Genomic DNA, 72,089 nt, shown 5'->3' on the forward strand with positions numbered 1-72,089 from the left:
GATGGTACACACTGCAGCCACGGTGCGCTGGTGGTGGAGGGAATGGGGTGCCAATCAAGTGGGCTGCTTTGTCCTGGATGATGTTGAGCTTCTTGAGTGTTGTTGGAGCTGCACTCATCCAGCCAAGTGGAGAGTATTCCATCATACTCCTGACTTGTGCCTTGTAGATGGTGGAAAGGCTTTGGGGAGTCAGGAGGTGAGACACTCACAGCAGAATACCCAGCCTCTGGCCTGCTCTTGTAGCCACAGTATTTATGTGGCTGGTCCAGTTAAGATTTTGGTCAATGGTGACCCCCAGGATGCTGATGGTGGGAGATTCTATGATGGTAATGCCATTGACTGTCAAAAGGTGGTGGTTAGACTCTATTTTTGCCAGGCACTTGTGTGGTGTGAATGGTACTTGCCACATATCAGCCCAATCCTGATGTGCAATGAGAAAATGTACATAATGTATCACCCCATCATTGATCGCAGGCTAGATTTAGAGTGGGGAATAAATTATCATTTTTAGTTAGAAACTTTCAGTGATTTTAGCCAGTTTGGGGGATAAGAATTATGTTGCCAAGGGTAAATTCTTCAGTGCCCCCAGCCCCATCCCAACTCATCAGGGAACCCAACACCCTGACTTGTTACAAAGTCTTACTTGTCCAATTTTGCAAAAACAACACTGTATTCAACATGATCCTTCACTAAGTGGTAGGTAGCAATGACACTTGTGTACATTTATACTTGTGGGGGGGTTGTTGGTACTGGAGAAATTGAATAATCTTCACTTGTATTTCACATGCAGATCGGAAGTTTGTAGCCCTTGTAAAGAAGGGGTTTGCTGTAATTGCATCTTATTATAGAATAGCATCGCAAAGAAGGAAGCCATTCAGCCCATCGAGTCTGCACCGGCTCTTTCGAAGAGCAATGCAGTTAGTCCCACCCCCTCCCCAACTCTTTCTCCATATTCCTGCAATTTTTTCTTCAAGTAGTTATCCAATTCCCTTTTGAAGGCTACTATTAAATCTGTATCCACCACTCTATTGGACAGTGGATTCCAAATCCTAACCACTCATTACATAAAAAAAGTTTTTCCTCATGTCGCCTCTCGTTCTTTTGCCAATCACCTTAAATTTGTTTCCTCTCGTTATCGGGCCTTCAGCCATTGGAAACCGTTTCTCTTTATTTACTCTATCTAAACCCTTCAGGATCTCAACCTAATATATCCCTGCACCCCACCACTCCCCCACCCACCCCACCGCCCAAACTTGTTGAATCTGGATAAGGGAGGCTCCTGTGCAATGGAGGCAGTAACAGCATTCAGAAGAGGAGCAGGCAAGCTTACGGCTTCTGTCACTGGAGGCTCTGCTGAAGATGGTTATGGAATTGCCACGGGTTGCTTGGTATCCTGCAGTTCCATTAAGCAAAAATGCAGCATTGCACGCATGAGAAATGGACTCCACAGTCACTGGTACACCTTGCAGAGTGCTTTGCATATCCTCACATGACTGCATACTGAATAAAGCATTGGCACACAGATAGCAGCCTTCCCCTATTCTTACATGTAGGTGCCGTGATGTACCAATCACTGGGCGTTGCATCTGAAGGGGGCAGACACCAGAACTGGCCAGCAGGTTCCTATTCCTCTTCTGGAGACTGATGGTGGTGCATCTGTTCATAGATGGTGGCTATTCTTTATGAGCAAGCCTGAACAGCAACTGTGGGTGTGCTAACTGACTGTCTACTCCACCCTTATCTGAAGTCCACACATGAACTTGCATTTTAAAAAATGTGTAAATTTTGCAAATACTTTGCAGTTGGTGCATCATGGTAGAAAACACAACGGGTGAATTTCTTTGCTGTTTTCAGCTCATTAGCAGTGTATAAACGGCGTAGGAATTTTATTTTAGCGTGGAAATTTGGGTTGATGTCGTTTCCGCTGCTTGTACACCTTTAAAACACTTCCCCCAAATTTCTTTGTGATTTTGACCTTGTGATCCACTTGCTGAGTCTCCACTGGCCTTATTTGTAGTGTCAGCTGTGGCTCAGTGGATACCACTCTTGCCTCTTGAGTCAGAAGGTTATAGGTTCAGGTCCCACTCCAGAGACTTGAGCATAAAATCTAAGTTGACACTCCAGTGCAGTACTGAAGGAGTGCTGCACTGTCGGAGGTGCCGTCTTTCAGATGAGATGTTAAACCAAGGCTCTGTCTGCTCTCTCAGGTGAATGTAAAAGATCCCATGGCACTATTTCGAAGAAGAGCAGGGGAGTTATCCTTGGTGTCCTGGCCAACATTTATCCCTCAATCAACATTATCTGGTCATATCTGATATCTGCGCTCCTCTAATTCTGCCCCCTTGAGCATCCCTGATTATAATCGCTCAACCATTGGTGGCCGTGCCTTCTGTTGCCTAGGCCCTAAGCTCTGGAATTCTCTGCCTAAACCTCTCTACCTCTCTTTCCTCCTATAAGACGCTCCTTAAAACCTACCTCTTTGACCAAGCATTTGGTCACCTGCCCTAATTTCTCCTTATGTGGCTCGGTGTCTAACTTTTTGTCTTTTAATACTCCTGTGAAGTGCCTTGGGACGTTTTACTATGTTAAAGGCATTATATAAATACAAGTTGTTGTTGTTGTATTATCACATTGCTGTTTGTGGGAGCTTGCTGTGTGCAAATTGGCTGCTGTGTTTCCTACATTACAACAGTAACTACACTCCAAAAAGTACTTTAATGGCTGTAAAGCGCTTTGGGATGTCCGGTGGTCATGAAAGACGCTATATAAATGCAAGTCTGTCTCTTAGGGCAGTAGGAGTCAGGCAAAGCAGCTGCGAGTTTTCTGGTTTTATTCTGCTGTTGCACTGTGGATAACAGACTGAGTTCTGTGGGACTATTATGCCGATAGACAACTGGACTTGTTGCTCACGACTTCTCTCAGACCACTAGCAGATTTTCGGATTTGCCACCCTCCCACCCCACCCCCTCCCCACAGTCAGGGTTTCTCAGGAGCAGGTGGCATTCCCTGTGGGGATTCTCTTGTATGCTATTATTATGGAGGGCAGGAGATTCAGGCAACATTTGCTGCAAGAGGCATCACAACACATCTCATCATTGAAGTCTTCTGTTCTGTGGAACAAAGTCTACCTCGCTCTCTCCCACTTTCAAATAAATGAACATTCCCTCAAACCACTACCCATCCTACCAAATAACAACACATCAGCCCGCTTTGCCCACACATGAGCATATCAATCACCATCAGCTGAGTGGAGACAGCAGCACCACATAAATGCCACCTTTCCTGTGTGACTCTAATCTCCATCAGGAACAAAGCACCAGGTCAGTGCACGTGCTATTTTATTATGTGAATTCCAAAGTGCATACAATCAACTTATTCTTTCTTAACACCATGCTTCCCCTGGGTGCTTACATGTGTCTTTTTACCCATCCTCATGCTTCTTCTAGGTGCCGGTAGTTGGCTGCTCATGATGAACAGAAAGCTCAAAGGACTGAGGTGGCCTTGTCTTCAGCCAGCTTGTTCTTGGCAGAGAAGTGCTGCTGACTGCATCTCTGAAGTTTGTTTCTGGGCAGTCTGGTCTCACCTCCCACACTCCACTGTTGTGGCACTCTGAGGGGGAAGTCCGAAGGCCTGGCACGTACTACGCTCCTGAGAGATGGCAGTGTCAGCAGATCAACCCCAGCATTTCCCTGGAACACTGGATCTGTGGTCCTACTGACCAGCGGGATGGCTGGTCTAATGGCAGCTCTCAGACCCTGAGAGCCCTGAGACACAGCAGCCACCATGGGCTGGAAGCCATGATTCATGCTGAGCTCTATTCTGCCCCTTACTGCCTCGAGAGCTGCACTCTGCGCTTCAGTGGACGTTTCACTGGTCCCGGGCCAGTACTTCTTAGGTAGAGGTCTGCTGCAGATTCCAGTGAAGCTGTAACTTGTTCCATTAGTTCCGTCAAGGAAGACAAAAGCTTCCGTGATGTTGTTGCAAAGGACAGCTGTAGAGCCGAGAGTCACATCACTCAATTGCCGCATGTTGTGGGAGAGTGTCGTCAGTGGCAAATTGGAGGGGAGTTGAGGCAGATGAAGCAGCTGCAATTGGTGGGTGTGCTGGTCCTTATCCTGCTTTTATCATCATCATCACCATATGCAACGAGGGAGAAAAACTCCCCAGTTCCTCCTTCTCTTCCTCCTCCTTATCATCATTTACATCCTTTTTCTATGATGGATCTGGAGGAAAGGAGGATGGAAGGAAAGAATGGGTGGACATGACACGCTTAGGATAAAGGAGAAAGAGGGTGTAAAGTTATGTCTGTGGGCTTCGAAGGGATGCCAGGACAATGGTGTATGTGCTGTTACTACCCTGGCACCAAGGTGCTGCCAACCTCGTCATCTCCCACGACAAGAGATGAATAATTGCCCACAAGCTCCATGACCTTTTCTTCGAGGGGGGTGAGGTGTTTGAAGGTGGAGATACATCCTCCTGTTTTTGGTAGGCATTGTGCACCGATTTTTCCTGCAAGAAGATAGAGTGACTGAGGGTAAATCTAGCAATTATGGGAGGTGTGCCAAGTGGCACGGGAGAGGTAAAATAAGAGACGTGGGGGTATGAAGCTGTTAAAGGAACGGGTTTTAGGGCTATAAGTAATTGCTGTGAGGGGAGCTGGGTAGCAATAGCCTTTAACCAGAGTGCAGTGTGTAGGGTTAGTTGTGTAAGTGTTGTTTTAAGACTGTGAAAACTGTGCTCGTGCCTAGGGTGGACAAGATAGAAAAGGAGAGAGTGCCCAGTATGTTACCTTGTCAGCTGTGGTGAGGGCATTAAACTTTTTGCAGCATTATTTTGCAGTCTTCCGGGTGAGGGAGCTGGCACTTAGTCCCAGTACCACCTCCCTCCAGGTGACACAAATTACATTTCTGGATGACTTGGTTGCACTGTGGCAACAAGAGCAGGTCAGAGGTTGGGTATTCTGCGGCGAGTGTCTCACCTCCTGACTCCTCAAAGCCTTTCTACCATCTACAAGGCACAAGTAAGGAGTGTGATGGAATACTCTCCGCTTGTATGGGTAAGTGCAGTTCCAACAACACTCAAGAAGCTTGACACCATCCAGGACAAAGCAGCCCACTTGATCGGCACCCCATCTACCACCTTAAACATTCACTCTCTCCACCACCGGTGTACCATGGCTGCAGTGTGTACCATCTACAAGATGCACTGCAGCAACTCACCAAGGCTTCTTCGGCAGCACCTCCAAAAACCCGCAACCACTTCCACCTAGAAGGACAAGAGCAGCAGACGCACGGGAACACCATCACCTCCAAGTTCCACTCCAAGTTACACACCATCCTGGCTTAGAAGTATATCGCCGATCCTTCATCGTCGCTGGGTCAAATTCCTGGAACTCCTTCCCTAACAACACTGTGGGAGTACCTTCACCACACGTACTGTAGCGGTTCAAGAAGGCAGCTCACCACCACCTTCTCATGGGCAATTAGGGATGGGCAATAAATGCTGGCCTTGCCAGCGACACCCACATCCCATAAAAAATGAATTAAAAAAAACTCATACCCAGGAGTCTGTTCGTCCTGCCTTCAAAGCCACCCCACCACCCCCCACCTCCTCCCACCCCCTGCCGCACCCCCAGGTGGGCTTGGAGGTCTGACTGAGTGAAGCTCTGTGTTCTTCCTCTCTGGCTTGGTGCCATGGCCTGCTGCCCTTTGGCTCCAGATGTTCCTTGAGTGATCATAATTCTGTACAAGTGTGATAAAAATATTGCTAAGACATGTAGTGTAGTTATTATAGAGTGAAGTGAGAGAGCCAAGCACCGTCGCTCTTCTACCTGCTTGTCCTCTAGTCCCCTGCTGGAGGGGGCAGGCTGAACTGTTTTTTAACAGCTGCGCAGAAGTTTCCAGGAAGTTCAGCTGCTTACACCAGTTTTACACCAATGTCTGCACCGGGGGAATGCAAAAGAGCAGAGCCAGGAAAGCCACGTGTAATTCCCACTGCAGGCCAACAGCAGCTGCAGATTTCTTTTAAAGGGGCAACAGCGGTTAACTCACTTTGCACTATTTAAGAACCAGATTGCCACAAGGTGTAAAGATGGTTGGAAGTTTGGTAGGAAGAATGAGGAGAGGCAATATAATTGTTAGGATCTGGAGTGTACTGCCTGAAAGCAATGGCCCAGAAATTCGGGTCGGGGGCTTCCCGCGGGTGTAAGCCCCCGACCTGCACTTACCTTGTGCGCCGGCAGTTGAGCTCTAGGGCCCCGTGGAATTGCGCTCCGGGGCCTGGCCCAGCTGCCGGCACGCAGTGCTTGCGTGTCCCAGGGGCGTAGTTAGTACGATGCGTCCCCTGGGATCACGTGAGCCATGGGCAGCCAATCGGAGGAGGGAAAAGCCCATTCATAAGATTGACAGGTAGACCTGTCAAAACTTATAAATACTACGGGCCCAAAATAGCAGTAAACCTTCAAATAAATTTTTAAAAAACATCACACTTTTTAAATAAACTATAAATTACATTAAATAACTATTTTAAACAATAGTTTAAATTTTTGAATTTTTTTTAAATATTATAACGGGGCTAATAATAAACTTACCTTGCTTTAAAGTATTTAAAAATAATAAACCTGTGGAAAAAATGTTTTAATTTTAATTAATTGACCACTTACCTTGTAAAAAGCAGGCCTTACGCCTGCTTTTTAAATGTGTAAATCCTGCAGGCTTACCCTCCTGGGAAAACCTGTAAAAAAAAAACGAAGTTCAAAGCGCACGCGCAGCCTCCCCTGCGCGCGCGTTCGACCTCTGAACCTCTTCGTTCAGAGGATCGGAAGTGCCGATTTCCCGCGCATGCGCAGTGCATGCAGGAAACCAGCAATTCCATTCGGCCTACGGGTGAGTACCCCGTGAATACTCACCCGGGGAGAGCCCAATTTCTGGGCCATTGCTTTTTTTTAATTCGTTCATGGGATGTGGGCGTTGCTGGCAAGTCCAGCATTTATTGCCCATCCCTAGTTGCCCTTGAGAAGGTGGTGGTGAGCTGCCTTCTTAAACATAAAAACATAAGAAATAGGAGCAGGAATAGGCCATTTGGCCCCTCTAGTCTGATCCGCCCGCCATTCAATAAGATCATGGCGGATTTGGTCTTGGCATCAACTCCACTTTCCAGCCCGCTCCCCATAACCCTTGACCTCCCTTATCATTTAAAAATCTGTCTAGCTCCACCTTAAATATATTCAATGACTCCGCCTCCATAGCTCTCTGGGGTAGAGAATTCCAAAGATTCATGATCCTTTGAGAGAAGAAATTCCTCCTCATCTCCGTTTTAAATGGGCGACCCCTTATTCTGAAACTATGCCCCCTAGTTCTAGATTCCCCCACGAGGGGAACATCCTCTCTGCATCTACCCTGTCAACCCCCCTCAGAATCTTACACATTTCTATAAGATCACCTCTCATTCTTCTAAACTCCAATGAGTATAGGCCCAACCTGCTCAATCTTTCTTCATAAGACAACCCCCTTCATCTTAGGAATCAACCTCGTGAACCTTCTCTGAACTGCCTCCAATGCAAGTGTATCCCCTCCTTAAATAAGGAGACCAAAACTGCATGCAGTACTCCAGGTGTGGTCTCACCAGCGCCCTGTACAGTTGTAGCAAGACTTCCCTACGTTTATACCACATCCCCTTAGGATAAGATAAAGGCCAACATTCCATTTGCCTTCCTAATTACTTGCTGTACCTGCATGCTAACTTTTTGTGTTTTATGTACAAGGACAGCCAGATCCCTTTGTACCGCAGCATTTTGTAGTCTCTCGCCATTTAAATAATAATTTGCTTTTTTATTTTTCCTACCAAAATGGATAACCACACATTTTCCAACATTATACTCCATCTGCCGTCCGTGTGGTGAACGTACTCCCACAGTGCTGTTAGGGAGGGAGTTCCAGGATTTTGACCTAGCGGCGATGAAGTAATGGCAATATACTTCCAAGTCAGGATAGTGTGTGACTTGGAGGGGAACTTGGAGGTGGTGGTGTTCCCATGTGCCTGCTGCCCTTGTCCTTCTAGGTGGTAGAGGTCGTGGGTTTGGGAGGTGCTACCGAAGAATCCTTGGCGAGTTGCTGCAGTGCATCTTGTAGATGGTACACACTGCAGCCACGGTACACCGGTGGTGGAGGGAGTGAATGTTTAAGGTGGTGGATGGGGTGCCAATCAAGCGGGCTGCTTTGTCTTGGATGGTGTCGAACTTCTTGAGTGTTGTTGGAGCTGTACTCATTCAGGCAAGTGGAGAGTATTCCATCACACTCCTGACTTGTGGTGGAAAGGCTTTGGGGAGTCAGGAGGTGAGACACTCGCCGCAGAATACCCAACCTCTGACCTGCTCTTGTTGCCACAGTATTTTTGTGGCTGGTCCAGTTAAGCTTCTGGTCAATGGTGACCCCCAGGATATTGATGGTGGGGATTCGGTGATGGTAATGTCGTTGAATGTCAAGGGGCGGTGGTTAGACACTTGCTTTTTTGGAGATGGTCATTGCCTGGCACTTGTGTGGCGTGAATGGTACCTGCCACTTATCAGCCCAAGCCTGAATGTCGTCCAGGTGTTGCTGCATGCGGGCATGGACTGCTTCATTATCTGAGGAGTTGTGAATGGCGCTGAACACTGTGCAGTCATCAGCGAACATCCCCACTTCTGACCTTATGATGGAGGGAAGGTCATTGATGAAGCAGGTGAAGATGGCTGGGCCAAGGGCACTGCCCTGAGGAGCTCCTGCAGCGATGTACTGGGGCTGTGATGATTGACCTCCAACCACCACACCCATCTTCCTTTGTGCTAGGTATGACTCCAGCCAGTGGAGCATTTTCCCCCTGATTCCCATTGACATTCTGTTTTACTGGGGCTCCTTGATGCCCCACTCAGTCAAATGCTGCCTTGAAGTCAAGGGCAGTCACTCTCACTTCTCCTCTGGAATTCAGCTCTTTTGTCCATGTTTGGATCAAGGCTGTAATGAGGTCTGGAGCCAAGTAGTCCTGGCGGGATCCAAACTGGGCATCAGTGAGCAGGTTATTGGTGAGTAAATGCTGCTTGATAGCACTGTCGATGACACCTTCCATCACTTTGCTGATGTTTGAGAGTAGACTGATGGGGCAGTAATTGGCCCGATTGGATTTATCCTGCTTTTTGTGGACAGGACATACCTGGGCAGTTTTCCACATTGTTGGATGGATGCCAGTGTTGCAGCTGTACTGGAACAGCTTGGCTCGAGGCACGACTAGTTCTGGAGCACAAGTCTTCAGCACAACAGCCGGGATGTTGCCGGGGCCCATAGCCTTTGCTGTATCCAGTGCGCTCAGCCGTTTCTTGATATCACACAGATCATAATCATAATCATAATCAACTTTATTGTCATTGTTAGTGCACAAGTGCAGTACAGCAAAATGTAGGCTTGCGGCTCCCGAGAGTGTACATTTAAATTAAGACATTTAAACATTCAACATTCATTTGGCTTGTAATACATTAACATAAACATAATAAAGTGCATTGGCAGATGTGCAGGCTTTAGAGTTTATTTGTGGAGTTCAGTAGGATGACAGCCCTGGGAAAGAAGCTGTTCCTAAATCTGGTCGCTCGGGTGCAAATGCATCTGTAGCATCTCCCAGATGGCAGGGGGGTGAACAGACTGTGGCTGGGGTGGGTAGGGTCTTTGATGATGGTCAGTGACCTCCGTAAACAACGTTTCTGGTATATGTGCTCTATGGTCGGTAGCCGGGTGCCGGTAATGCGTTGGGCAGTTTTGACTACCCGCTGCAGGGCTTTCCGGTCATAGGAGCTACAGCTGCCATACCATACTGTGATACAGTTCATCAGGATGCTCTCTATTGTGCAGCGGTAAAAGTTAGAGAGGATCAGGGGTGACAAGTTACATCCCTTCAGCCTCCTTAGGAAATATAGGCGCTGCTGGGCCTTCTTCACCAGAGAGGAGGTATTGAGGGACCAGGAGAGGTCTTCCGTGATGTGGACTCCGAGGAACTTAAAGCTGTCCACCCTTTCCACCACAGCCCCATGGATGTAGATGGGGGTGTGACTTCCGCCTTTAGACTTCCTGAAGTCCACAATGATTTGGCTGAAGACTGGCTTCTGTGGTGGTGGGGACCTCAGGAGTAGGCTGATATGGATCATCCACTTGGCACTTCTGGCTGAAGATGGTTGCAAACGCTTCAGCCTTGTCTTTTGCACTCACGTGCTGGGCTCCACCATCATTGAGGATGGGGATATTCATGGAGCCTCCTCCTCCCATTAGTTGTTTAATTGTCCACCACCATTCACGACTGGGTGTGGCAGGACTGCAGAGCTTTGATCTGATCCATTGATTGTGGGATCACTTAGTTCTGTCTATAGCATGCTGCTTCTGCTTTTTAGCATGCATGTAGTCCTGTGTTGCAGCTTCCCCAGGTTGGCACCTCATTTTTAGATACGCCTGGTGCTGCTCCTGCCATGCTCTTCTACACTCCTTATTGAACCAGGGTTGGTACCCTGGCTTGATGGTAACGGTAGAGTGAGCGATATGCCGGGCCATGAGGTTACAGATTGTGGTGAAATACTATTCTGCTGCTGCTCCACCATATCTCATGGATGCCCAGTTTTGAATCTATCCCATCGGTGGTAGTGCCACACAACACGATGGAGGGTGTCCTCATCTCCACAGTGGTCACTGCTACCAATGCTGTCATGGACAGATGCATCTGCGTCAGGTAAATTGGTGAGGATGAGGTCAAGTAGGTTTTTCCCTCATGTTGATTCTCTCACCACCTGCTGCAGGCCCAGATTGGCAGCTATGTCCTGCAGGACTCGGCCAGTAGTGGTGCTACCGAGCCACCCTTGAAGTCCCCCATCCAGAGTACATTCTGTGCCCTTGCTACTCTCAGTACTTCTTCCAAGTGGTGTTCAACATGGAGGAGTGCTGATTCAGCAGCCGAGGGAGGAGGGTAGGTGGTAATCAGCAGAAGGTTTCCTTGTCCATGCTTGACCTGAAGCCATGAGACTTCATAGTCTGAATACCACCTGCCTGTGGTGATGGAGGAGTTTGGGACATTGGCTGAAAGGTATGATTCAGTGACTATGACAATGTCTGTGGGACAGCGCTCCCAATTTTGGCACACTTCCCCAGATGTTGGTAAGGAGGACTTTGCAGGGTTGACTGGGCTGGGTGTGCTATTGTCATGTCTGTAGCTGGTGCTGAGGTCAATACAGATTTCCTTCCCTAAAGGACATTAGTGAACCAGATGGGCTTTTATGACAATCTGATAGAATGTACTCTGGGTGGGGGACTTCAATGTCCATCACCAAGAGTGCTCCGTGGTACCACTACTGACCGAGCTGGCAGAGTCCTGAATTCCAGATTTATTTAATTAACTGAAATTAAAGCTGGCGTGGTGGGATTTGAACTCACGTCTCCAGGCCTCTGGATTACTAGTCCAGTAACATAACCACTATGCTACCGTTTCTGGTGGAGGAAGCAGATTGAATAATAACTTTCAAAATGGAATTGGATAAACACTTGATGGGGAAATACTTGAAAGGGAAAACATTGCAGGGTTATGGAGAAAGATTAGGGGAATGGGGCTAATTGGATAGCTCTTTCAAAGGCACAATGGGCTGAATGGCCTCCTTCTGTGCTGTATCATTCTTATGTAAGCAACCCTGGCAGCCTATACAGAATTGCATAGTTGTGTTTCCCTTGGGTGGGAAGAAGGGTTACATACTGAGCTGCCACGGTATGATTTGATGCTTCTGCTGTTGCTGTAGAAATCTATTAATAGGAAATATCTACTTAACATCCCATTGGTGCTTGTGTCCCAGGTGTTGTTTCGCTCTGGTAACCTGTTATGGCTCTTTCACACAGCACTGACAGCATAGTGCTGCAATGCTACCCATGAGATTTTGAGCTATGGTTTGATGCTGATCTATAGTTTTTGCATCATACCTTTAATGTCGGCTTGCTCGCTGGTGAGTTAAAAAAAAAATTTGCATTGGTGTAGTGCCTTTTATGACCTCAGGACATCACAAAGCGCTTCACAGCAAATTAAATACTTTGAAGTATAGTCATTGATGTTATGTAGGGAAACGTGGTAGCCAATTTGCACACAGCAAGGCCCCACAAACAGCAGTGAGATAAATGACCAGTTAATCTGTTTTAGTGATGTTGGTTGAGGGGTAACTATTGGCCAGGACACCGGGGATAACTCCCCTGCTCTTCTTCAAATAGTGTCAGCGGACTTGTTACATTCACCTGAGAGGGCAGACGGGGCCTCGATTTAACATCTCATCCGAAAGACAGCATCTCCGACAGTGCAGCACTCCCTCAGTACTGCACTGAAATGATAGCATAGCTTATAATTGAGGTAAGTAAACAAACAGCTAATAGTGTATCTGTTTGAAATAAAATATTTCCAGATCATTATCATATTCTTCCTGTTTACCATCTCCCCTTCCTTATTCTGCTTTGCTTACACCAAGAAAACTATAGAAACAATGAAGCACTTTCACACTTTTCTTAGTGAGTCCCTACTTCAGTACACAAAGCTTAATTCAAGGTTATAATGTAACCTTGCTTGCCGTTTCCTTCCTTTGCTACTCTTGTTTCTCTTTGCTTCTCCATCTCTCTCTCTGCCAACCTGTGCTACAGCACACTGGAAACCTGCCGTCACATAGCTAGGAGGATAAAGAGATGGAAACAAAGTTCTTTTTAAAAAAAAAAACATGCACTGAGAAAACATATAATCAAATGATATGTTTTTTTTCCAGACCGGGAAGATGCCCTTTCTGCTAATTCAGTTGATCTAAGCTGAGGTAGCAATGTGGCTGCTGCAATTGGCCTTGATACCCCAGAAAGGATCTGTGCTCTTGAGTACTTTCCAATAACCCCGGCTGGAAAGTATATGTGTAAAGGACATTGAGAACAGGATCAAGGCTTGGCTTTGCTGCTGACCACAGTTGAATAGCCTGTGGAGCTCACTATTTCAGCTCACTTGAAGGGTTGCAGCATTTATGGAGCTGTGCTCCAACACCTTGGGGAAATAACTGATCGATAAATAGTTATTAAAGGTTGGGGGTGGGGGGACATATGTTTTACATGGATTTAAACAGGCATTGCAGCAATATAGGTCTAACTATGTGTAATTCTAGGAAGAAATAAAGTTCAAATATAAATACCTTTATTATTCATTTGTTTTTCTAAAATTTGTTGTACATAAAATGTTTACATACATCTGATTGTAAAGTTATTTTTTAATTTATAGCATTTAATACATATTTCTAGAGAAAACCTGCAGTATATACAAGAAGGTGAAATTGTTCCAGTAGCTGGTCCATCATTACGAGTAGAAAGGTTTTATGTTGGGATGACACCTGTAGCAAAGAGAATGATGAAGATGATGATCACAACCACAATTACCACAATGATAATGATCATTTTTGTGTTTTTCCACCACATCTTCCTTGCAATCTTTGTGGACGTTTTCTGAAAAGAATCAGCCTGAAACCAAATAGGATAGAGAGTTCAGAATGTATGTGTACAATGTGCCAAGAAACCCGACATCCCTCCTCCCTGAAACAGGGAATTAGGGAGAACACATTCCAGCAAAAATGCAGAGATACAGAAATCCAGTGAGCAACACTTCACTCAGAGTCCACTTTGTCACTGGTAAACTGCAAGGGTTTGCTTACGAATGGAATGATCAGTATCACTGTTATAAATTAGTGCCTGTTATGGATACCTTCTTAGGTTCAGTGGTGTCAGTTGCTTTCATAAGTGGTCTGAGCGTCTTTTATGGGATTTGACTCACACTGCCTTATATCTAATTGTATGATAGCTGGAGCCAGAGGTATAACATTAGCACCCCTTTTGCAAGCTGGACCAGATACACGTGCCTTTCATAAGAACATAAGTAGTAAGAGCAGGAGTAGGCTATATGGCCCCTCGAGCCTGCTCCGCCATTCAATAAGATCATGGCTGATCTTCAACCTCAACTCCACTTTCCCGCCCGATCTCCACATCCCTTGATTCCCCTAGAGTCCAAAAATCTATCTATCTCAGCCTTGAATGTACTCAAAGACTCAGCATTCACAGCCCTCTGGGGCAGAGAATTCCAAAGATTCACAACCCTCTGAGTGAATAAATTCCTCCTCATCTTGGTCTTAAATGGCCTAGCCCTTATCCTGAGACTATGCCCCGTAGTTCTAGACACTCCAGCCAGGGGAAACAACCTCCCAGCATCAACCCTGTCAATCCCCTTCAGAATCTTGTATGTTTCAATGAGATCACCTCTCATTCTTCTAAACTCCAGAGAGTATAGGCCCAATTTACTCAATCTCTCATCATAGGACAGCCCTCTCATCCCAGGAATCAATCTAGTGAACCTTCGTTGCACCGCCTCCAAGGCAAGTATATCCTACTGTTACCCCACTATTCAAAAAAGGTGGTAGAGAAAAAGCAGGGAATTATAGACCAGTAAGCCTGACATCGGTAGTGGGGAAAATGCTAGAGTCCATTATTAAAGATGTAATAGCAGAGCACTTGGAAAGCAGTGACAGGATCAGACAAAAAAAGTCAACATGGATTTACAAAAGGTAAATCGTGCTTGACTAATCTACTGGAATTTTTTGAGGATGTAACTGGTAAAATAGATAAGGGAGAACCAGTGGATGTGGTGTATTTGGACTTTCAGAAGGCTTTCGATAAGGTCCCGCATAAGAGATTAGCGTGCAAAATTAAGGCACATGGGATTGGGGGCAAGGTATTGACTTGGATAGAGAACTGGTTGGCGGACAGAAAGCAAAGAGTTGGAATAAATGGGTCATTTTCCGAGTGGCAGGCAGTGACTAGTGGGGTACCGCAGGGATTGGTCCTAGGACCCCAGCTGTTCACAATATATATTAATGATCTGGACGAGGGAATTGGATGTAATATCTCCAAATTTGCAGACGACACAAAGCTGGGTGGGAGGGTATGCTGTGAGGAGGATGTCGTGAAACTCCAGTACGATTTGGACAGGTTGGGTGATTGGGCAGAAACATGGCAAATGCACTATAATGTGGATAAATGTGAGGTTATCCATTTTGGTGGCAAAAACAGGAAGGCAGATTATTTTTTGAATGGCAATAGATTGGGAGAAGGGGAAGTGCAAAGAGACCTGGGTGTTCTTGTGCACCAGTCGCTGAAGGTAAGCATGCAGGTGCAGCAGGCGGTTAAGAAGGCAAATGGTATGTTGGCCTTCGTAGCAAGAGGGTTCGAGTACAGGAACAAGATGTCTTGCTGCAGTTGTACAGGGCCTTGGTGAGACCGCACCTTGAGTATTGTGTGCAGTTTTGGTCACCTTATCTGAGGAAGGACGTTCTTGCCATGGAAGGATTGCAGCAAAGATTCACCAGGCTGATACCTGGGATGGCAGGAATGACGTATGAGGAGAGATTGTGTCGATTGGGCTTATACTCACTGGAGTTTAGAAGAATGAGAGGGGATCTCATTGAAACTTATAAAATTCTAACAGGACTAGACAGACTAGATGCAGGAAGGATGTTTCTGATGGCTGGGGAGTCCAGAACCAGGGGTCATAGTCTAAGGATAAGGGGTAAGCCATTTAGGACTGAAATGAGGAGGAATTTCTTCACCCAGAGAGTGGTGAACCTGTGGAATTCTCTGCCACAGAGGGCGGTGGAGGCCAGTTCATTAAATATATTCAAGAAGGAGTTGGATATATTTCTTAAGGCTAAAGGGATCAAGGGATATGGGGAGAAGGCAGGGACAGGGTACTGAATTTGGATGATCAGCCATGATCTCATTGAATGGCGGAGCAGGCTCGAAGGGCCTACTCCTGCTCCTATCTTCTATGTTTCTATCCTTCCTTAGATAAGGAGAACAAAACAGTGCACAGTACTCCAGGTGTGGTCTCACCAAGGCCCTGTACAATTGTAGCAAGACTTCCTTACTCTCATACTCCAACCCCCTTGCTATAAAGGCCAACATGCCATTTGCCTTCCTTATTGCTTGCTATACCTGCATGCTAGCTGATGGGCCTCAATGAATCCGAGACTCGACGTTAACGGAGCATAGCAAGGCTTTTATTAACTCAGAAAGTAATACACATTGGAGAAGTGTCTCTCATCCAGAGATCTGCTGTACTGCTGTGAGACACGCTGGGGCTTGCTTAAGTAGGGGCCAGGTATGGGCGGAGCCCTACACACAATACAATACAGGTAAGGAAATGAAACTGAAACTAAACTAAACACAGGGAATACAGTGCCTGATGAATGGCATATTTCATCACACTAGCTTTCTGTGTTTCTTGCATGAGGACACCCAAATCTCTCTGAACACCAACATTTGAAAGTTTCTCACCATTTAAAAAATATTCTGTTTTTCTATTCTTCCTACCAAAGTGAATAACCTCACATTTCCTTACATTATACTCCATCTGCCACCTTACTGCCCACTCACTTAGTCTATCTATATCCCTTTGCAGACTTTTTGTGTTCTCCTCACAGCTTACTGTCCCAGGCGCATTTCTTCAATCTATCCGAAGGCAGACCGATTTAATGCAAGATGAGGTGAAGTTTGGTTTGAATCATAAACTGCTTTGTTCCTCAGTGCACAGAGCAGTAGCTTTGATCAGAGTCACCTAGTTCAATCAGTACAATTTATATTTGCATAAGAACACTGGCCCTAGTTTGGTGGGTTGCCTCACTTAATTTAAACAAGAGGTTTTCTAGCTAAACCATCCACATTTCTAACATTTTTGCCTCAGCGAAGGCCCTCAGAGCTTTTCCCTTAACAAAGGACGACCGCCCTTGCAGACTTGCTGCTTCAAGCCTCCCCTCTGCAGGAAGTTAGATCATTTTTCTCCTGACCCTTTCAGACTGTGAGCTGGCCAGTAGAGCTACAAATCAAACCTGCCTGGATGGAGGCCCCTTGAAATTAGCTTCCTGTAAAACTCAAAAGGGCGAAGCATTCAAATCCCTAAGGTGTGAATGTATGCTGGTAAGTATTTTAGTGAGCTCCCATTGTCTGAGGCCATCTGGCTTCTGATTTACATCCCAATTTGGGGTTGTCCTGAGCAACTAGTCCCTTTAAAACAAGATTCAACTTAGAAGCACATTTAAAAAATAACTCATATCTACAGTATATCCTTACCATGGAAAAACTGTCAACATATCCAGAAATGTGAAAACCATGTTGCGCCCTGTCACGCATTAATTTTATTCCATGTGTAACAATATAAATACAAACTACTTTCAATGCCATTGAATTAAATAGCTTAATTAAAAGGAGATTATGGATCACAGATGAAGCCTATCCTAATGTCTTTTCTCACTTAAGAAATTGCTGGAGTATTTTCCCGTGGCATTTTCTGTCAATTTCATAAATTATTTCTTTCTAAATAAGAACACACATTACTATTATTTTATACTAAATGTGTGATGAGATAACCTTGCTTAAGGAGTCCTGAATCCCACATCCAATATTAGGGTGCAATCAGTTCTATTTCTTTTGTACTAGGGTTGATTTTCTGATCTATGTGTGGAGCTGATGAGAAGTGGGTGCTGCAAGACTCAGGCCTGCCCAGTTGGAGACGGGCTGACCCCACAAGAACTTCTGGAGTCAGCCTAATTTTAGTACTTTCAGCAAGCTCTCAGTTCATGCTGGGATTGGCATGGGAACCTGCCAGATGGCTGCAGAAAATAATTTGTCAGCAGCCCTTAAAAGATGATGGGTAACTGTAAAGGGATGCAGCTACTTAAAGGTAAGCAGTCGCATCAGGGCATAAATTGTGTTACATATTTTCAAATTATGTGTCTGCTTCGGTGAAGTAGTAGGGTTGCTGCATGAGGTTGTGTTTACTCCATGGCACCCTCCCCAGAGGAGAGCTGGGCAGCATACCTGGCAGGAGGTGGCAGCCAGCTAGGCTCAACACATACGCACTAATCACAAGACTTGGGAACAGATGCCGAAGAAGATGACACAGCTTAAAGAAAAACCGCCAAGGTAAGCCTACCCAATGGCTCCATTCATCAGATACATGGTCCATGTAAAAGCCCTGTTGCACAATTTACCTGTATGATGCATGATCACTTAATGGCACCCAGGATGGGCTGCAGCTGTGGCATGCCTGTCATTGTGGATGTGCTCCTTCAGCTTACATGCTGAGATTACTTCTTTGCTTATATGGCAGCAAATATGAATGAATAAACCCAAACAGGAGGAGTGCTCAGAAATGACCTAGGAGGAGGCTATCCTGCCTATAAGAGCACTGAGGTGTTAAGAGAAGGAGAAGCCACAGGCCTTCCCACGCTATGGACTAGTACTACTCAGTTCTAATGTCTTGTCCCGTTCTCACTCACTCCCACCATAGGCACATACATACAACCACGCAACAGTAGTACCTTGCAATGTAAGGTGACTCCTGGAGTTAGCATTATAACACCACTGAACCTGCTGGTCATTATAAGGACTCTTTATACTTTGGAAAATGCAGCAGTGTAGTGGCATTGGACAATCATGCCCAACTCCTGTTGCTACTCAGTAGATGGCGCAACTGATGCCTATGCTAGAAGTGGACAGAGGCAAAAGAAAGGGTAGTGGAAATCTGCAACTCTCCCCCAAAAAGCTGTTGAGACTAGGTCAATTGGAAATTTCAAAACTGAGATTGATAGATTTTTGTTAGACAGGGATATTAAGGGTTACGGAACCAAGGTTGGTAGATGGAGTTAAGATACAGATCAGCCATGATCTAATTAAATGGCGGAACAGGCTCGAGGTGCTGAATGGTCTACTCCTGTTCCTATGTTCCTAAAGTTGAGTGTGTGGGAAACCTTGCCTGCAAATTACAGTGACAACCCAATGGTAAAGATTGGCTGTGGGTATCCTTGCAGCAGCTGGCACAGGTCAGCACCTGGTAAAATGCTGATCCACAGCTTGTGGAACCAGTTTCCCACAGTCATTGCCAGGTAGGTTTGCCAGGGCCTGGTTCGTGACGTCATGGTGGGTGCAGCCAATTTAGCTGTGGTGCCTTCTGATCTGCCTGTCATGCCTTCTTTCAGATTGTGCCACTTAAAACATGAAACTGAGGTGTACAATATGAATCCCTTTGTTTTCTCTTTGATCACTTCTGTTCTCCTTGGGTTAAGAAATCAGGTGAGTAATCTTCTCCCCAGCCTTGGTCAGTGCCACTCTGAGCTGGATGGCTGTGAGGTGAGAATTGCTCCTTAGATTTTTCACTGAGGGAGGAGTCATCCTCCATTCAACATGGTAACTTCATCGGCATGAAGGTGGTGACGTGGCTGCAATTCACACTCCAACCGAGATCTCGAGGCTGACCCAAAATTGGGGCTCAAGCCTCATCTAAATAATTGGGGCCATCTGCCGGCACCTGTCATGCTTCCACAGGCAGTTCCCTCTTCCGCGTTAACGAATTTAGGGATGCCCTGTCTTACTCAGGTTAGTGCCGTAAGTGTTGGGGAGGGGGTGGGGCGGCAGGACAGCGAGATGGGGGCTGATTGCGGCGGGAGTACTTAGGGTTTCCAATCATGGTTGGACGTATTTCTGGATGTTTAATCACGAGACATTTGATCATGTGATGTTTGATCACCTGTTGTTCAACAGAGCAACCCTGCATTCCATGAGACTTCTGGACAATCCAGGAGGGTTGGCAACCTGAGGAGTGCTGCAGAGCAGGAGGAGCACACCCGCTCCTCCTGGCTCCACATGAATTTAAAAAGAAATGACTAAAACTCACATTTTCGGTGGTGGCCGGTTTCTAGGCCGCATGCAGTGCCTGCTCCACTTCATAGGATACCATTTTCCCGAAAGGTCCTAAACTGACGTTATGCCCCTCATTTACAAACATAAGGGGCCTAAAGCTTGTTTTAGGCGGCTGCTAGGGATGCCTGAAAAATTGTCCAAACCAATTTTGGGTAGAATGGGCACAATCAGGTCCAATGTCTACCCCAGCAACCCTCCACAGTAGCTTAGCTGACAATTCAAGCCCACAGAGAAATTTGGATGCAGTCAATAAGGCACTGGACTTGGGAGAAGCCTACAGCCCTAGCCTGTTGCTTCTGGTTGTCCATAGGAAAATGGATGAAAGTGTTCGCTCTAACAAACATGGCATCAGGCACTTGATTAATGCAAGCATAAACTGCAGACTGACTGATGTTACTGATGTTCCCTGTGGCAGCCTGGAAGGAGCTGGGGGCAAGGAAGTTCCGAATTTCAATGACCGTGACTGAAACTTGCAATGCTGTTGTAGCTTTGGCAGTTGGTCGTAGGTCTTGTTGCAGGAAGTGACACAACTCTGAGTCAGTCTCCCTAGAGACGCACAGCCTCCTTATGCACTGCGCCTCAGAGAAATGGATCAGTGGTAGAGGTCCTGACAGATGCATCTTTTCACTTATGCTGGGATACATGCCCCCGTGGATTTTTAGACCCCTCATATTTAAATATCTCCCACTGCTGGTCCACTGTTTTATCTGCCATTCGCTCCAACTAATTAAACTGGGCTAGATCCCTTTTCCTCTTGCTGAAATTAACTAATTGCTAGTCCAAAACATTTATCTTTATCTATTTTCAACGTGTATCTAATTAGGTTATGAAGACTATATCCCACGTGTTCTCCTTACACAGAACACAATCTAGCACTGCACCTTCCTTGTTGAACATGCAACATACTGATTAAGGAAATAATTTCAAAAGTGTTCTAAGAACCCTTTTCCCCCTTTTTACTACAAATGTTTGTTTTACCCTAGTCTATACTTTGAACAATATTAATAGTGATGCCCTCCACAGTCTACTCCTATTAATTCAAAGTTGTTTTTTTGCTTAAAAATCAATGTGAATAATCCAGTAGTTTGAATTAAGCAATTATGATTATGAGAGGTGTTATTTGCATAATTTTAATTCAAATTAATAGATCATTTGAATTAATTTGAATTGATTCCTGGGATGAGAGAGTTGTCCTATAAGGCAAGATTGAGTAAATGAGCCTGTACTCTCTGGAGTTTAGAAGAATGAGAGGTGATCTCATTGAAACATAAGATTCTGAGGGGGATTGACAGGGTAGATGCTGAGAGGTTGTTTCCCCTGGCTGGAGTGTCTAGAACTAGCGGGCATAGTCTCAGGATAAGGGATCGGCCATTTAAGACTAAGATGAGGAGGAATGTCTTCACTCAGAGGGTTGTGAATCTTTGGAATTCTCTGCCCCAGAGGGCTGTGGGTGCTGAGTCTTTGAGTATATTCAAGGCTGAGATCGATAGATTTTTGGACTCTAGGGGAATCAAGGGATATGGAGATTGAGCGGGAAAGTGGAGTTGAGTTCAAAGATCAGCCATGATCTTATGTTTAAGAAGATTATACTGTAAACCTAATCTCTTCCACAGTTTGTTTGTCTCCCTTTTCATTTAATGTGTTTTCAACCTATCAGATGTTGAAAACACATTTCATTAGTCATAATGCACATGTACGGCTGACATGCCAATCAGAACTCAAGGTGGAAATCCACTGTCTTGAAAAATGAAATAAAAATATATGGGTTCACAGATGGTGTCACAGAGAAGAGTGGTGGAGGTTCAATTCTCTGGTTGGCTGAGTTGTCTGTGTCATGTCTCTTTTAGGTTGCAGTGCTGTTGTTGACGACAGTGTTGAGTCTGTGTTTTCAAATGCAGTTATACTGAATAACAGGACACAGACTACAGAAGTAAGTAAACAGGTCTTTAGTGATTGAGGGTCAGGGCTGAACTGAGATACACTTTGCTCCGCAGGGTTTATATACCGGTGTGGTCACCACCGGTACTACAATGTACAGGAGCCATCAAAAGTAGTCCATCACCTTAAGGTAGCCTCTTAAGGTAGTACAGGTTACATACACTACAATTCCTCCCCTTTTAGCTTAACAGTGTACACCCCAAATTAAACATTACATGGATAACATATATACAATTTACACACAAGAACTGTTCAAAGATTCAGTCTCTGAGGAGGCCTCCTGATCCAGCCCGGATAACGCCTTTCAGGGGTCTCTGGTTCTCGTTGCTGAGGTGACTCATCCACTTGATCTCCTATGGTTTTAACATCATCATATACATTCGAGTCCGAGGTAGATGCTACAGGCTCAATAAGTTCTTCAACTGGTGTCTCTGCCGTAGACATGGGGTCGACCCTTGTTCTCGATTCCACAAGTTGGTCAGCATGACGTCGTATTACGTTCTCTCCAACGTCTACCGTGTACATCAAGGGTCCTTGTCATGCACGAATTGTTCCAGGTTGCCATTTATCATCCCTATAGTCCCTGGCCAACACTGGTTGTCCTATTTCAAAACTATGAGTGGCCTTGTTATTTACATGCTGGAATTGCTTGTTTTCGACTTCCCGTCGCACATTGGGTTTTAACAAATCCAACCGGGACCGCAACCTTCTGTTATAGAACATTATGACAGGGCTTTGATTTGTCACTGCATGCGTGACATTTCGATACGCCATCAGGAAATTGTCCACCTTGTGTTGTAGTGGAATATGGTCTTCACTCATGGCCTTTATCGCCTTTTTGAACGTTTGTACAAATCTCTCGGCCAACCCATTTGTAGCCGGATGATATGGGGCAGATGTATAGTGTTTCACCCCATTCTTTTTCATGAATTTCTGGAATTCTTCTGACACGAACTGTGGTCCGTTGTCTGAACATATTTGCTCCGGCAACCCATTCCTTGCAAATATGGTTCTTAGAACTGCGATCGTCTTCTCAGAGGTAGTGGTCGACATCTTAATCACTTCTGGCCATTTAGAATGTGCGTCTACTGCTATCAAAAACATGGAATCCATGAATGGACCTGCAAAGTCGATATGCACACGTTGCCATGGGGCTGAAGGCCATTCCCACGGATGCAGCGGTGCAATTGGAGGTGCATTTTGAACTTTTTGGCACCCTGAGCAGCTTTTAGTCAGATCCTCTATTTGTTTGTCAATACCTGGCCACCACACATAAGCCCTAGCAAGGCTTTTCATCTTGGCTCCCCCCAGATGACCTTCGTGCAATTCTTTCAGAACTCTCTCCCTTAATTTAGGAGGAATAATCACCCTTGTTCCATATATCAATGTTCCTTGACATACGGACAGCTGTTCTCATCTGGCTGAGAATGCTGGTAACAGTGGTTCGCCATGTGCTGGCCATCCCTTCACTGTCAAGTCGTAGACCCAAGACAGTGTCGGGTCATTTCGGGTCTCTCTCTCAATACCCGCATTGGTGACTGGTAAGCATTCGATGATGGTCGAGTGAAATATCTCGACAGGGTCAACTGCCGGTGCCTCTTCCACTGTAGGTAGTGGCAGGCGCGACAGCCCATCAGCATTACCATGTTGCTTTGTACCTTTGAATTCAATATCATATTGATGTGCCCCTAGGAAAAGGGACCATCTCTGAAGCCTCTGCGCCGTCATTACCAGAACACCCTTCTTAGGGTTGAAAATGGAAACCAACGGCTGGTGATCTGTCAGCAGCGTAAACTTTTGGCCTTGCAGGTAATGGTTAAATTTCTTAACTCCCCACACGAGGCGGAGAGCCTCCCTATCTATCTGAGCATAGTTGCGCTCAGCGGAGGTCAATGATCTGGATGCGAAAGCGACTGGCCTTTCCGAGCCATCCGGAAGCTTATGTGAGAGCACTGCCCCGATACCATATGGAGAAGCATCACAAGCTAAGCGAATAGGCAGCGTTGGGTTAAAGTGAGCCAACACTTCCTTAGAGGGGATCAGTGCCTTGCTCTTTTGAAAAGCCCGCTTACAATCATCGCTCCACTTCCATGGTATTCCCATTTGCAAAAGAGTGTTCAGCGGGTGTAACACCGTGGATAAATTTGGAAGAAACTTGTGGTAATAGTTAACCAACCCGAGGAACGACCTCAACTGGGATACATTTTCCAGTGCAGGAGCTTTTACAACAGCTTCGATCTTGTCAGGTGACTTATGGAGCCCCTCCTGGTCAATGACGTGGCCGCAGTACGAGATTCGCTTTTGAAAGAACTCGCATTTCTGGCGATTAACTCTGAGCCCATATTCTTTCAATCTGATGAGCACCTGCTCCAAATTCGCGAGGTGATCCTTATCATTATCTCCTGTAATCAGGATGTCATCCAGGTAGCATTGTGTGCCTGGGATTCCCTGCAATACCTGCTCCATGGCCCTTTGCCAAATCGCTGGAGCCGATGCCACTCCAAAAACCAGTCTATTATACCGATATAAGCCCTTATGCGTGTTGATCGTGAGATACTGACGTGACGCTTCATCAACTTCCATCTGTAGGTACGCCTGCGCCAGGTCTATCTTAGTGAAGTGTTTCCCGCCAGACAGCGAAGTGAAGATATCTTCAATCCGCGGAAGCGGATATTGCACCGTGTGAAGAACCGGATTAACAGTGATCTTGAAATCGCCACAGATGTGAAGCTTCCCAGGTTCCCCCGGCTTGTTGCTCAACGAACGCTTCATGACAGGAACAATGGGTGTAGCCCATTCGCTCCAGTCTACCTTGGACAGTACCCCTGAACATTCTAGCCCTTCCAGCTCAGCTTCCACAGCAGGTCGTATCGCATAAGGCACCGGTCTGGCTTTGAAAAATTTTGGGTTTGCATGTTCTTCAACCTTGATGGTTGCCGTAATTCCTTTCAGTGTTCCAAGTCCCTGTTGGAACACCTCCTTAGTATTGTCTAAGATTTTGGACAGTCGTTTAGGTTTGACGTCGTCCTCCTGACAGGCATCTACAGTCAGTGCTTGTATGGAATGCCAGTCCACATTTATTCTCCGGATCCATTCCCGTCCCAGTAGTGGCGGACCTCCATCAGGTAACACATACAAGTCCATTTTCTGACTTTCTTTACCATTGTAGACCACATTTACTTTTATCTTTCCTTTGGGGTATACTATTTGCCCTGTGTATGTTTTCAATACAATCTCCGTATCCCTCAGGGGAATGTGCGAGAATAACCTTTTGTAATCTTGCTTATTCATGACCGTTAATGCCGACCCAGTGTCCAATTCCATCTTCACTTGGACTCCTGCTATCCGTAGCATGACCCAGATAGCTTGGTGGTCTGCTGTGTTACCCACATTATGTATTTTCAGACAACCCAGTTGCTTACTGCTGGAGTCTGAATCCGTCTTCTGTTCATCCGAACTGTTCTCTGTCACCTTGTGTACTTTTTTGTACTTCTCCTGCGGTGACTTTTTGCTGCTGGTCTTCTTTCCTGACCGGCATACTCTCGCTATGTGACCAAGTTTGCCACATTGCCTGCATTCTTTATCTTTGAACCAGCACTGGTTCTGGTCATGCGTTGTCCTTCCACAACGATAGCACTTTACTGTGCCCAATGCCATTTCATTGGTGCTGAATTCCAATGGCCTTTGCTGTATCTCTGCAGCGCCCCGTGCTGCTGCCTCGTGGGATGCTGCAATGCTGAAAGCTTTGTCCAACGCAAGGTCCTTTTCCTCTAGCAGTCGCTTCTGGGTTCCTTCCCTTAGGAGCCCACACACAAACTTATCTCTCAGTGCTTCTGCTAGTCCTGTTCCGAACTGGCAGTACTTTGATAACTTGCGCAGTTCTGTTAGGAATTCAGCGTTGCATTCTTTTTTAAGTTGAATTCTTTTGTAGAATTTAAATCGTTCCGCTATCAACAGCGGCGTGGGGTTTAAATGCTCCTGCAGGATAGTAACAATATCCGCGAAACTCTTCCCTACCAGTTTGTCTGGTGTTACAAGGTTCCTTAATAACCCGTACGTCTTCGCACCCATCGAGTTTAATAGGGTTAGTGCTTTCTTATCATCCGGTACCTCATTCGTTGTACAGTAAACTTCGATGCGTTCCACATAAGTGGCCCAATCTTCCACATCGTTATCAAAAGCAGTGATGTTTCCCGTTTTTGGCATCCTTGCTGAGTTTCACCTTTCCCTTCGGATATTATTATTTTTAAAAAAAAATTAAATTTAAGATGGCGGCTTATCCGCGCTTGGCGGCTTTTCCTGCGCTTGTCTTCTTCCCCCGCAGACTCAAAATGGCGATTCCCGCGCTGTTGCCGTCCACGCCTCCCAGCGGTCCTTTATTTTCCCCTGCACTGCTGCTCTTGTTCCCCGCCACTCCCGCGGTCCTTGTGGCCATAAACGCTTTTCTGGCTGCTGTGCGTCTCTGCCCCGATTGCAGTCCGGCCCCTGACACCGGCTGCGGTCGTGTTCTCCGCCCTTTTTGTCGTTTTCCCTCCCCTTCTCCCACTGACAACTCAGCCGACTTCCCCCCCCCCGTGCCGCTCGATCGGGCTTACCCGCCGCTGTCGTCGAAGGGATGCTCACTGATGTTTGACTTCATGGCCAGAAACCAACCCGGGTTCCCGATGGCCTCCCGTGCGATGCAGTGCTCAGCAGGATGATGAGGGTGGATGCCCTTGTTCGACGCCCGTTTCTGAGGACGAAGCTTCCTTTGATGCAAAACTGCCGCTAGGTAAGATCAGACTCGTCGCCACTGTTGAGTCTGTGTTTTCAAATGCAGTTATACTGAATAACAGGACACAGACTACAGAAGTAAGTAAACAGGTCTTTAGTGATTGAGGGTCAGGGCTGAACTGAGATACACTTTGCTCCGCAGGGTTTATATACCGGTGTGGTCACCACCGGTACTACAATGTACAGGAGCCATCAAAAGTAGTCCATCACCTTAAGGTATCCTCTTAAGGTAGTACAGGTTACATACACTACAGACAGCTCCTACTTCGATGACATCCCTGCAATGACAGACAGTGGTATTGGCTGCCACTCTATCTGACCATGAGCAGCTGAGGGCCCATCCTGCCTGTATTACACCAGCAATGTAATTTTTCCATAGCCGGCTTGTACGGATCTGCCCCAGCGATTAGCAAATTCTGCAGGCAGGAAGTAAAGTTGTCGATTGCCACTTTTAAACAAGTGTGCATGTGCTCGGTTTGTGTACATACAGTTTTCTCTCTGTAACTGCTGGTGCTAAAGTTGGGAACAATTTCACAGAACTGGCAGCCTTGGCATATCACTCAACCACTTCTACTCAATGAAAATTTCCTCTGCTAAGAGAAATTAACTTGAACACTCTTAACCCGGTGTTGGCCCACAAAGATACACTGCTTGCAATCTGATACAAATGGGCAGCCTCACTTAGAAAAGCTACAAAGATGGCTGGTGTAGGAAACGGAAATGTCACATTGGAGAAGCAAAGCACACATTTGGGATTGCGGTCAAAACACATTGATGAGGTAAAATAGAAGAAACTTTTCTCTGCATCCAACTGCACTACATCTGACATGGGAATACTTGATGCTGAGACTAGGTGACAAACATGGAGATATTCCTTAGCACTGACCCCCGTAACTTTGAGAAACATATACAGAATAAAAGCATAAAAACGTATTAAGGAGACAGTTTACAAGGTCAAACATGCAGAAGGAACTTTTTTTCCATTCACCATTTGAAATAAAATGATCTGAAAGAGTTTAAGATTTTGCTACAAATAGTAAACAGGGGAAACCTTCCTCGTAACCTTTGGAAAAAGGGATACTTACAGAAGCTTGGAGGTCATCCGTTTTAATGATGAGGTCATCCAGCCTTTCCCCTCTGTCCAGAACTTTTTCAATGTTCTGTGTCATGATGCCCTTTACATCATTCACCTGACCCTGCAGGTTAGATAACCTTTCAGGACCTGGATCGACGCTGTAGCTGGCCTGAAATTAAAAAGATTGACATTTCTATAGTATCTATCTCATCTCTCAGAAAGCCCTCAAAGCCCTTCATGTACAATGAATTATTTAGAAAATATGGTAACCATTTTATGCAAGGCAAGGTCCCACAAATGGCAACTAGTTGAATGACCAGTTAATCTATTTTTTTATGGTGTTGCATACATGCCAACCTATAAAACCCAGAAAAGTTGAGGAACAGGTTCAAGAATATTGGCACATCTCCCCCCAAATAATGATAAATCAAAAAACAACACACAGCCCTGAATAAAGGCCTATGACCCAAACCAATATTTCAAGGCAACTGAATACATTTTTTCTTTTTTGTTGCATTGGATTTCAGGATATTTATTGGTGCTTTAGGATCACATTCTATCATTCAATTTGTTTTTTTCTAAAAACTGAAATCCAAAGGCTTCAAATATGACTTACAAAAAGTAGTTACAATGGGAGTGCTGTGGGACATGAACTTGTCATGACTTAAACGGCAGCTCTATCCAATATTCCATCAGATGTATTATAGAGAAAAAGTGATGGACACAAGAGTGCAGTTTTTGCAATAATACATTTAGAAATTTGTGAAGGGGCCAGTGAGCTCTGATGATACAAAATGTATTTCCTATAGAGGTCTGGGGGCCATGCTCCCACAGGAAATCTATGGGGTCTTTTTAACTTTGACTGGGGTGGAAAATTACCTGTAGCAGACCAGCCGCCCATTATACACCCTGCCCAATTTACCTTTCCAGTGAAATGGGAAGGAAAAGCAGATGGGTTGTAAATAAGGCCAGTTTTCTGCTTTGCCAAAGTTGAATATTATCTTGCCTTCCTTTTTTTAAAACACCCTTGTGATGCATTTTAAAGAGCATAGGGATTCAGAAGCGCTATTTTGCAGACACGCTTTAATAATCACCAAAAAGGAGGGTGGCAATTGACAGCTATGGTGTTAGTTGAGGGAGAAATGTTGGAAAAGACATTGGGTGAACATCTCTACTCTGGCAGGAATGACGTATGAGGAGAGATTGGGTCGATTAGGCTTATATTCGCTAGAGTTTAGAAGAATGAGAGGGGATCTCATTGAAACTTATAAAATTCTAACAGGGCTAGACAGACTAGATGCAGGAAGGATGTTCCCAATGGCGGGGGAGTCCAGAACCAGGGGTCACAGTCTAAGGATAAGGGATAAGCCATTTAGGACTGAGATGCACCAGAGAGTGGTGAACCTGTGGAATTCGCTGCCACAGAAGACATAGAAATATAGAAACATAGAAGATAGGAGCAGGAGTAGGCTATTCGGCCCTTTGAGCCTGCTCCGCCATTCAATGTGATCATGGCTGATCATCCAACTTCAGTACCCGGTCCCTGCTTTCTCCCCATACCCCTTGATCCCTTTAGCCTTAAGAAATATATCCAACTCCTTCTTGAATATATTTAATGAATTGGCCTCTACTGCCTTCTGTGGTGGAGAATTCCATAGGTTCGCCACTCTCTGGGTGAAGAAATTCCTCCTCATTTCTGTCCTAAATGGCCTACCCCTTATCCTTAGACTGTGACCCCTGGTTCTGGACTCCCCGACCATTGGGAACATCCTTCCTGCATCTAGTCTGTCCAGTCCTGTCAGAATTTTATAAGTTTCAATGAGATCCCCTCTCATTCTTCTAAACTCCAGCGAGTACAAGCCCAATCGTCCCAATCTCTCCTCATACGTCATTCCTGCCATCCCAGGTATCAGCCTGGTGAATCTTCGTTGAACTCCTTCCATGGCAAGAGCATCCTTCCTCAGATAAGGTGACCAAAACTGCACACAATACTCAAGATGTGGTCTCAGTTGAGGCCAATTCATTAAATATATTCAAGAAGGAGTTAGATATATTTCTTAAGGCTAAAGGGATCAAGGGATATGGGGAGAAAGCAGGGACAGGGTACTGAATTTGGATGATCAGCCATGATCTCATTAAATGGCGGAGCAGGCTCGAGGGGCCGAATGGCCTACTCCTGCTCCTATCTTCTATGTTTCTATGTTTCAACAGCATTACCATCGCTGAATCCCCCACCATCAATATCCTGGGGGTTACCATTGACCTTAAACTTAACTGAACCAGCCACATAAATACCGTGGCAACAAGAGCAAGTTGGTTATTCTGCGGCGAGTATCTCACCTCCTGACTCCCCAAAGCCTTTCCACCATCTACAAGGCACAAGTCAGGAGTGTGATGGAATATTTTCCATTTGCCTGGATGAGTGCAGCTCCAGCAACACTCAAGAAGCTCGACACCAACCAAGACAAAGCAGCCCGCTTGATTGGCATCCCATCCACCACCTTAAACATTCACTCCCTCCACCACTGGCGTACCGTGGCTGCAGTATGTACCGTCTACAAGTTGCACTGCAGCAACTCGCCAAGGCTTCTTCGGCAGCACCTCCCAAACCCGCAACCTCTACCACCTAGGTCATCACCCTGGAGCCATGTCTCCGTAATTCCAATTACATCATATCCGTTTACATCTACTTGCGCAGCTAATTCATCCACTTTATTACGAATGCTCCTCGCATTAAGACACAAAGCATTCAGGCTTGTTTTTTTTAAACACTCTTAGTCCTTATAGAATTATTATTTACTGCAGCCCTGTTTGATTTACACCCTTGATTTCTCTGCCTTCCACTTTTGCTTTTCTCCTTCCTGTCTTTTGTTTCTATCCTTGCTTCCCTTTCCTCTGTCTCCCTGCACAGGTTCCCAACCCCCTGCCATTTTAGTTTAAACCCTCCCTGACAGCACTAGCAAACACTCCCCCTAGGACATCCATCCCGGTCCTGCCCAGGTGCAAACTGTCCAGTTTGTACTGGTCCCACCTCCCTCAGAACCGGTTCCAATGTCCCAGGAATTTGAATCCCTCCCCCTTGCACCATTCCTCTAGCCAGGGACGGTGATTAGACGCTCGCTTGTTGGAGATAGTCATTGCCCGGCACTTGTGTGGCGGGAATGTTACCTGCCACTTACTAGCCCAAGCCTAAATGTTGTCCAGGTCTTGCTGCATGCGGGAATGGACTGCTTCATTATCTGAGGAGTTGTGAATGGCACTGAATACCATGCAGTCATCAGCGAACAACCCCACCTCTGACCTTATGATGGAGGGAAGGTCATTGATGAAGCAGCTGAAGATGGTTGTGCCCAGGACACTGCCCTGAGGAACTCCTGCAGTGATTTCCTGGGGCTGTGATGATTGACCTCCAACCACCACAACCATCCTCCTTTGTGCTAGGTATGACTCCAGCCAGTGGAGCATTTTCCCCCCGATTCCCATTGACTTCAGTTTTACTAGGGCTCATTGATGCCACACTCGGTCAAATGTTGCCTTGATGTCAAGGGCAGTCACTCTCACCTGACCTCTGGAATTCAACTCCGTTGTCCATGTTTGTCCATGTAATAAGGTCTGGAGCCAAGTGGTCCTGGTGGAACCAATACTGGGCATCAATGAGCAGGTTATTGCTGAGTAAGTGCCGCTTGATAGCACTGTTGATGACACCTTCCATCACTTTGATGATGATTGAGAGTAGACTGATGGGGCAGCAATTGGCCGGATTGGGTTTGTCCTGCTTTTTGTGGACAGGACAGACCTGGGCAGTTTTCCACGTTGTCAGCTAGACGCCAGTGTTGTAGCTGTATTGGAACAGCTTGGCTCGAGGCGCGGCTAGTTCTGGAGCACAAGTCTTCAGCACGACAGCCAGGATGTTGTCGGGCCCACAGCCTTTGCTGTATCCAGTGCGCTCAGCCATTTCTCGATATCACGTGGAGTGAATCGAATTGGCTGAAGACAGGCTTCTTTGATGGTGGGGAGGAGGCCGATATCGATCATCCACTCGGCACTTCTGGCTGAAGGTGTTCGCAACCGCTTCAGCCTTCTCTTTTGCACTCACGTGCTGGGCTCCACCATCATTGAGGATGGGGATATTCATGGAGCCTCCTCCTATTAGTTGTTTAATGGTTCACCACCATTTACAACTGGATGTGGCAGGACTGCAGAGCTTTGATCTGATCTGTTGATTGTGGGATCACTTAGCCCTGTCTATAGCATGCTGCTTCCGCTTTTTAGCATGCATGTAGTCCTGTGTTGCAGCTTCCCGAGGTTGGCGCCTCATTTTTAGGTACGCCTGGTGCTGCTCCTGGCATGCTGTTTGTAGTGTATGTACCCATCTACCTTTAAGAGAACTATTGTATGTAACCGTTCACCTTTAAGAGAACTATTTTAGGTGTGGCACTACTTTGTTTGGCTTCTGTATACTGTAATACCGACGGTGACCACACCAGTATATAAGTGTTGTGCCAGGAGTTATTGGGCAGATTCGCCCTGACCTTCGAATAGTAAAGTCCTGTTTTAAGTTACTCTTGGAGTCTGTGTATTAATTAACTAAACAACCCACAGACTTTACAGTGGCGACGAGTCCGATCGTACCCTGCGGCAACGATACTTCCGAAGCAGTTAACGAGCGTCGAGAAGAGGCAACCGCCCTCGTCGTTCTGCTGGGAGAAAACTCGAGGCTGCAGCAATAGAAAGGAGGAAGAATTTAGCGACAAAGACTTCCATCAGCAACAGGCACTGACTGTCCCTTCTGCCACGGTGAGGAGTGAGCCGATCAGCAAGAGAAGCAAGGCGGCCACGGTGACTGTGAGTAAGGGAAAGTAAAAAGAATAACCAGAGGATAAGGGCTGTGCACTCGACCACGGTCGAGGGGGAAAGGAGCCGGACAGAAGTCGGGTCCAGAGGCGCTGAGACGGGGGCAGCGTGGAGCAAGGAAGCCGCGGTACTAATAGGCTGGGGGACGCAACGGCGTCGTGAGACAGCTAGACCACGACCGGCGGGAAAAGCCGGGCAGCGACCGAAGCCACGAAGCGCTGCGACCGGGAGCGTAGGCGCGGGAAGAGATAAACTCAGCCGCAGCCGGGGAGGGAAGCATCGGACTGCGAGACGGCTGGGAGAGGCGTTTGGGAGCCGAGCGAGCGGGAGAGGCAGAGCCGACCAAGGGAGACTGCGCGAGAGCCAGTCCAGCGGCTGAAACTGTTCTCCGTCAACGGGGTGTACCCAGCGCCGGTAGAGCCGAGCGAGCGGGAGAGGCAGAGCTGACCAAGGGAGACTGCGCGAGAGCCAGTCCAGCGGCTGAAACTGTTCTCTGTCAACGGGGTGTACCCAGCGCCGGTAGAGCCGAGAGAGCGGGAGAGAGACCGAGCCCGAGCAAGGGGAACTGAGCGAGAGCCAGCCCAGCGGCTGAACCTGTTCGCCGTCAACGGGGTGTACCCAGCGCCGGTTGCCCTGCCGAGAAAAGGGAAAGCCCTGAAGCCGACGCGCAGGCTGTGAACCTGAAAGCCAGCGGCCGTCGCCTGTGGGGGAAAGTGTACCCCTCCCGCTAGGGAAGAAACGCGGGAAGCCGCCATTAGGCGGGGAAGAAGACAGAAGTGGGAAACCGCCATTGAAGTGGGCGGGGAGAGAAGATAAGCGCGGGAAACTGCCAATTTCGCGGGAAAACCGCCATCTTAGAAAAAAAAAATAAGTTAAAGAAATAATTCGGGGTGTTATCAGAAAGAGAGGAAGATGCCTAAGCGTGGTAACATCAACGATTTTAATGCCGAGGTAGAAGACTGGGCCACGTACGTGGAATGCATCGAGATCTATTGTGAGGCCAATAAAATAGAAGAAGATGACAAAGCTATAACCTTGCTAAACTCGATGGGCGCGAAGACATACGGGCTCTTGAAACATCTACTATCACCAGCGAAACCGGCAGATCAGACTTTCGATGATATTGTGGCTGTTCTGAAGGATCACTTGAACCCCACACCGTTGATGTTGGCGGAACGATTCAAATTCTATGCGAGAACGCAACGGAAAGACGAAAGCAACGCAGAATACTTGGTCGAACTGCGTAGACTAGCGAAATACTGCCAGTTTGGAGGGAATCTGACAGAGGCATTGCGAGAGAAGTTCGTGTGCGGGTTGGCAAAGGAAGGAACGCAAAAGCGACTACTCGAAGAGAACGACCTTACACTTGACAGGGCTGTCCTTATTGCAGCATCGCACGAAGCCGCAGCGAAGGGAACTGCGGAAATGCAGCTAAAGACAGCAGCACTAAGTGTGGATCAAATTACCTCGACAACAACAAAATGCTATCGTTGTGGGAAGACAACACACGACCAGAACCAATGCTGGTTTAAGAACCAGGAATGTAGGAAATGTGGCAAACTGGGTCACATAGCTAAGGTATGCCGGTCAGGGAAGAAGACCAACAACCAAAGGAAGCCATCACAGGAAAAGTACAACAAGGTACACAAGGTGGCTGAGAAGAGTTCAGACGAACAGAATTCAGACTCAGACCCAAACGGCCAGGAGCTGGGTAGTCTGAGAATTCACAATGTGAGTAAGGAAGCTGACCTACAAACTATCTGGGTCATGCTAAAAATAGCTGGAATCCAAGTGAAAATGGAGTTGGACACTGGATCAGCTCTATCAGTCATAAATCGAAGGGATTACCACCGGCTATTCTCACATATACCCTTAAGAGATACCAAGTTCGTATTGCAGACATACACGGGGCATAAAGTATACCCCATGGGAAAGATAAGAGTCAAAGTGAGAGATAGGGGTAAAGAACACCCAAGAATGAACTTATACGTACTACATGAGGGAGGACCACCACTTTTAGGACGGGAGTGGATCAAGAAAATAGACATGGAATGGCACTATCTAAAAGCCATAACGAGTGAGGACTCGGTGCAGACAGTCAGCTCAGATTCTGACACGGATGACGATAAGACCAATCCAAATATGAAAGACAAGGCTGAAATGGACTTGCCGATGAAGGTTGGAAAAACGAAGGCATGCATAAAGGCTTATGCTCCAGAGAAGAACAAAGTTTCAGAGCAGAACTCCACCGAACAACGACAACCTAGTTTGACAGAAAATTCTGAGCCTGTTCAAGTTACGGACATATCCATGACGGAAGAACACCGAGCTCGGACTCAAACTTATTTCAAATTACGACAACAATTAGAACAATTGAGTTACCGTCTCGTACAAGAGATGAAAACAATGAAAAAGTTCTATGACACCGAATGGGAGAATCTGGAAAGACAACAGAAGCAGCTAGCTCAAGCAGAGAGCGACCATAGAGCCATCGTGACCAATTACCGATCACATCTCCCTTATGCTGTTCAGGAGTTAGAATATTTGCAGGAAGAAGCAAATGAAGAGGAATCTTCAGGAAGCCAGGATTTTATTCCAGTTCTTCTCTATGACTCCTTACAAGCAGAGTGAGAGAAGTTGAAAGAACAGTATGAACAGGCCCAGGCTACAATTCTGGAAGGGGTTAACTCGGCAACCTCCGAAAAGCTAGTTTCAGTGGAAGCATATGAGCAACTGAAGGTTGAACATGAGCAAGGAGTCCAAAGGCTGCAGGAAATTCTTGATGAGCTCAAGGCCAAGACAGACTCATCGGTAGAAGTTCCATCCATAGATGAGAAATTAGAGGTGAAAGACATGGCAGAACATGAAAGACAAGATGTACAAGAACTCATAAAAATATTAAAGGAAACCCAAGACAAATATGGGGCGGCAATGACCGAGTCAAGACCAGAGACTGAATCTGTGAACTGTTTCCCGCAGAGACTATATCTGTGAATTGCTTTACATGAAGTTGATTATATGTTATGTTTAATGGGGAATAAGTATGTTGTAAGCTAAAAAGGGAGGATTGTAGTGTATGTACCCGTCTACCTTTAAGAGAACTATTGTATGTAACCGTTCACCTTTAAGAGAACTATTTTAGGTGTGGCACTACTTTGTTTGGCTTCTGTATACTGTAATACCGACGGTGACCACACCAGTATATAAGTGTTGTGCCAGGAGTTATTGGGCAGATTCGCCCTGACCTTCGAATAGTAAAGTCCTGTTTTAAGTTACTCTTGGAGTCTGTGTATTAATTAACTAAACAACCCACAGACTTTACACTGTTCTACACTCTTTAGTGAACCAGGGTTGGTCCCCTGGCTTGATGGTAATGGTAGAGTGAGGAATATGCCGGGCCATGAGGTTACAGATTGTGGTGGAATACAATTCTATTGCTGCTGATGGCCCACAGCGCCTCATGGATGCCCAGCTTTAGTACGGTGGTAGTGCCACACAACATGATGGAGTGTGTCCACAGTGCGAAGATGGGACTTCGTCTCCACAATGACTGTGCGGTGGTCACTGCTACCAATACTGCCATAGACAGATGCATCTGCGACAGGTAAATTGATGAGGATGAGTTCAAGTAGATTTTTCCCTCCTGTCGATTCTCTCACCACCTGCCGCAGGCCCAGTCTGGCAGCTATATCCTTCAGGACTCGGCCAGCTCAGTCAGTAGTGGTACTACCGAGCCACTCTTGGTGATGGACATTGAAGTCCCTCACCCAGAGTACATTCTGTGCCCTTGCTACTCTCATTGCTTCTTCCAAGTGGTGTTCAACATGGAGGAGTACTGACTCATCAGCTGAGGGAGGGCGGTAGGTGGTAATCAGCAGGAGGCTTCCTTGCCCATGCTTGACCTGAAGCCATGAGACTTCATGGGGTCCGGTGGGGCTGGATTTTACCAGCCCTGAGGTGGCGGGTTTGGAGGCATGCGAGTTGTTAAAATCGCCAAAAATAGCGGGTGGGCCTGATCCCGCCTCCATCCCGCCTCCGAGCATTTTTCCCAAATGCATGTTTTCTGACCCCCTTTCCATCCCGCCTCCAAGAGGCGGGCTAGGCCATTAAGGCCCTTAAGAGCCCCTTACTTGCCTCTATAATTCCATTTTGAGGCCTTTCCGATTTTTAGACATTCCCCCCATCCTACACGCCTCCTTTGGAACACGCCAGGTAATCCTGGCGGCCTCACAAGTGGATTGCTTACTAACAGCTGCAGCTCCACCATTACAAAGGAGTTTTCACCAATGATCATTTGCAGGTGGCAGAACTTTGTTGTCTCAGGTCTGGGGGAACTTTTAGCAGGCATACTTAGTGTTGTGGAAGTTTGGAGCCTGACACCCATCTCCAGTCTGACCTCCTGGGAAACCCCTCTCCCCACCTTGACTAAGCGCTTCCTCAACTGAGACATATACCAGAAGCATGGAGACCATTTAATTCCTTTCCTCCTGGACATCAAATTCGGACAAAGACCAGCCACGGCAGCAGCAGAAGCATGAGCAACAGCAGCACCAACAGCAGGAGCATCAACAGGAACGCCAAGCTGCAAGTCACCCACCTGAAGATGCACAGGCCAGAAGGCGCCAGCGCGCGACAACATTGCTGTCCGGGATGCAAGTGACTCACTCATCTTGGCCAGATTTGCTTAGCCTGCGCAATCAAATACTTTAGTCTCGCTCCTTCTTACCAGAGCATCGACAATGGACAAGAACCTGCGGAATCCTATCACTCTGACCACCATTCTGACAATCGCAAGGCGCCCTAAGCCCTCAATGTGAAAGTTCCATTTGCGAAATGACACAGACCACAACTTCAACAGTTTGCCATCAAAACACTTTATAATACAATCACAATGATGGCTGGTCCAAAAACAAAACAACACAGCACGCAAGTGACTACCCTTGTGACTACTTGTGCTTTAACTTCCTCTTACGCGTGCTCCTACGTGGTGCTTCCCCTGTGGCTTCAGCAGATGTGGAGGCCCCTTGCTCACTCTCTTGCTGCTCCTGTCTTGACGCCTTTGGCGGGCTTCCTCTGGGGTGGCGAACCTGAGCGGGCTCGCCAACAGTCTGCTGCTTCTGCGGCTGTGCAGGGGCTGAGACGCCCATCTCAGTTGGGTGAGGACTCTGGTGGGGCTCTGACCGAGGGCTTTGCTGTGGCATGGTCATGTGAGTGCTTGGACAGGAGCCCCCACTTCCTTGTTGCCTGCCACCAACATCCCACTCATGGGTCAGTCCCACTTCAGAGCTAGCAAGTGGCTTGACAGCACCTTGCTGCACTGCAGGGGGGCCATGAGGACTCGTTTCTGCACTGGAAGTCCTACTCCAGAGAACTTGCATGAAGGTCTGGTTTGTTTGCTCAATAGCTGACCATCGCTCCTCAAGAGATGTCACTTTATTCTGAACAATGACCATGTTTTCAATACCCTGGCGACTAAGCTCCTCCATGGACGTAGCCTTCCTCTCCTCTACAGTAGCCAGCCTTACCATGGAGGTAGCCATCCTTTCCACAGAGGTTGCCATCCTTTCCATGATGATGCGTTCATACACCAATTCCTCCACAAAGGCTCTGCTCATGTTCGCGATGGACTCCTCCATTCGCAGCGACCCTGGAGACAAAACCTGCCAAAGACTCCTGCACCTGTTCCTGGAGTTCCAGCACTGCTCTCCTTCTGGGTGGACCCGGAGGCACAGGGTCGACAAGCAGTGGAGCCGAGCTGGCAGAGTCCTGCGCCCTCCGACGAGGACTCTCCACTGCTGTACCTGTCTCCACCATCTGCTGATGCTGATTTGTGAGCTGTGATACACCAGGTGACAACACTACTCTATCTCGCAAAGGTCCCACCGAGGTGTGAGTGTCTGCGCTGGTGCTGGGTGCGCTGAATTCTGCTGACGCTGTGCCCTCATAGGTTCCTCTGAGGAGTCTGGAGGCTCAGGCTTTTGCTCCTGGATAGTGGGGACAGGGGCTTCTGATGGTCCTGTGGGGGAGTAAAGGAAAGAGTTAGAGATGTGTTGCCAAGGTTACATGCACATTGAATATTGCAGATGATCATAAGTCAATCTGTTAGAGCATCAGAATCATTATCAGTGACTCATGCAATGTCAGTGAGAGAGATGCCAAACTATTCTGTCACCAGCTTGCTGTGATGCGCCTGTCTGTCCGTCCCCCACTTGGGAATCCTCCTCGATCCCAGCAATTTCCAGGGCCGCCTCCTCCCAGGGGGTGAGCTGGGCTACTGAGGGTGGCCCTCCTCCTGTCATGGCTCTTTCTCTCTTATTGTGGGCTCTCTTTTCCTGCAATGAGGGACACAAGTGGAGTTTGCAGGAGAATGAAGGAGTGTAGTGAATGCACAGCATAGATGCTTAGAAGGAGGCACAGGACCCTCCCTGTGTGTTGTAAGTTGTTGTTGTCATGGCATCACAGTGATACGGAGTGTGAGGGCTGCATGGTCGAACAGTTAAGTGAATGTGACCATAGAGAGAGAGGGAATGGGTAAGGGTGCAGGGATGTAAGTGTCAAGTGGGATGTGGAGGAAGAGGTTGGCAAAGCAGAGTGCTGGTGAGGAGAGGCAATGGGGATCAGATTGAGGGTGATAAGAAAGTCATACTCACTTTTCCTGTGCGGAGAAGGTCATGAAACCTCTTCCTGCATTGCAGCCAGGTTCTGCGGGTCATTGAAATGGAGCTGACCTCCTGGGCCACTTGTAGCCACACAGCTTTTGTCTGCTGGGGTGGCTTTTTTCTCCTTGAGGAAGGGAACAGCACCTCCTTATTACAGCTGGCTCCGTACACCAGAGCTTGGCGGGAGGGCTCATCAAACTGAGGAGCAGAATTTTGCTTGATCGTTGACATTATCCACAATTCAACTCCTTAATATAAATTGCAGAGCCTTTGCAGTCTCCAGAAGAATCAAGGCTGCTTGCAGGCCTTAAATCCAACAGCATTGATGACGTCATCGGAGGCGACTTTCTGTATGAAAAGACTCATTGGGCCAGTGGTTCCCACATGCAGGAAATCAATTGCCCAATTAGGGGAAAATCCCACTTTTTCAACACTTCACTTAGGAGTCAGGGTCCTGACACAATTTCCACCTGACACGCCCCAGCCTGCCCACACTGGCAAAATCCAGCCCTATGTATCCCAAAGCAACGACTTGCATTTATATAGCAAAGGTCCCAAGGCACTTAATAGGTGCGTTATCAAACAAACTTTGATACCGAGCCACGTAAGGAGATATTAGGACAGACAACCAAAAGAAGTAGGTTTTAAGGAGCGTCTTAAAGCAGGAGAGCAAGGTAGGAGGTAGAGAGGCTTAGGGAAGGAATTCCTGCGCTTAGAGCCCAGGCAGCTGAAGGCACAGCCACCAATGGTGGAGCGATTAAAATCAGGGATGCACAAGAGGTCATAATTGGAAGAGTGCAGAGATCTCGGAGGTTTGTGGGTCTGGAGGATGTTACAGAGATAGGGAGGGGCGAGGACATGGAGGGATTTGAAAACAAGAATGTGAATTTTAAAATCGAGTTGTTGCTAGACTGGGAGCCAATGTAGGTCAACGAGCACAGGGGTGATGGGTGAACGGGACTTGGTGCGAGTTAGGATACGGGCAGCAGAGTTTTGGATGAGCTCAAGTTTATGGAGGTTGGAAGATGGGTAGGAATCATGGGAGAAGAGCATGGGAATAGTCAAGTCTAGAGGTAACAAAGGTATGGATGAGGGTTCCTGCAGCAGATGAGCTGAGACAGGGGCGGAGACGAGCGATGTTACAGAGGTGGAGGTAGGCGGTCTGAGTGATGGGTTGGATATGTGGTTGGAAGATCATCTCAGGGTCAAATAGTACGCCAAGGCTGCGAATGGTCTGATTCAGTCTCAGACAATGGCCAGGGAGAGGGATGGAGTCGATAGCTAGGGAATGGAGTTTGTGGTGGGGACCAAAGACAATGGCCGCGATTTCCGCTACCTTGGCGGGTCCCGTGCGGCTGGGATCAGTGGCAGCTCCTGATCTCGCTGCTGGCTCCAGCCTCCGCAAGATCCTGCAAATCCATTAGCAGGATAGGCGCACCAATGTCAGTTTTCTCGCTCAGGCCAACATCCCCAGCATCGAAGCTTTGACCACTCTCGATCAGCTCCGATGGACGGGTCACATCGTCTGCATGCCCGATACGAGACTCCCAAAACAAGTGCTCTACTTGGAGCTCCGACACGGCAAGAGAGCCCCAGGTGGGCAGAGGAAACGCTTCAAGGACACCCTCAAAGCCTCCTTGAAAAAGTGTAACATCCCCACCGACGCCTGGAAATCCCTGGCCCAAGACCGCACAAAGTGAAGGAGAAGCATCCGGGAAGGCGCTGAACACTTGAGTCTCTTCGCCGGGAGCAAGCAGAAGCCAAGCGCAAGCAGCACACGTCAACCCAAGCACCCCACCCACCCGCCCCTTCAACCACCATCTGCCCCACCTGTGGCAGAGACTGTAGGTCCCGCATTGGACTCATCAGTCACCCGAGAACTCATTTTTAATGTGGAAGCAAGTCAGCCTCGGTTCCGAGGGACTGCCTAAGAAGAAGAAGAAGGATTTTATGCTGATTGGGTTTGTTAAGCCCACCCAGCTCGTTTGCCGGCCAATTGAAGGAAGCGGGTCTGGTGACATCACTTGATGACACGTCATCATCCGGTTTCCTTAAAGGGACCATGCGCAAATTGATTATGACAGTGTGCTGTAAGTGTTCTACAGCATTGAGGTGCTGCAAACACTGACAAGCACTGCACGGAGGTGCACGGCTGCACCCAGGCTCTCCCATGACTCCCTCCATATGCTTATGGAGGGAGTTGCAGCACACAGGGAGGTCCTCTTCCATTCCAATAGGTGGAAGAGACCTCCCCAGGAGACCAACGCAGCCTGGTCGCACATTGCACAGGAGGACACAAGCAGAGCTGTTGTCAGGAGGACCTGGCTGTAGTGGCACAAACCTTTCAATGATCTCAGTGATATACCTATCAATTCATCCAATGAAAAGCGACGAGTTAAGAAAGTAACTATAGGTTTTTATTGGCTAAATAACAGAGCCCACCCTCGTGGGTGATCGGATACAAGGAGGAATGCCAGCCAGTCGACTACCTTTATACCTGGGCAGGTAGGTGGCGTCATGGGCGGAGTCAGCAGTGGTCAGCCCAGGTATAGCAGCGTGACAAGAGGCGACCTCGTATAGTGATACAACAGTGTGAACAGTGATAACCATAGAGTAACGATATGACAGTGATAACTATAGTGTAACGATAGTGAACGATAAAAGTGGTTTACCACATTCACCCCTTGTTTAGATTTGAGTCCGGCGGGGTGAAGTGTACTACCAGTTCTGGTATGTCAGTCTGTCCGGAGGCCTCGTAAGCCTTTCTGATCGTCGCAGCGGTGGTGTTGCATTATCCGGTGTTAATGCTGGTGTCTGCGTGGTCGGCGAAGGCTCCTGGGGTTCCGGCATGCCGTCTACCTGGTCTGGAATTGGGGGGGTGGTGGGGGGTGGTGAAGGTGGTGTCTCCGGAGTGCCCGAGGGTGCGAGGTCTCGTAAGGAGACTGTGTCCTCCCGCCCGTCTGGGTATGCCACATAGGCGTACTGGGGGTTGGCGTGCAGGAGGTCCACCCTCTCGACCAGGGGGTCCGTTTTATGGGCCCTCACGTGCTTTCGCAGCAAGACAGGCCCCGGAGAGGTCAGCCAGGCTGGTAGCGTGGTTCCCGTAGTCGACTTCCTGGGGAAAGCAAACATTCGTTCATGGGGGGTGGCGTTGATGGCAGTGCAAAGTAGTGACCGGGTGGAATGCAGCGCTGCCGGGAGGACTTCCTGCCAGCGGGAGGTTGGGAGGCCCTTAGACTTTAAGGCTAAGAGGACGGCCTTCCATACCGTCGCGTTCTCTCTTTCTATCTGGCCGTTCCCTCGGGGGTTGTAGCTGGTGGTCCTGCTTGCAGCAATACCTCTCGCTAGTAGGAACTGACGGAGTTCCTCGCTCATGAAGGAGGAGCCCCGGTCACTATGTATATAGTTTGGGAACCCGAACAAGGCGAAGAGGTCGTTCAGGCATTTAATGACCGTGGTACTGGTCATGTCTGGGCAGGGGAAGGCAAAGGGGAAACGGGAGTACTCATCAACAATGTTGAGGAAGTACACATTACGGTCAGAGGACGGGAGGGGCCCCTTAAAGTCGATGCTCAGGCGCTCGAAGGGGCGGGTGGCCTTGATCAGGCTTGCTCTGTCCGGTCTAAAGAAGTGCGGTTTGCACTTGGCACATGTCTGGCAGTTCCTGGTCATGGTCCTGACCTCCTCGATGGAGTAGGGCAGGTTGCGGGCCTTAATGAAGTGGTAAAGTCTGGTGACCCCGGGGTGGCAGAGGTCGTTGTGGAGGGTCTGAAGTCTATCACTTTGCGCGCTGGCGCATGTAATTCGTGACAGAGCATCGGGGGGTTCGTTCAGCTTACCTGGCCGGTACAAGATATCATAATCGTAGGTGGAGAGCTCGATTCTCCACCTCAAGATCTTGTCATTCTTGATTTTGCCCCTCAGCTTGTTATTAAACATAAAAGCGACCGAACGTTGGTCGGTAAGGAGGGTAAATCGTTTGCCTGCCAGGTAGTGCCTCCAGCATCGTACCGCCTCCACAATCGCCTGGGCCTCCTTCTCGACCAACGAGTGTCGGATCTCAGGGCCCTGTAGGCTCCTTGAGAAGAAGGCCACCGGTCTCCCCTCCTGGTTAAGGGTGGCGGCTAGGGCGAAGTCGGATGCATCGCTCTCGACTTGGAAGGGGATGGACTCATCCACTGCGTGCATAGTGGCCTTGGCAATGTCTCCCTTAATGAGGGAGAAGGCTGCGCACGCTTCCTCCGTAAGGGGGAAGGATGTGGACTTCATGAGGGGTCTGGCTTTGTCCGCATAATTGGGCACCCATTGGGCATAGTAGGCGAAGAGCCCCAGGGTTCTCTTCAGTGCCTTTGGACAGTGGGGGAGGGGTAGCTCCATGAGGGGGCGCATTCTTTCGGGGTCGGGGCCGATGACTCCGTTCTCTACTACACAGCCGAGGATGGCAAGGCGCGAGGTGTTAAACACACATTTATCCTTATTGTAGGTGAGGTTCAGCCGTTGGGCCGTACGGAGGAATCTCTCCAGATTAACATCGTGGTCCGGCCGGTCGCGGCCGCAGATGGTGACGTTATCTAGATAGGGGAACGTGGCGTGCAGCCCGTTCTGGTCAACCATCCGGTCCATCTCCCTTTGGAAGACCGAAACCCCGTTGGTGACGCCGAAGGGAACCCTAAGGAAGTGGTAGAGGCGGCCGTTCGCCTCGAAGGCTGTATACTGGCGGTCCTCAGGGCGGATAGGGAGTTGGTGATAGGCCGACTTAAGGTCAATGGTGGAGAATACCCGGTACTGCGCAATCTGGTTGACCATATCAGATATGCGGGGAAGTGGGTATGCGTCCAGCTGGGTGTACCTGTTTATGGTCTGGCTGTAGTCGATGACCAGGTAGTTTTTATTGCCGGTCTTAACGACCACGACCTGGGCACGCCAGGGGCTGGTGATGCCCTCCTTCAGGAGACGCTGCACCTCAGAGCTAACGAAAGCTCTGTCTCCGGCGCTGTACCGCCTGCTCTTGGTAGCGACAGGTTTGCAGTCGGGGGTGAGGTTAGCGAACAGGGAAGGTGGCGGGACCTTGAGGGTGGATAGGCCGGTGTTACGCGGTGGGCGGTTTAAAATCTGCTGGTTGTCGACTGTGAGTGGGGGGAGGGGTCCGCCGTATGCTAGCGTGACGCTTTGGAGGTGGGATTGGAAGTCTAGGCCTAGTAGGACGGCAGCGCATAGCTGGGGCAGGACGAGGAGTTTAAAATTTTTATACTCCGTACCCTTAACCGACAGGGTCACAACACAGTAGCCGCTGATGTCTGTGGCGTGTGACCTCTATGCCATCGAGATCCGGTTGCGCGTTGGCAGGACAGGGAGGGAGTAGTGGCTCACCGTGTCTGGGTGGATGAAGCTCTCCGTGCTTCCGCTGTCGAACAGGCAGGTCGTGGCGTGGCCGTTTACTTTGATGTCCATCATCGACTTGGACAGGTGATGCGGGCGGGCCTGGTCCAGTGTGACGGAGGCTAGTGTATAGCTGAGCGAGTTGTTGTAGTCTGCGGTTGAGGCGGTAGTCGGGTCTAGAGGCACGGTGGCGGTCGGGCGTGGTGGGTAAAATGGCGTCTCCCACGAGGTTGGACAAAATGGCAGAGAAGATGGCTGCCCCCATAACTCACATGAGGCACTGCTGGTGTCGGTTGCCTGTATCAAAGATGGCCGCCCCCATGACTCACATGTGGGGATGCTGGCCTCTGTTGCCTTGAAGGAAGATGGCCGCCCCCACAGCTCGCATGAGGCACTGCTGGCCTCTGATGATCCACCTCTGCAGGCCTTAGCGAAGTGGCCTTTCTTCATGCAGTTTGAGCAGGTAGAGTTCCTGGCTGGGCAGCGCGACCTCGGGTGTTTCGCCTGGCCGCAGAAGAAGCAGCCGGCGGCCCGATCGCGGGAGTCCGATGTCGGAGCCGGTACCGGGGGTGGCGGTCTCGATCGGGTCCGGGACGCCGACGCTGAGGTAGGCCCCAGGGGGGTTGCTGCGGGGGGTATCGCGGTCGGGGTCGGTCCCAAGTCCCAGGGTCGCGAGTTACAGTACCTTGAGTATGCCTCGAGGTCCCGATGGGCCACCTCTAGAGAGAGAGCGAGGGCTGCAGCTTTGTCCAGGTCGAGGTCCCTTGCTTCCAGTAGTCTTTGCCGTGAGTAGTCGGACCGCAGGCCTTTCACGAAGGCATCGCGGACATTGTCTTCAGTATTTTCTGCCGCCGTTACCGCTTTAAAGTTACAGTCTCTGCCGAGTGCTTGTAGCACCCGTAAAAATTCCTCCACGGGCTCTCCTGGCTGTTGCGGGCGGGATCTTAGGAGGTGTCTGGCATACATGGAATTTACCGGGGTTTGGTACTATCTTTTCAGCCGGTTGATGGCGTCCTCGTATGTTTTAAGGTCCTGGATGAGTGCGAATACTTTAGGGCTCACTTGGGCGTTCAGAACTCTTAGCATGGATTTCTGAGGCACGCCGGATTCTCCCAGGTAGGCCTCGAAGCAGCTCAGCCAGTGTTCGAAGTCGAGGGCTGAGTTTGCTGCCTGTGGGTTTAGATCCAGGTACGGTGGTCTGAGGGCTCGCAGCCAGGCCGGCTGCTGTGGCTGTTGTAGCTGGGCGTCTGGCTGGTCGCTTAGCTGGTCGTTTGACTGCTCAGGTGTCGACATTTTAAAATTTAGCCAATAAAATTGATATACCTATCAATTCATCCAATGAAAAGCGACGAGTTAAGTAAGTAACTATAGGTTTTTATTGGCTAAATAACAGAGCCCACCCTCGTGGGTGATCGGATACAACAAGGAGGAATGCCAGCCAGTCGACTACCTTTATACCTGGGCAGGTAGGTGGAGTCATGGGCGGAGTCAGCAGTGGTCAGCCCAGGTATAGCAGCGTGACAAGAGGCGACCTCGTATAGTGATACAACAGTGTGAACAGTGATAACCATAGAGTAACGATATGACAGTGATAACTATAGTGTAACGATAGTGAACGATAAAAGTGGTTTACCACACTCAGTAGATCAGAAATATTACTGCAAAGCCACACTCAACCTCCTCCTGCTGTGCCACTCATCACATCCCCATCACTCTGCCTTCCCTGCCCTACTCCTGCACATCCTTACTCATACCAACTTACCTTGCACCCCCATCCATCCCTCTCTATCTACATTATCACTTCCCCATCTCACTAGCCACCCCTCACACTCACCCTCATATTAGTCCAATCATATCAACTAACAACACACAAAGTAGGCACTTGTGTGTTTTAGCCAATGTTCATATGAAGTTTCTGTTAATGTGCTGTCAAACGTTGAAATCTTTATTTTCAACACTTTGCGTTCTTGGACAGATTTGTGTGCACCTTTGGAAGTGGCTTAATGAATTGCAATGAATGGTGAGACATAACGGTACCCCCACAATGGTGATGATTGTGAAAGGAATGGTTTGGGCATTGCAGGGATGCTTTGTGGTGTTGGTGTGGGGTGGTGCCAACCTGGCGCATCATGTGGCAGCCAGGGTGTACAGCATCAATGAAGTAAATCTGGCTATGGTGAGACTATCCCTGACCTCCCGGGCAGCAATGTGGTCGGGTGCTGATGCCCTCTGTCCTGTGCAGCATCAGTTGATTGCGGAGAAAGTTGGTGTTGTTGTTGGTGCTGCTGGTGCCTGGTGCTGCTGGTGTTGGTGCTGATTGTGGTGGGATGCTGAGGACCAAGGTGAGATTTTTTCAAGGGCACTGATGCTGATGGAATAGGTGGCAGGTGAGGTTGAGATGACAGAAGCGATCTGTCAATGGTAAGAGAGGTTGTTCCAATGAGGTGACACTGGATACAGAGTTTACTCCAAACACTTGCAACCTGCATAAAGCTCAATCTGTCTTCCAGATGTAGTAAGCAACAGCCTCTGAGCTTGGAAAGTGAACAGCTGTGAGATGGGAGCTTTTATAGCATATTTGCAGCTATCAAGTAAAGAGATCATTTCATGGTAACACAACTCCTGATCTGCTTAGCTGACGTGATCCCCGAGCAGCGTAGACCCTGTGGGAGACCTGATAAACTCTGAAGGTGAGCTCAAAATACTTTAAAACTGGCTTTTAACAAGGTCATAATGACCGAAATTGCCTCCCCTGCCGCTGCATGTCGGGTCGGTTCAGCGTTGACAGACCCGACATCTGGGAAAGTTTTGTGGTGGCAGGTTGACAGCGGGTTCCCGACCCCACCTGCCACCAAAAATATTCTCCCCTGACCCACCACCAAACGCGCCCGCTGAAAAAATCCCCCCTATGGCTTCGGTCTCCCCAATATTTAGTGGAGGAGATTTCTGCTCATCCAGGACTGGATGTCGGACAAGTAGCGTGAAAATCAGAGGCAGTGGAGTGGTTGAAAGAGGTGGTGATGAGGTAGAGCTGGGTGTCATCAGCGTACACGTGGAACCTGAAATTGTGTTTTCGGATGATGTCGCAGAGGGGCAGCACGTAGATAAGAAATAGGAGGAGCCACGGATTTATCCTTGGGGGTCACCAGAACAACGGTCCCCATCAGATGTGTAGCCGCACAGCCGGGACCGGCTTTTGCAATGTTAAAGTTCGCGCGTGCATGAAACTGTGAATGGGCTTTGCAGCCCCTTAAAGGGGCCACGCACTCAAAAAGAATTACGGGTAACATTGCTCCAGAGGTAACGGCTTACAGAGTGGGAAGAGAAGCTAGTGCAGGTGATTCTCTGGCTACGACCGGATAGATAAGAATGGAACCAGGCAAGGGCAGTCCCACCCAGCTGGATGAGGGAGGAGACGTGTTGGAAGAAGATGGTGTGGTCAACCGTGGCAAAGGCTGCAGACAGGTCGAGACGGATGAGGAGGGATAGTTTACCACAGTCACTGTCATATAGGATGTCGTACGTGACTTTGATAAGGGCCATTTCAGTAATGTGGCAGAGGCGGAAACCTGATTGGAGGGGTTCAAACATGGAGTTGCGGAAAAGATGGGCACGGATTTGGGAGGCGCCAATACTTTCAAGAACTTTGGAGAGGAAAGGGAGGTTGGAGATGGGGCAGTAGTTTGCAAGGACAGAGGGGTCAAGGGTGGGGTTTTTGGAAGAGTAGGATGATGACAGCATATTTGAAGGGGAGGGGGACAGTACCTGAAGAGAGAGAACCGTTAACAATATGAACTAACACGGGGGCCTGGAAGGAAAGTTGGGTGGTCAGCAGTGTGGTGAGAATTGGGTCAAGGGAGCAGGAGGTGGGTCTCATGGCATGAACAAGATTGGCTCAGAGAGGGCATGCGAGGAGATAGGAGAGAAACCAGAGAAAGATGCGAGTTCAGGGCTAGAGCAGGGGAGGGAAGTGACAGAGGCAGCTGAACAATCAAATTACTTTTGAATTGCAGTCACTGTTATATAAGCAAGCACAGCAGCCAATTAGTGCACAGTAACGTTCCATAAACAGAAATTGAGATGAATGACCAGATAATCTATGTTATGACGGTGCTGACTGAGGGTACAATGTTGGGTAGGACATCAAGAGAACTCTTTGTCCTTCTCCAGATAGTGCCATGATAACTTTTATGACCATGTGAGCAGGTCGACGTGACCACAGTTTAATGTCCCATCTGACACTGGCACCTCCAACCAAGTGGGGCTTGAACCCAGAACTTTCTGACACAGAAGTGACAGTGCTACCAACTGAGCCAAGTTGACACAAATATTCAAACAGATTAATGCTGTTATTTTTAATATTTAACTATTTAAATGTGGCTTCTACCTCACTGAAATCTTTTTTTAAAGCAGTTACCAACAATAATTGATGGCACAGGTAAATCTGGAGCAGCTATTTACCCACAACTATGTCACCAAAACTGTTCAGAATAGACCAGTTTGGTACAAACCCAATGGGCTGAATGGTCTTAATCTACGCTGTAATATCTACAATTTTATGATCCGTTATCTTGGAATATTGCCCCAAAACACTTGCGTATGTCACAGTTGTAACTGGACTTGTCACTCCCAAGGTACCATCTCCTAGCAACACCACACAGAATAAAAAAACATTCTGTCCATATATTAGGGGAAGGGAATGGGTAAATTCTGCAATTTGCATTTGGCATTCAATGACTGGAAAAAGTTGATAGGTTCACTGCTGTGAATCTGCCCCAGTTGAGTTGCTGAATTTGAATGAAGTTGAAACAATAAATTGACGACCTATTATATAGATGTGTTTCTTTCTGTTTGAATTTAAGAGTTTATCATTACTAGTCTTGCTTATTGCCATTATTGTTGCATTGTTTAAGTTTGCTATTGTACTATCCTAGCAATCTGTTGGAGCACAGATGCTTCAAATAAATTCCTTCAAGCATCTTCAGTGCTTTAAAGAAATTCCTCCAGGACACCACAACCTTCGTACCTCAAATCTTCCTTTGCTCTCACTGTACTTTTAAAACCTTTTGGCCCCAAAATTCCTGAAAGCCTGCTCCACTGGTGCAAGTGCGGCGGAGCAAAATCCCCATCTACCTTAACCCAAAGCCGAAGAACCTCGTCCCAAATCACAAGGACAGGGTCATTAATGTGGCCAGGATGGGGACATCATGCCTGCAAAGCCGTTTGTGGTGCCTACCCCAATCCGTCTGCAAGGCAGCAGATTGGCCCAATGCCACTCTACTAGGGCAAGCCCAATGCCCACCCAGAGCCTGCACAAAAAACAGGTAAAAATGTCTTCAGCTCCAAAGGCAGCCATGCACCAGAACTGATTACCTCAGTCTGGATAAGATCTTTCTGAAAGCCTCAATGGGCTGGTGAGTTCTGCTAAGGGCTACCAAGGTGCAATGGGTAGAAAGACCCCAGAACACTCCCAGACATGTCCCCTTCATGTAGGGGCATAGGTGCCCTGCTGCCACTGGAATTTAAAGGGCAAATGGGGCAGAATTCTGACACAACTGGGTTCTATACCATGTTGCTGGCACCCCTTCTCCACCCTCCCCGGGCAGAAATCAGGCTATCTGCCCTCACCATCTCCAGGAACCTCAGGGCCTTGATATTTAACTTTTTAATAGTACAATAGCAAACTCCTCCTCCTTCTCCTGAGGTGGTCTCGCAATCCCTGGTGGCAAGGGCTGCGCCCTCATGATGGCCAAGTTGTGGAGCATGCAGCAGACCACCAGGAAATGGGACACCCGCTCCAGCATGTACTGGAGGGCTCCTCCCAAGCGGTCAAGACAGCGGAACCTTTGCTTCAGTAGCCCAATGGGCTGCTCGATGATGGAAGCATTACTCTCATTATATGAGTGTTGGGCAGGAGTGTTGGGGTTGCGGAGGGGAGTCATCAGCCAGGTGCAGAGTTGATAGCCCTCGTCTATGAGCAGCCACCCTCGAGTTTCATGTGGTGGCTGGAAGATTGCTGGCACACCGGTCATACACAGGATAAAGGCATCATGACTGCTGCCAGGATAGCGGGCATTGACCATCAGGAAGCGCTGGGCGTGGTCGCACACCAACTGCACATTAAGTGAGTGGTAGCCTTTGCGGTTATGGAAGATCCCAGGATTGTTATGCGGCGCCCGCAAAGCCACATGGGTGCAGTTGATGGCGCCCTGCATCATGGGGAAGCCTGCTATCCTGGCAAAGCCACATGCGTGCTCGTCCTGCTTCTCCCTGCTCAGAGAGAAGAAAACGTAGATGCTTCTTTTGGTGTAGAGAGCCTCAGTGACCTCCCGGATGCAGCGATGGATGGCGAACTGTGAGATGTTCGCTATGTCTCCTGCTGCAGACTGGAAGGATCTGCTGGCAAAGAAATTGAGGGCCACGGTAACCTTGACTGCCACTGGGAGACTCGTGGTCACCCTACTCTCAGGCTGCAGGTCTGGTTGCAGGATGTGGCAGAGTTTTGTGACCACCTCCTTGTTGAAGCGGAGCCTCCTAATACACAGCTCCTCACTTAAGTGGATATAAGAGAAGTGCTCTTGGAAGAGCCTCCTGTTGAGAGCCCTCCTGGTCCTCCTCCTCCCTCTACGTGCATCATCTCCTCTTCTTCACTGCCTCCGCTCCCTCTCCCTAAGATACTCGAGTGCAAGGGGGATTGCCAGTAGAGCCCCCATGACTGTGAGCAAGTGTTGTGAGCAGAAGCCTTTAAATAAGAATGAAGGTGTTTTCCACTTGCGACAACACTTCCTGTTACCTTAGAACGTTGCAATAAGTTTATAAAGCTGCTGGAGTTGCAGAAAGTTGCAGAGCCAGTCAAACTGAACAAACATGTCAGGTGTAAGTGATTGCTGATGATCCCTTTGAATACCACTGCTGGAGCCTCCTTCCTGCTTCTCAATGCTTGCTCAGCTGGTCGCACTTAAGGCACGCCGATAAGTGGAGCGGCGAAGTCGAAAATCGCAGATCAGGTGTCAAGTGAGCGTTACACGATCTGCATCATCTACATAATTTTGGTGGGCGCCGACATCGGCAATGCTGCTGGCCATTCGAAAATGGCAGCCGTTACGGGACCCACTGGCAGTGGGCAGAAGACTGGCAGCCGCCATTTTATTTCCCAAGTCTGGCAGTAACGGGTGGCGCTAAACCCCTGAATTTTTAGCTTTGAAATTACATTGCCTGAGGTTTAGTGTACGAATGCTTAACACATTTGCATTAAATTTCTCAGTTTGATATTCTAAATTAACCAATTTAAAGTTTCAAGCACAGCCTAGTTGCTTGGTTTAGAGATTAAATGAGTGCTGGGATTTCAGACTGTGCCTGTACAATACTGTATTGTTTTTGAATTATATAACTTTTTGGCTCATTTGCCAGCACTCTTGCCGCTGGGTCAGAAAGTTGTGGGTTCAAGCCCCACTCCAGAATTTGAGCACATAATCTAGGCTGACACTTCTGTGCAATTCTGTGGGAGTGCTGCATTGTCAGGACTGCCATCTTTTGGATGAAACGTTAAACTGAAACTCTGATTCCATCTTCGAGTGGATGTAAAAGATCCTATGGCATTTTTCAAAGAAGATCAGGAGAGTTCTCCTGGCGTCCTGGCCAACATTCCACCCTCCACCAAAAAAATAACTGATTATTTATTTAATTTGCCATTTGTGGGACCATGCTGTGTGCAAATTGGCTGCCTTATGTGCCTATATAACAGTGACTACACTTCAATACTAAATCCTTGGCTGCAAAGCACTTTGATATGTCCTGAAGATATGAAAAGTGCTGTATAGTGCAAGTTCTTTCTTAGATTAAGGATTTAAAAATATATATATAATTTTAAATTGGAAGCCAGATCTTTATTTGATCAGATGATAAATTAGGTGATGTCACTTTACTGGAAGTTAAATCAATAATTCAAGTCAGTCAGCAGGTTATGCATGAGTATAAATAGGATCAGTTTTAGGTTGGAATTTAGAATATAGGATATCTTATGGGCGGTGGTATAAGAGCAAAGGTATGATTACATTACTGCTAATAAAAGGCAGCTCAGTGACAAAGCACATTATTTAGAGGTTACAGGCTCACATCCACAATTCCTCATGCAGTTAGTTACTGTTGCCAACAGTGTCATTAAGGGGAGGGGTTGGGAAAAAGTTAAGTGCTTCTTGATAGGTGTAGGAAAAAAACAAGAGAAAAAGGTGAGCGAGCACGAGTGACTCAGTGGCCACTGCTTATTTCCCAACTATCAGATCAACTGCAGAGGGTGGGGTGAGGTCAGACACCAGCGCTCTTGGTGGGTGGGTAAAGAGGGGTAAAAACAAAATCAAAGAAAGAAAGAAGTCGATAAGAGACTTCAGTGGCCAGTTCTGAATCCCTTTATTTTCAACCACAAACATATTGAAGTGGTTTTATACATTTCGCAATTGTTTCTTAATCCACCCAAAACCCTGGTACTTGGTTTATGTTGACTGATGCCAATATTTAGAGAAGAAAGATGACAGATAGACACTGGCTTCATGAGATACAGTCTTAGTGAAGAAGTGTTTGCCAAAGCTTTTTTGTTTGCTTGTTTACAAACACAAAGCAATGATGTAAATTATGTCAAACTGAACCATTTCATCACTGCTACATATGGCTTTTCTCACTTTGAATAGAAGACTTCCCAAACACTTTTTCTTGAAGATACTGCCTTTTTAAAATCACTCCTTGAATGTCTCTGCAGTCCAGTGGAATTCTTATAGAGATGGTTAGAACATGGCGCATAAAACTTTTGTTTGTTATGTTTGATAAGCTTATCCCAGCAGCTGCTAATTTTTATTTGGCCAAACAACTGATCCACATGGCAGATTGTGCATTTCCATCTGCCTGCCAGAGGATGGTGACCTCCTGTGTGTCTGCACTGTGCCGAAAATTCCTGACATCTTGGTCTTGGAGAGTGACAAAAGGCAAGAGATCACCTTGGAGACCGGGATATCCCAGCATTTATAGTCATATTCAAAGCCCTCTAGTAAAAGTATGTAGAGCTACACTTCTAATCCAAGGATTTTCATTTCCGTTATGGACACTTGTAAACCCTGCAGCCAGAAAGGCTGCGAAGAGACAAAGAGAAATACAGAACAAAATGACACAAAGAGAGAGAGAGAGAAAGAAGATCAGAACGGAGAACACATTAATGTCACTTGACTGCCGCTGGGGTCTATGTGACCAATGCAGCTTCCTACTTTTAACCAGGTTTATGTTTCTGGTGTGATTTGTGTCTATGATTGAAAAATCTCACCCTTGCTTTTCAACAAATTTTACAGCTATGAATTTTAACTGACCATTTTAAGAGATCCACAAAGCCTATAGGGAATTAAGTTTGTCACAAATAAATCAAAGTTCAATCCCCAGTCCTCCTCTCTGCCTTTGTGGTAACTTCACCGTGTAGCAAGGTATTAGGTCATACAGATCAGAATACAGGGCGTCAATCCCGAGTCTGTGGTGTCCTAGCTGGTCTCAGCTGGGCATTGTGTGGGGGAGGGGAAGCACTACGAGTTCCACCAATGTCCCCAGGGCTAGGGAAAGAAAACAAATTATCCACAGTTCCTGCTCCTGAACGCTACTTAGTAATTCTTGCTGGAAAGTGTGTGTGGAATTCAGGTGAGAACAGACTCAGGGTTGATTGTGAACCTTCTAATGGTCAAACAGCCTGCCAACATTTACAGCCACTTGGACAAAGTCCTGTAGGGCTGCTGGTGACTGTGGAATCATGCTCAGCATAAACTAGTAACTTCAGGAGAAGTGGCAAGAAAAGGAGAGTAAAACTGGGTAAAGAATACAATTCCTAATACAAAAACCGATCAAGCAATAACTGTTGTTGAGTTTGATGTTTGTAGCATTACAACAGAAGTGGAATAAATTGTGATTCAGTTGGTATTTATGAGAAGAATAGCTAAACTGTAAAGAGTCACTAATGCCTGGGTGCGGGAGGGGGTAGAGGAGTTGAAGTGACAGCCCAGCAATGTTTCTGTAAAATACACAATGGCACATTTTCTCAGCCAGGCTTCTGCTGAATTTATTTTTATATGCGCTTACAAAATATTTTGGACGAGGACTTTGGCCCTTTAAACTACATCGGTGTTCTTAAAACAAGCAAATATGCTTTGCCGAGCCGTGAGGAAGGCTAAAGTAGAGCCAAAAGCTCCGGCCTTTTCAGGTTACAGCACAATTATTGTTCCCAGTTTCTCCTCCTTTTGCTTCACCCTTTTCATAAAAGCTTCTGCTATATGCACGCACTGTATCGAAAGTCATTGGAACACTTGTGGTAAAAATAGACAATGACCAGAAGTTAAACATTTTGAAATTTTTAAAAAATACCCAAGCTTACCATTGTTGTCTGTGAAACTGTTCCTGCTCTTGCCGATGAGTGTAATGGAAGACACAACGTTGAAACTGCTGGTTAATATTTAACTTGGATTACCAAATTTTCATCAAAGGCCAGCCTGTAAGCAGAGCCGATGCTGGGTGCTTTCCCCTCCTCCTTTCACTGAAGCTAGTGGAACATAGGCACAGGTACTGCCTATTACCGAGTGAAACCATAGCAACGCAGAAACAGGTGAGGTTCTTTCTGCTCTGCAGGTGTTTACTACACTGGGTAGGTTTCTGAACAGGCTTTAGTACATCCTGATCTACCCTCAGAAAATTGCCTATCCGGCTATTTCTGGCAGCGGTGTAGCTGATTCTAATTGGTTGTTTATTCTGTTGTGATCCTCACTTACCATGGCTTCAGCCAACACCTGCTAGAAGTCCCCAGTGACTGGAAAGGGCTGGGCAAAGTTCACCTTCCTAATGAAAGGACCACTCACAGGCAGCTAGCAAATCTGAGGAGACAAAGAAGTGTGACATAGTGGAGTTTGTACTGGAGAGCTGGAAAAGTAAATAGGCAGTTAAAGTTTATCCCCCAGTTTAGATTAGATATCGCTCACAGTAAAATTAGACTGCAGACTCAAGAAACTATTTTCAAGAATCAGAGGGTAATACTCTTTCTTAGCTAAAGCAAATAATGTTGGTACAAATAAACAAAACTGCAAATGCTGAAAATCTGAAATACAAACAGAAACCCCCCCCCACCCCCCAATTTGGTGTCGTCCACAAATTTAGAAATTGTATTTTTCATTCCAAAGTCTAAATCGTTAATATAAATTGTGAACAACAGTGGTCCCAATACTGATCCTTGTGGGACCCCACTTCCCACCTTCTGCCACTCTGAATAGCTACCCTTTACCCCAACTCTCTGCTTTCTGTCTGGCTGCCAACTAGCTATCCATTCTGCTATTTGTCTCCTGACTCCACATGCTCTGACATAAGAACATAAGAAATAGGAGTAGGAGTAGGCCATTCGGCCCTTTGAGCCTGCTCCGCCATTCAATGAGATCATGGCTGATCTTCTGCCTCAATTCCATTCACCGGCCTTATCGCCATAACCCTTGATGCCCTTACTAGTCAGAAATCTATCGACTTCTGTTTTGAATATACCCAATGACTGAGCCTCCACCGCCTTCTGGGGTAGAGAATTCCAAAGATTCACCACCCTCTGTGTGAAGAAACTTCTTCTCATCTCAGTCCTGAATGGCCTACGCTTTATCCTGAGGCTGTAGCCCCTGGTTCTAGACTCCCCAGCCAAGGGAAACATTCTCCCAGCATCCACCCTAACAAGCCCTGTAATAATTTTGTATGCTTCAATGAGATCCCCTCTCATTCTTCTAAATTCAAGGGAATACAGACCTAATTTACTCCATCTCTTCTCATACGACAGTCCCGCCATCCCAGGAATCAATCTCGTGAACCTTCATTGCACTCCCTCTATGGCAAATATATCCTTCCTTAGGTAAGGAGACCAAAATTGTACACAGTACTCCAGGTGTGGTCTCACCAAGGCCCTATATAATTGGAGTAAGACTTCTTTACTCCTGTACTCAAATCCTCTTGTAATGAAGGCCAGCATACCATTTGCCTTCCTAATGGCTTGCTGCACCTGCACATTCACTTTCAGTGACTTATATACAAGGACACCCAGGTCCCTTTGAGCATCTGCATTCCCCAATCTTTCACCATTTAGGAAATACTCTGCCTTTCTGTTTTTTCTACTAAAGTGGATAACTTCACATTTATCCACATTATAATCCATCTGCCATGTTCTCGCCCACTCACTGAGCCTGTCGAGATCCCCTTGAAGCCACTTCACATCCTCTTCGCAACTGACACTGCCACCTAGCTTTGTGTCATCAGCAAATTTGGAAATGTTACATTTAGTCCCCTCATCCAAACCATTGATATAGATTGTGAATAGCTGGGGCCCAAGCACCGATCCTTGCGGTACCACACTAGTCACAGCCTGCCATCCTGAAAAAGACCCGTTTATCCCTACTCTTTGTTTTCTGTCTGTTAACCAATTCTCAATCCATGCTAGTATATTTCCCCTAATTCCATGTGCCCTAATTTTGTTCATCAACCTCTTGTGTGGGACCTTATTGAAGGCCTTCTGAAAATCCAAATACACCACATCTACTGGTTCCCCTTTGTCTACTCCACTAGTTACATCCTCGAAGAACTCCAATAGCTTTGTCAAATAGGACTTCCCTTTCATAAATCCATGTTGACTCTGCCCAATCTTACTATTAGTTTCTAAGTGCCCAGTTATTGCATCCTTTATAATAGATTCCAGCATTTTCCCAACTACTGATGTGAGGCTAACAGGTCTGTAGTTCCCCGTTTTCTCTCTCCCTCCTTTCTTAAATAGCGGGGTTACATTTGCTATCCTCCAATCTGCAGGAACCATTCCAGAATCTATAGAATTTTGGAAGATGACAACCAATGCGTCCACTATCCCAATGGCCACCTCTTTCAAAACCCTAGGATGTAGGTCATCCGGTCCTTGAGATTTATCGACTTTTAGTCCTATTAATTTTGCTAGTACTGTTTTTTCACTAATAATAATTTCTTTAAGTTCCTCATTCTCGCCACACGCTTGGTTTTCTCGTATTTCTGGGAGGTTTTTTGTATTTTCCTCCGTGAAGACAGAAACAAAGTATTTATTTAATTTCCCTGCCATTTCCTCATTCTCCATTATACATTCTCCCGTCTCTGACTGTAAAGGACCTACATTTTCCTTTGCCAGTCTTTTCCTTTTCACATACCTATAGAAGCTTTTATAATCCGCTTTAATATTTTTCGCTAGTTTGTGCTCATATTCCATTTTCCCTTTCTTTATCAATTTCTTGGTCCCCCTTTGCTGATTTCTAAGAAGATCCCAATCCTCAGGCTGACCGCTTTTTCTGGCAACTTTATAAGCTACCTCCTTTGACTTAATACTAGCTTTAATTTCTTTTGTTAGCCATGGTTGGATCACTTTTCCTTTTGGGGTTTTATGCCCTAGAGGAATATATGTTTGTTGCAAATTATGCATTATTTCCTTGAATGTTAGTCATTGTATGTCCACCTTCATACCTTTCAGTGTAGTCTCCCAATCTACCGCTTCCAAGTCAGGGTTTATGCCCTCTTATATAATCTGTGCATATGTTAAACTTATTATTGTTTGTCTTGCTATACCCTTTAGGGTCTTAACTACTTCTATATGATTACCTGTGTATCCATTCCCAGCTTCTGTCGCCTCTCCCCATCATTCAGGTGCCCAGTGCCAGAGAGCAGTTCTGATTCCAATGCCTGAATGTCTTTCTCATAATGTGGTGACCAGAACTGTACCCGGTACTCCAGGTGGGGCCAGACTAGGGCTCAATCCTTGAGTTTTGTGCTCTCTTCCTCCTGAATGTTCCTGTAATTAACAGTTAAAGCTGTGTTACTCCATGGGTCTGTTTGACACAATGTAATTTCTGTATTGTAAGTCCATCAAGTCCTGGGCGATGTAGCAATAAGAAAATGGTTTGGAATAACACCAAGTCACTCTGAATTGAAGGGCGTTTCACGACTCACTTCTGCCGTTTTACTTGAATGAAAGCTTGGTCCTGATGTAGAATTTCTCAATGAAGGTTTAGCACTTGTTCTAAAATTAGCTGAATGGAGGGAGAAAGAGTTACAACTACTGAGAGAGTTTATAATTTAGGGCAACCCCTCTTCCCCAACACACTGTTAAAGACCATTGATTCATTCACTCAAAGGAGATGTGTTATGCCCACAGAGTTGTGCAATCATTTACCACTGCCTGTAACTGGGATATTGAACATGAGTGACAGGCTTTCTCCCCAGCTTGCTGTACCGTACACGGACTGTTATTGCTGTTTCCTTGAAGTAAATAAAGCACATGGCGGGGGAGTCCAGAACCAGGGGTCACAGTCTAAGGAAAGGGGGTAAGCCATTTAGGACAGAGATGAGGAGGAATTTCTTCACCCAGAGAGTGGTGAACCTGTAGAATTCTCTACCACACAAGGCAGTTGAGGCCAATTCATTAAATATATTCAAGAAGGAGTTAGATATATTTCTTAAGGCTAAAGGGTTCAAGGGATATGGGGAGAAAGCAGGGACAGGGTACTGAATTTGGATGAGCAGCCATGATCTCATTAAATGGCAGAACAGGCTCGAGGAGCCGAATGGCCTACTCCTGCTCCTATCTTCTATGTTTCTACCATGGCCAACTTGTCCCTCATACCCTTGTAGTTTCCTCTGTTTAGATTGAAGACCTTAGTTTCAGATTGGACTATATCACTCTCAAACTTAATATAAACTTCAATCATATTATGGTCACTTGTCCCTAAAGACCCCTTTACCACAAGATTATTGATTCGCCCTTTCTCATTACACAGTACCAGATTCAGAATAGCCTGTCCCCTTGTTGGTTCCTCCACATACTGATCCAGGGAACCATCTTGCATGCATTCCAAGAATTCATCCTCCACACCATTAGTGGTAATTTGATTTGCCCAGTCAATATGTAGATTAAAGTCCCATCATGATTATCGTATTGCCCTTGTTACATGCACTTCTAATCTCTTGATTGATACTGTGCCCTACATTACCACTACTGTTTGGTGGCCTATACACAACTCCCACCAATGTATTCCGCCCTTTGCTGTTTCTTAGCTCCACCCAAACTGATTCCAGTTCTACATCACGATCTGCCAAGCCAAGATCTTTTATCTCTACCGTACCGATCTCATCCCTTATTAACAGCGCTACGCCACCTCCTTTTCCTTTTTGTCTGTCCTTCCTGATGTGCCAAATAACTGCCTGAATCCATGAGGTTAAAGCTTAAGACTAAAGGCTTTTATTAAGTAAGAACATGTCATCAAGTTAACACAGTCATCACCGACCCAGCCCTTGGTAGAACATTCCAGAAGAGGGGCGGGGCTAGGGAGGAGCATTAGTGGTTACACCGGTGGAACATTCCAGACATTAACAAGTACAACAACAACAACAACAATACAAATGCCAGAACACAGAGTTATTTCATCACATTCACCCCCTGCTATAGATTCAGTCTGTCAGGAGGTCTGATAATCCTCTGGGAACGACGTAACTCTTGCTGAGGCTCCTCCCGGAGTACTAACTCCGGTTCATTCAAATTCCCAGAATCATCAGTATTTTCCACACTGAGGGTTTGTGTCTCTGAAGGTCCAATACCACGATTGAAAACTCTACTCTCAGAGTCGAACTCTTTTCGAGCTCCAGCAGGTGCAAGATCTTTAATAGAGACCGTATCCTCTCGCTCATCCGGGTATTGAATATACGCATACTGGGGATTAGCATGCAGGAGTTGTACTTCCTCCACCAGTGGATCAGTCTTGTGGCCTCTCACATGTCTGCGCAACAACACAGGGCCTGTGGTCGTCAACCATGTGGGTAACATTACTCCATTAGTAGCTTTTCTTGGAAAACTAAACATCCTTTCATGAGGGGTGGCATTCATCGCTGTACACAAAAGAGACCTTATGGAATGCAGCACGTCTGGCAGGGCATCCTGCCAGTAAGAGGTCGGCAGGCCTCGCGACTTCAGAGACAGTACAATAGCCTTCCACACTGTCGCATTTTCTTTCTCGACCTGCCCATTACCACGAGGGTTATAGCTGGTAGTTCTAATCATTGCAATCCCTTTCAATAGCAAAAACTGTCGCAATTCTTCGCTCTTAAAGGAAGAACCCCTATCACTATGTATATAGTTAGGCATGCCAAACAAGGAAAACAGTTGGCAGAGGCATTTAATTACAACAGCACTATTCACATCCGGACAGGGGATAACAGAAGGGAACCGAGAGTACTCGTCTATAATATTAAGAAAATAGACATTATGGTCGCTTGATGGAAGGGGACCTTTAAAATCGAGACTCAAATGCTCAAATGGTCGAGTTGCTTTAATAAGATGAGCTGGCTCGGACGGCTTATAGAAGCGGGGTTTGCATTCAGCACAAACACGACAGGTTCTGGTCATTGTCTGGACCTCCTCAATAGAGTAGGGTAGATTGTGGGACTTAATGAAGTGGTTCATTCTGGTAACCCCAGGGTGGCAGAGTGCATCATGGAGACTTTGAAGCTTATCTATACCTAGACTAGCACATACTCCTCGTGACAAAGCATCCGATGGCTCATTAAATACTCCAGGCCTGTACTGAATATCATAGTCATATGTTGACAGTTCTATTCGCCATCTTAAAATCTTATCATTTTTGATCTTGCCTCTCTGCTTAGTGTTGAACATAAAGGCCACGGACCGCTGATCAGTAATGAGCGTAAAACGTTGGCCAGTGAGATAATGTCTCCAATACCTGATTGCTTCGATAATCGCCTGTGCCTCCTTTTCCACTGAAGAATGTCGAACTTCTGGTCCTTGCAATGTACGAGAGAAGAAAGCTACTGGTCTACCAGCTTGGTTAAGAGTTGCTGCCAACGCAAAATCAGATGCATCACTTTCCACTTGAAAAGGGATCTTCTCATCCACGGCACATACCACTGTTATATCCGTGTATCTTAATGTTGTGTCCTTCAATAATCAGACAACAGACTGCAGGGAATGATTCAACAGGTGTTTACTGAATGAGGGTTACTCTAGAACTAAATGTACAGATCACTACTCAGGGTTTATATACAGGTGTGGTCACTGCCGGTACTACAGTATACAGGACCTGTAAAAAGTAGTTCTCTCCCTTAAGGTATATATACATTACATACATTACAATTCCTCCCCTTTTAGATTAACAGTACCATAATACTCATTTAACAATTAACATTTTTAATATACAATGTTATATGAAAATAGTCCATTCATATATTCAGTCTCTGGGGAGGCTTCCTGATTCTTTCTGGATAACGCCTTTCCCGAGTGTCTCGCTCTTGGTGCGGAGGCGATTCTAGCACCCTGTCGTCAGTTGATTCATCAGCTTCCAATGCTATTGTTTCTGAGGTAGATGCGACCTGTACGTCGGGTTCCTCACCAGGTACGTATGGCCAAGACATGGGGTTGACTCGTTCCTGTGACTCTAGGATCTGGTCAGCATGGCATCTCACAATGTTCTCCCCAACATCCACTGTGTACATTAGTGGCCCCTGCCGTGTGCATATCGTTCCTGGTTGTCATTTCTCTGTTCGGTAGTTGCGGGCCAAGACTGGTTGCCCTACATTGAAGCTCCTTGTCGGCTTCTCATTGATGTGCTGGAATTGCTTACTCTCAACTTCTCTTCGTACATTTGGTCTGAGCAAATCCAGACGAGATCTCAACCTTCGGTTAAAGAACATCATGGCCGGGGCCTGGTTGGTGACTGCATGTGTCGCATTTCTGTAGGCTAACAGGAAATTGTCCACCTTATGCTGCAGTGGAATGTCGTCATCGCACATGGCCCTTACTGCTTTTTTAAAGGTTTGTACGAACCTCTCAGCCAATCCATTTGTGGCTGGATGATACAGGGCGGATGTGTAATGCCTTACCCCATTCCTTTTCATAAATCTTCGAAACTCTTCAGACACAAACTGTGGTCCGTTATCAGAGCAAATCTGCTCTGGCAAGCCGTTCCTGGCAAAAATGGTCCGTAGGACTGCAATAGTTTTCTCCGTGGTGGTGGAGGACATTTTGATCACCTCAGGCCATTTCGAGTGCGCATCCACGGCTATTAAAAACATTGAGTCCATGAATGGACCAGCAAAATCAATATGCACCCATTGCCATGGAGATGAGGGCCACTCCCATGGGTGTAGAGGGGCATGTGGTGGTGCATTTTGTACCTTCTGGCATCCTGAGCAGCTCTTTGTCAGGTCCTCAATTTGCTGATCGATCCCCGGCCACCACACATAAGCCCTAGCAAGGCTTTTCATTTTCACCCCTCCCAGATGACCTTCGTGAAGCTCATTGAGCACTCTCTCCCTTAACTTGGGTGGAATTACCACTCGGGATCCACACATCAAGGTCCCCTGGCATACTGACAGCTGTTCTCTTCTGGATGAGAATGCTGGCAACAGTGAGTCGCCATGTGCTGGCCATCCCTTCACCGTCAAATCATATACCCGAGACAGTGTCGGGTCATTTCCGGTCTCCTTCTCTATACCAGCGTTAGTTACTGGCAAACATTCAATTATAGTCGAATGAAATATTCGACAGGATCCACTGCTGGTGCTTCCTCCGCAGTAGGCAGTGGCAGGCGTGATAGCCCATCAGTGTTTCCATGCTGTTTCGTGCCCTTATACTCGATTTCATATTGGCGCGCCCCTAGAAAAAGGGACCATCTTTGTAGCCGTTGCGCAGTCATCACCGGAACGCCCTTCTTTGGATTAAAGATGGAGACAAGTGGTTGGTGGTCAGTCAGCAAGGTGAACTTCTGCCCGTGCAGATAGTGATTAAACTTTTTCACTCCTCACACTAGGCTGAGGGCCTCCCTGTCAATCTGGGCGTAGTTACGCTCGGCTGAGGTTAGTGACCGAGACGCAAAGGCTACTGGCCTCTCCGAGCCGTCCGGGAATTTGTGCGACAGCACCGCTCCAATGCCATAGGGTGATGCATCACACGCCAACCGAATTGGTAGTGCTGGGTTGAAATGAGCCAACACCTCTTTTGATGTGATCAATGCTTTGCTCTTCTGGAAAGCTCGTTTACATTCGTCACTCCACTTCCATGGTACCCCCGTTTGCAGTAGGGTGTTCAGTGGGTGTAGTACGGTAGACAAATTCGGCAAGACCTTATGGTAGTAGTTCACCAGCCCGAGGAACGACCTCAGTTGTGACACATTTTCCGGTGCTGGAGCCTTGACTACTGCCTCAATCTTTTCAGGGGACTTATGTAACCCCTCTTTATCAATAACGTGGCCACAATACGAGATCTGCTTCTGGAAAAACTCGCATTTGTGGCGATTAGCTCGGAGCCCATATTCCCTCAATCTAGTGAGCACCTGCTCCAGGTTGGCGAGGTGATCACTGTCATTTTCGCCCGTGACCAGGATGTTGTCCAAATAACACTGGGTCCCTGGAATCCCTTGCAGGACTTGTTCCATTGCCCTTTGCCAAATAGCCGGAGCTGATGCTACCCCGAACACCAGCCGGTTGTATTGGTAGAGACCTTTATGAGTGTTGATCGTGAGGTACTGTTTCGAGGCTTCTTCTACCTCCATTTGCAAGTACGCCTGGGCCAGATCAATCTTAGTGAAGCGTTTCCCTCCAGATAGCGAGGCGAAAATATCTTCAATCTGCGGAAGCGGATATTGTACAGTGTGAAGGACTGGGTTCACTGTCACCTTAAAGTCCCCACAGATGTGAACCTTCTTTGGTTCCCCAGGCGTATTACTCAACGACCTCTTCATTACAGGAATGATGGGTGTAGCCCACTCGCTCCAGTCCACTTTGGACAGTACTCCTGAACGTTCCAAACCTTCCAGCTCTGCTTCGACGGCTGGGCGGATCGCATAAGGTACCGGTCTGGCCTTAAAAACTTTGGGCTTGCATTTTCCTCTATTTTGATCGTCGCTGTTATGCCTTTTAGTGTTCCGAGTCCCTGCTGGAATACTTCTTGTGCGTCAGTTAGCATTTTTGACAGTCATCCAGGTGTGACGTCGTCATCCTTTTTGGCATCTGCAGTCAGTGCTTGTATGGAATGCCAATCTAGCTGTATCTTCCGGATCCATTCATGTCCTAGTAGTGGTGGTCCTCCATCTGGCAATACATATAGGTCCATTTTTGGTGTTTCCTTGCCGTTATATATAACGTTCACCCTTATTTTTCCTTTGGGGTAGACTTTTTGTCCCGTGTACGTCTTCAAGACAATCTTTGTATCTCTCAAGGGTATATGTGAGAATAGCCGCTTGTAGTCCCTTCGGTTTATGACTGTTAGGGCTGATCCTGTGTCCAATTCCATTTTCACTTGGACTCCTGCTATCTTGAGCGTGACCCAGATAGTTTGGTGATCCTCCATTTTGATCACATTATGTAGTTTCAGACAACCCAGCTCCTTGCTTCCGGAGTCTGTATCACTCTTCTGTTCGTCTGAACTACTCTCCGTCACCTTATGTACCTTCTTGTACTTCTCCTGTGGAGATTTCTTGCTGCTGGTTTTCTTTCCCGACCTGCAGACTCTTGCTATGTGTCCTACTTTTCCACACTGTCTGCACACTTTGTCCTTGAACCAGCAATCATTATGGTCGTGTGTTGTTCTGCCGCAGCGATAGCACTTCACTGTTCCGTATGACATTTCACTTGTGCCATATTCTTGCGGTCTCCATTGTATCTCTGCAGTGCCCCGTGCTGCTGCTTCGTGTGATACTGCAATGCTGAAAGCCTTGTCCAGCGTAAGATCCTTTTCTGATAGAAGCCGTTTCTGGGTTCCTTCACTTTGAAGCCCACACACAAACTTATCCCTTAAAGTATCTGCTAGTCCCGTTCCAAACTGGCAGTGTTTCGATAGCTTGCGCAGTTCCGTTAAATACTCAGCATTACTTTCATCTTTATGCTGGTTCCTTTTGTGAAACTTAAATCTTTCTGCTATCAGCAGCGGTGTGGGGTTTAAGTGGTCCTGTAGGATTGACACTATGTTTTCAAAATCCTTTTCTACTGGCTCCTCTGGGGTTACTAGGTTTCGTAGTAAGCCATACGTTTTTGCACCCATTGTCATCTGGCACTTCATTCGCCTTGCAGTATACTTCTATGCGTTCGACATATGTCGTCCAATCTTCGACTTCATTGTCGAACGCTGTGATACTGCCACTCTTCGGCATTTTTGGGTGTGGTTAGACTGGCTTAAAATGGCGTCTCCCGCGCTTTCCTTTCTTCCCCGCTGTGGCTTAAAATGGCGTCTCCCACGCTGCTGCCAACGCCGCTCTCGGCGGTCCTCGTGGCAAATGGCGACGCCCTGTGGGTTTCGTGCGCTGCTCCTGCGCTGCTGCCAACGCCGCTCTCTGCGGTCCTCGTGGCAATGGCAGCACCTTGCGTTTTCCTACGCGCCTCTCTCCCCCGTTGACGCTGCTCGGCCCTTGAACACCGGCTGCGCTCTGCTCTCTCTTGTCTCTCTCCCCCGTCGACGCTGCTCGGCCTTTTTCTGTGCCGCTCGGTCGGCTCTAGCCCGCCGCTGTCCGTGAAGGGTCTGCGCAGTACCTGTTGCCAGCCCATTTCGCTGGACCACCGTGACTGGAAAGCCAAGCCTGGCTCTCGACAGCCTCCCCTGCGATGCTCAAATCTCCGCTGGATGATTGGGCGGTTGCCCGTGGTCGACGCCCGTGCTTCTGGACTCGACCTTCTTCCACTGTTCTCCAGGAGCGAATCCCTGGGAGGTGATGCAGAGTTGCAGGTAGGTTCGAATCTGCCTCGTCGCCAATGTTATATCCGTGTATCTTAATGTTGTGTCCTTCAATAATCAGACAACAGAATGCAGGGAACGATTCAACAGGTGTTTACTGAATGAGGGTTACCCTAGAACTAACTGTACAGATCACTACTCAGGGTTTATATACAGGTGTGGTCACTACAGTATACAGGAGCTGTAAAAAGTAGTTCTCTCCCTTAAGGTATATATACATTACATACATTACAACCACTGCCTTCTCAATGTCCCGTTTGATATTAAGGAAAGCCTCCTGAGCTTCCGCCGATAGCGGAAAAGACGTCAACTTAATAAGAGGTCGGACTTTATCTGAGTAGTTAGCCACCCACTGGGCATAGTACGAGAAGAATCCCAGACACCTTCTTAAAGCTTTTACAGTGTGAGGTAAAGGTAATTCCTTAAGTGGGCGTAATCTTTCAGGATCTGGCCCGATTACCCCATTCTCCACAACGCAACCAAGAATACACAAACGTGTAGTATTGAAGGTACACTTGTTTTCGTTGCAGGTCAGGTTTAACTTCATTACAGTCTCTAGGAACGTCGCGAGATTTTGATCATGCTCCCGTTGGTCGCGCCCACAGATAGTAACATTGTCCAGGTACGGGAATGTTGCTTCCAACGCGTATTCATCCACCATACGATCCATCTCCCGTTGGAAGACGGATACCCCATTCATCACTCCAAAGGGCACCCTAAGGAATTGGTACAGGCGCCCATTAGCTTCGAAGGCCATATAAGGTCGGAATTGTGGTGTATGTGCCTTTAAGAGCCCCAGGTGTGCGTAATGCCGGTAATTGCCACTTGGGCTATATAAGCCTGTGTATTGTGTATATCCTTTAGAACCCCCCCCAGACTTGCTTAGTAAATACCTATGAACCAACTCCTGTCTTCAGTGTCTTTATCTACACACGGACACTACAGTGGCGACGAAGTGGAAACGGACTTACCTGCAATTCGGCAGCACCTCAAGGACATTGATTCCTCCAGCGTCCAGAAGACTCAAGGAAGTAATAGAAACTGTGGTTTCACCAGCTGGCCAAGCTGGTGGCAGGTACTGCGCTAATCCTTCCTGGGCGTCAGGCTGGGGCTCCAGCGGCGGGCTCTACAGCTGAGACAGGCAGCGAAATCGGAGGCAAGCAATAACGGACTGGGAGGGTGCACTCGGGAGACGGCCGGCGCGGCAAACAGGTCAGCGTTTAGACCTCCGTCGGGAACGAGTCTCCAACAGTGAATAAACGGAAACCACAGTAAAACAGCGTTGTTATCGGTAACAGCGTCGGGAAAGCGCAGGAAGCGCCATATCGTTGCTACAGAGAGAAAAAAAAAAGCGCGGGAAGCGCCATATCTTTTTTTGAAATGCCTAAGTCTGGCAATATTGATGCTTTTGATAACGAAACAGAGCCTAACTTTGGCAATATTGATGTTTTTGATAACAAGATAGAGGGTTGGACCACATATGTAGAAAGAGTGGAGGTGTTTTGCACTGCAAATGGAATAGAAGATGAAAAAAAAGCTTCAGTGCTTCTGGATCTAATGGGTGCAGAAACATACAGGCCTAGAAATTCAGTTGGCGCCGCGCCAGGGCTTTAGCGCCGGAAATTTAGCGCTGGCGCTAAGTCCCCCTGCGCGCGCCAAAAATTCAGTAGTGCCGCGCCCAAACGGCTGCCGGCGCTACAGGAGGGTGTCAGCGCCTCGAAATGGGCGCTGACTGCCGCATTGCGGTGCAATTCCGGCGCTGCGGCACCCGATGCGGTGCGGCAGGCTGGGGAAGTGCAGGCCTCCTCCTTCAGTTAAGGAGGAGCTGCCTGCACCCGCCCGCTGGCCGTTGAAATCTTGAAAAAAATGAGCCCGGCACCTCGCAGAAGTGCCGGGCTCGCAGGCCAGATGCATCTGTTCCGCGGGGGGGGTGGTGGAGGGGTCCGGGGAGGGAGGTGCGGGCAGGCGGCCGGCGGGAAAGCGGCCGGCCGCCGCGCGACCTTAATGCGCCGGCGCTAACTCGCGTAGGACTCTGCTGAAACATCGTTAGTTGCGGCTGCCACGGGCGAGGCGGCCGCAACTCAATTTCAGCGTTGGGGCCCGTCACCACGGCAACCGGGACGCTGCGCACACCGATGACGTCATCGGTGCCGGCGCAGTGCAACCGGTCTAACGCCAATGGCAGGGCCCCACTGAATTTACAAACCGGCCATAACTACGGCGCTAGGCCCTCTAGCGCCTCAAATGGGGCGCTAACCCTACTGAATTTTCAGCCCACAAGCTGTTACGCAACTTAATCACTCCAGCCAAACCGATGGACAAGAATTTTGAGGAGATTGTTGATACCCTACACTGCCAATTCGAGGCAGGACTGGCAGATTCTCTGCAAGACAAATTCATCTGCGATCCCCTAAGTGTAGAAACACAAAAAAAGGTATCTTCTGGAAAAGATTTAACACTGGACAAGGCTTTCAGTGCAATAGGAGTGGCAAAGATACAGCAAAGGCCACAGGACTTCGGCACCCATGAAATGACACGGGGTTTCGAGAGATGTTATCGCTGCGGCAGATCCAACCATGACCAGAGGGATTGATGGTTCAAAGAAAAAGCATGCAGGCGATGCGGAAAGATGGGACACATTCCACGTGTATGCCGATCTGAAAATAAAAAATCCACTAACGGGAAAAGAATCAATAAGGAAAAGCACAAAGGTACAAATGATGATGGACAGTAGCTCCAAAGACCAGAAGAGCGATAGCGACTCCGGGAACAAGAGACTAAGCTCTCTCAAATTACATAATGTAATTGCCAATGAAGATTACCAGACCATTTGGGTTACCCTCATAATAGCAGGGTCCCCAGTTAAAATGGAGCTAGATACAGGATCAGCTCTAACCGTAATAAATCGACGAGATTACGAGAGGCTATTTTCGCATATACCTCTAAAAGACACATCCATTATCTTAAAAACATATACGGGGCAGAAAGTATACCCCAAAGGAAAAATAAAGGTGCCTGTGGTATACAACGGCAAAGAAATACAAAAGTTGTATTTATACATTCTACAAGATGGTGGTCCACCGTTGTTGGGACGTGAATGGATAAGGAAGATACGTTTAGACTGGCACTCCATTCAGGCACTGACGGTGACCAGTAAGGAAAAAAACAATGATGACATCATACCTGAACGATTAAAAGACATCTTGGCCAATGCCAAAGAAGTGTTTCAAGAGAAACTAGGAACCTTGAAAGGCATCACCGCCTCAATAAAAGTGGAAGATGCAGCAATTCCAAAATTTTTTAAGGCAGGACCGGTGCCATACGCAATACGTCCGGCAGTCGAGGCAGAGCTGGAGAATTTGGAAAAGGCAGGCGTATTATCCAAAATAGATTGGAGCGAATGGGCAACGCCCATCGTTCCAGTCATGAAAAAAGCATTGAAAAATAACTCTGAGGAACAGAGAAAAATTCGCATCTGTGGGGACTTTAAAGTGACTGTAAACCCGGTCCTTCACACGGTACAGTATCCTCTTCCGAGGATAGAAGATATTTTCGCCTCACTATCCGGAGGAAAACGTTTCACAAAAATTGACTTGGCACAGGCATATCTACAGATGGAGGTTGAGGAGACCTCTAAAAAGCATCTCACAATAAACACACACAAAGGCCTGTACCAGTACAATCGACTGGTTTTTGGAGTAGCATCAGCTCCAGCTATCTGGCAAAGAGCTATGGAGCAAGTCCTGCAAGGGATTCCGGGGACTCAGTGTTACCTAGACGACATCCTTATAACAGGAGAAAACGACAACAAGCACCTTGCCAATTTGGAGCAGGTGCTCACTAGGCTGAAAGAACGGGGCCTACGAGCAAATCGCCCCAAGTGCGAATTTTTCCAAAATCAGATATCATATTGTGGCCACATAATTAATAAGAAAGGGTTGCATAAGTCACCTGAAAAAATTGAAGCAGTTATAAAAGCCCCAGCACCTGAAAATGTTTCACAATTGAGGTCATTCCTGGGATTAATAAATTACTATCATAAATTTTTACCGAACTTATCAACTATTCTACACCCTCTTAATGATCTTCTACACACAGGAGTGATTTGGAAATGGAACGAAGACTGTAAACGTGCCTTCCATAAATGTAAAGACTTAATCACATCCGAGAAAGTTTTGGCTCATTACAACCCATCACTACCAATCAGACTGGCGTGCGATGCATCCCCTTACGGCATAGGAGTGGTATTGTCCCATAGATTCCCTGATGGCTCGGAACGGCCGATAGCTTTTGCGTCACGCTCATTGAACTCAGCTGAGCGTAACTATTCCCAGATAGACAGGGAAGCACTCAGCCTGGTATGGGGAGTGAAGAAATTCAACCATTACCTACACGGACAAAAATTTACCTTGCTGACTGACCATCAACCCCTCATCTCCATATTCAACCCTAAGAAAGGTGTCCCCATTATGACGGCACAAAGACTACAGAGGTGGTCCCTTTTTCTAGGGGCACACCAATACAACATTGAATACAAAGGGTCAAAACAGCATGGGAATGCTGATGGTTTATCGCGCCTGCCGTTGCCAACGATAGAAGAGGCACCTACAGTAGACCCAGTAGAGATATTCCACCCTACCATAGTGGAATGTCTACCGGTGACAAATTCTGCCATTGAAAGGGAGACCAGAAATGACCCTACTCTCTCACGGGTCTACAATTTAACAATGAAGGGATGGCCAGCACATGGCGAACCACTGTTGCCAGCATTCTCGCAAAGAAGAGAACAGCTGTCAGTGTGCCGAGGAACCTTGATGTGTGGATCCAGAGTGGTGATTCCACCCAAACTCCAGGATAAAGTGCTAAAGGAGCTTCACAAGGGGCATCTGGGTGGAGTGAAAATGAAGAACCTAGCTAGGGCGTTTGTATGGTGGCCAGGTATCGATGGAGACATCGAAGACATGACCAAGAGCTGCCTAGGATGCCAGAAGGTCCAAAATGCTCCACCACAGGCCCCTCTACATCCATGGGAGTGGCCCTCATCTCCCTGGCAAAGGGTGCACATCGACTTTGCTGGTCCATTTATGGACTCAATGTTCTTAATCGCAGTTGATGCACACTCCAAGTGGCCGGAGGTAATAAAGATGTCCTCCACCACCACGGAAAAAACCATCACAGTATTAAGGACCATATTTGCCAGGAATGGGCTGCCGGAACAGATATGTTCTGATAATGGACCGCAATGTGTGTCCGAAGAATTCAGAAAGTTCTTAAAGAACAATGGGGTAAAGCACTACACGTCCGCCCCATACCATCCCGCCACCAATGGATTGGCTGAAAGGTTTGTCCAGACCTTTAAGAAGGCCATAAAGGCCATGGGTAATGAAGACATAAAACTTCAGCACAAGGTGGATAACTTCTTATTTGCATATAGGAATGCAACACATATGGTTACAAACCAAACTCCCGCCATGATGTTCTACAATAGAAACCTAAGATGCCGGCTGGATTTGGTCAAGCCCAACATCCGAAGGGACGTGGAGAACCGGCAGTTTCAGGGCATGAATGAAAGGCCAACTAGGGCCTTCCAGATAGGCCAACCGGTTTTGGCCCGGGACTACCGTACCGAGAAATGGCAGCCTGGAACTATCTGCACACGACTAGGACCACTGATGTATACCGTGGACATCGGAGAAAGCATAATAAGGCGCCATGCTGACCAAATCATCAAGTCATCCGAAAAGGGACAACCTACACCACCACGCTATACATCTAACGATGAAGTAGAGATACCCATATCTACCTCCGATCCGGTGATACTGGAA

The 72,089-nt window shown here is 47.4% G+C and overlaps 1 protein-coding gene across 1 annotated transcript; it reads right to left on the bottom strand.

Moving 5' to 3' along the window:
* Positions 1-13,186: 13,186 nt before the first annotated feature.
* Positions 13,187-55,201, bottom strand: LOC147123072 (vesicle-associated membrane protein 8). The gene is made up of 3 exons (XM_085965081.1): positions 54,880-55,201; positions 27,602-27,760; positions 13,187-13,523 (listed from the first exon to the last, which is right to left on the bottom strand). Exons 1-3 carry the CDS (start codon positions 54,880-54,882, stop codon positions 13,380-13,382), a joined length of 306 nt encoding a protein of 101 aa, XP_085821207.1. The 5' UTR covers positions 54,883-55,201; the 3' UTR covers positions 13,187-13,379.
* Between the last annotated feature and the right edge of the window lie 16,888 nt (positions 55,202-72,089).

This window comes from Somniosus microcephalus, chromosome 2 (assembly GCF_052327205.1).
Source record: "Somniosus microcephalus isolate GS21.2 chromosome 2, FLI_Smic_1.0, whole genome shotgun sequence".
In the NCBI taxonomy this organism is placed as follows: Eukaryota; Metazoa; Chordata; class Chondrichthyes; order Squaliformes; family Somniosidae; genus Somniosus; species Somniosus microcephalus.

What these genes read in the sequence shown, in the direction of transcription:
- LOC147123072 (XM_085965081.1), bottom strand. An exon ending in CGGATGACCTCCAAGCTTCT is followed by an intron (nt 13,524 to 27,601) that starts GTAAGTATCCCT and finishes ATTTGGTTTCAG; the next exon opens with GCTGATTCTTTTCAGAAAAC.